Raw genomic sequence first — 72,089 nt, 5'->3', positions numbered from 1 at the left:
TTCGGCCTTAGATTCTAAACCCTATGCAGTGCTATAAATGCCAGCGTTTCGGCCTTAGTCACGAATTGTGGACGTGAAGTGATCTGCAGGAACTGTGGAAAAGACGCTCATGACGCTGGTACTGACTGCCCGTCTGCAGCAATCTGCACCAACTGCTGTAGGAACCACCCAGTCTGGAGCCAAGACTGCCCTGCTTTCGCTGAAGAATACAAAATATAGGAGATAAGTGAGTAAGCGGATCCCCTATGCCGAAACAAAAAGAATAGACGACGAAACCCTCTGTGTATGCCTCCTCATATTCTTCCATGGTGCAGAAATCTATTTCTAAGTCGGACACATCGACACAGACGACAACTGATGTGCCTGTATCCACCACACGCACCTGTACTTGTACGTGTACATGTCAAGGGGAAAAACAGTAAGGAAAAACAATCCAGGCAGTTGCACCAGGAAGACCACGGCGAGCACCCAGAAGGAACAAGAAGAGCAGAGTGCCTCTCGAGGCCCCTATCCCCTCATCCTCAGAGGGACACGGTGCAGGGAAAGGCTCATTACGTTTGGCTCGAAAGCTGGCCTGAGCCCTGACGGACGTCATTTTTTACCATCTGACTGATGAGGATATCATAGTTCTATGCCTTGTATCCAGGCAGCCCCTCCACTCCCCCTCGCTCTTAAAGTGCTTAACCTCCCCAGAACAAAGATAGGGATGAATTAAAACCACACCAATGACATGGCTTCCACACTACAGTGGAACATGAATGGGTTCGGGACTCGTGGAGGAACTGAAACTCATAGCACAAGCACGTCCCTAGTGCTTTTGTTTACGAGACACATTTTAAAGATACTGGTGTCCCTGTGCTACAGGAATACACGCTATACTGCAAGGATGACATATAAGGGCAAAGGGCCAAGGCAGGTGTCGCAGTGTTCGTCACTAATGCGCACCACAACTCTGCTATCCCCTTCGCTGCTGACCTGCAAGCAGTTGCAGTTCAAATTAGTGTGTGTTGAACGATTACTGTCTGCTCACTCACCTCCGCAAGATGTACTAGACTATGAGCCTCTCACGGATCTTATCTCACAACTTCAGCAACTATTCCTCCTCCTGGGAGACTTCAACGCCCATCATGTCCTGTGTGGGGTTCGACCAATACTTGCTCTTGGGGTCGGGGTGATGCTATAGGCAGGGGTTTCGTACATAAACATCACTGCATTGGCACATTCTTAGATATCAGTAAGGTGAACGATACTGCTTGGAGACACCGTATTCTTGCACAACTGTATCAATGGGCTTTCGTGGCCACCTAACCGTCTGAAGGTTTTATGAGCAGACTTGTTCACTCACTGTCAGTTTCGAGCAGAGAATACACTCAGAGCAGTGTTCAAAGTGTTACCGTCTTTGCCATAGCCATAAACCGTAAGTCTATGGTACTGTACTGTACAGTGATACTTATTTGTGGGCGATTTTGCTGTTTTCTGTTCCTCCTCTGCTCTTGTAACAGTGAGCCGTCAGTTGCAACTTAGTGCAGAGATTACAGGAGTGGGCTTCAAAGAGTCTTTTAGTTTTCTGCATAAAAGTGTGTGCGTGTGCGTGAGTTTGTCTCGCCGTATTTTCAATTTACCTGGATTACATATGAGGGACACCATCCAGAATTTGAGACTCGGTGAGGTTCCTGAGCCTCTTTGATTCCAGATTGTCGTGTTTGCCTCACCTGAGGACTTGGAAGCCAGAACCCTGAAGACACTGAACATGAAGTGCCTTAGCCACAGGTCATGTGGGGGCAGAGAGGCCATGTCTCCCAATTTTATAGTGCCTTCGTGTGCCTGTAGCTGGACTAGAGGTGCACGGTATATGGATTAGTGAGGCCGCCTCATTTGAGGATCATTGTCATTGTCCACTATAAAGAGCTTTGGCTGGCCATGGGTACTTACAGGAACCGTCCCATACTGAGCCTGCAGAATCGCCACTTACCATCCAGCAGCAGCTCCTCATGGTGCGTCAGCCATGCAAGTTCCTCAGACTTCGCCCACGGCCGTCTGGAATTCATCCTTGAGGAGCACGCGTAGGGACTCAGTTGTTCTCTGACGTCTCCGAGTTGGACATAGGCGATTGACCCACAGCTAACTCCTTCGCCTTGAGAACCCACCCAAGTGTCGCTGTGATGCAGGGCTGACGATGGTCCATCTTCTGATGGACTGCCCCCTTTTAGCCCCCTTGCGGCAGTCCTTTAATTTACCAGCTGCACTTCCTATAATTCTAGGTGATGATGCCTCTATAGCTGACTCAGTTTAACGTTTTATCCCTGCAGCTGGGTTTCATCACTCACTCTAGTGTGGGCGCTCTTGCATGATTTCTCAGGCTACACCCACTCCAGCGACTTTTAATTGTGACGTGGATACCAAAATAGTGTCTTTTATGGTAAAAAGTTGTGTTGGTGCCTCTATCAACGCTTTCCAGCTGGAGGTTCTTCATTTGCAGTTGAGAGGTTGACCTTTTGCCTGATCCATCAACTGCTGTAGTCTGTTTTACTCTAGTCAACTATCTACTCTGCTCCTTTTAAGTGTCCTCTATTTTGTGTTACTGCAGTGTTCACTTTAGTTCTGTCCCTCTTGGTGTTACCTCCCTCTGGGTCCAGAGTTTACGCTTTTACTGTATAGGCATTTACAAGTATGTCTGTTTGGAGCAGGGGACTGATGACCTCGATGTTTTGCCCCTATCAAACCCCAGAACCAGCGACCCTACCATCAAACCCTCCCCCCGCCCCCCTTCTCTGTGTGCGTCTGGCTGTGTGCGTCTGGCTGTGTGCGTCTGGCTGTGTGCGTCTGGTGCATCATCTATGAGAACTGACACACTAATTGTATCTGGTGATGTGGCACATACGTAGGGGTCACATGCCCCCCTCCCCCCAATTGTGAAGCCACGCATATTGCCACCCCCGCCAGTCAGTCCGCATGCTATTCATTCATTCATTTCTTCATTCAGTTAGCTCAACTGAATTGAGTTATCAAGTAGTTGTACTTACCTATGTAGCACGCGTGTCCACATTATTGTATTTTATACATTTCTATCTGACACACCGATAGCTAACACACATGTGTTAGAAAAGTCACGGTAATTCTAGTGATCTGAATACAGTAGAAAGAAGGTTAACATTGCGGTATACAAAAACATGGATGAGGTCGATAATGGAGGAGGATCAACTTCATGGCTTAGCTCTGTTGAACACTCATCATGACATTGGTTGTCCTATTGCCAGGAAGAGTAGACGCCTAGAATTTATTATTTTAGGAAGAGAACCACATTGGAACTTTTTGTATCATAAGATGGCATTGTCTTGTATATGTGTACGCACGACAAAAAAGCTTTGTCACCCAGGTTCACGGAACTCCTGAAGATAAACATGGACTGTGGATGTTGTATCACAGACAGCCCCTTCGACTGTTCAGAGATGTCACAAAACCTTCACAAAGATGTAAACAACCATGCACAAGCAGCACCTATTAGACGGAGTCTGTCCAATAGCCGATCAGTTCGTCATTCCAACAGGAAGGAGGTACATTGCTCGTGTTGTCTGCATTGTTACTTTGTGCCAGGAAGTGTTCTCAACAAGGGAAGTGTCCAGGTGTCTTTGAGTGAACCAAAACAATGTTGTTCAGACATGGAGGAGGTAAAGAGACAGGAACTGTTGACCTACCTCACACAGGCCTCCCAAGGGCTACTACTGCAACAGATGACTGCTACCTATGAATTATGGCTCTGCGGAACCCTGACAGCAATGCCACCATGTTCAATAATGCTTTTCATGCAGTCACAGGACGTCTTGCTATGACTCAAACTGTGCGCAATAGGCTGCATGGTGTGCAACTTCACCCCCGACCACCATGGTGAGGTCCATCTTTGCAACCAAGATAGCATGCAGCGTGGTACAGGTGGGGCCCAACATGCCGAATAGACCGTTTGGGCATGGCATCATTTTCTATTCACCGATGAATGTTGTATATGCCTTCAACCAGACAACTTATGAAGACAACTTATGTTTGGAGGCAACCCGGTTAGCCTGAACTCGTTAGATGCAATTGTAGCAAGGTGGAGGTTCCTTGCGGTTCTGGGGTGCCATTATATGGGGCTAGTGTACGCCATTGGTGGTCACAGAAGGCACCGTAAGTGCTGTTTGATATGTGAATGCCATCCTCTGACAGTGCAACCATATCAGCAGCATATTGGTGAGGCTTCAGTCTTCAGTGATGACAATTCGTGCCCGCATCATGCAGATCTTGTGAATGATTTCCTTCAGGATAATGACATCGCTCTTCTAGAGTGGCCAGCGTGTTCTCCAGACATGAACCCTATCGAACATGCTGTTTATGGATGACGTGACCCACCGACCATTCTGAGGGGTCTATGCCAAATCGCCATTGATGAGTGGGATAATATGGACAAACAGTGCCTTGATAGTACACGATGACGAATACAGGCATGCATCAATGCAAGAGGACAATCTGGACCACCATGTCTGAAGGTCTCACTGGGTGGTGGTACAACATGCAATGTATGGTTTTCATTAGCAATGAAAAGGGCAGAAATGATGTTCATACTTATATCTAAACATGACAAACCCACAAGCAGAAAAAAATAGTACACTAAAGACAACAATGCAGATAAGGGAGATGTATATTCACATCTTAATGTCTATACAATTAAAGTGGTGCACCACAAAAACTTGATGACTCGGGGTAGCGTTCTCGCTTCCCGAGCACGGGGTCCCGGGTTCGATTCCCGGTGGGGTCAGGGATTTTCCTGCCTCGAGATGACTGGGTGTTGTTGTTTGGTCATCATCATCATCATCATCATCATCATCATCATCATCATCATCATCATCATCATCATCATCATCATCATCATCATCATCGCTCTCTCTACCAGTTTTCTGTGCAGGTTCCGGAACTCTCAGAAACGAGGCGATGCAAAACGTTTTTTGGTGTGTGTATAATCAGTTGAAGTAAAAATTTGCATGTGACTTGATTATTTGTGTTATGGTAAAAGTAAAAGTAGTGAAAGATATCTTTAGCATCCCCTCCTTGAGGTTTTTCTGTATCTGCCACTGATCTGATGGACTGTTTCTGCCCACCCTGTACACATGAGAAAAATACATCAGAAATATACTGTTAAAATGTAAGTACTGAGTATATAATGATCAGAAAGAAAATTTACATGGTATTGTATAAAGAAACAAAATGGAAAATGTAGTATTAAAGTAGTTTCCCTAGCTTTCATGTACTGGAGAGTAATAAGGCATCCAGAAAAGTACTTGGTCAATAAATGTAGTGTGCATACATATGTGTAAATAAAACAAGAAAACTTGAGTATTATTTTTAAGAAAAATTAGCTTTGTAAGGAAACCACTGCATGTGACAGTTTTGTAGAGAAATATTATTAATAAACAATAACAAAAGATAGTAAATAAAAATGCATTGTCTACATCAAATGCATAACATTGTAAATAAAAATGAGAAATGTTAATAAACAACAAAGATAAGCATGTATTGTGAAAACAGTTGTTCATAATCTGTTACTGAATTTGTTATATAATAATCAGTTCCAATCCCTTCCACTAGATAATTATTGGTTATAGCAGGCCTGAAGATCTCCCCATAAATACTCAGACCTCAAAGGGAGAAGCTTAACACAGTTGAGGATTATAGTAATGGAGGAGGGTGAGCTCTGATCTTATTTGTTAGATAAGATTCCTGCCATTTTATTGTGCTTCAGTTGACTGAGGCATGTGGAGGGGTTACTTCGCAACTTTAGGGTGTATCATGTAACCTTTGAGTTATGTCAGGAGATTGAATATAGCTTCCACAATTGCCTAGGGTGTGTGGGAGTTCCCGTGGATGACTTCTTTCTGTATATGTCTGTGGATCATTTCCTATCATGTTAGACACCATGTTTACATAAAGCTTACATATACGTAGCAAAAATACTGTGATATATATCAGTGTATAATCACATTCATAATCTGACTTCATATAAGCTACTTACAAAATGTGATTATGTGATCTTCACTCAGAACTCTCAAGAAAAATAGAGAAAAAGTACAGTTGAATTAGCATTTTGTCATGAAATATTATTAGGTACATCATTCATAATTGAAGTGATTTTATATGTAGTTTCAAATCTGTTACAGTTTCTCTTTGCAGTGGATACTGACAAACTGTTTAATTTTTTATTTCAAGATATTCTTTAACACTGTAAAGGCAAATATTGACCAGATGGCTTTTTAATTTTCTTTTAAAAAGAGGCATATTTTGTACCATCTTGATACACTATGGTAAACTGATGTACAATGTGTGTCCAGAATTTACATGTTCTCTGTTAATTTTGGCCTACTTTGTTCTGCATGATAGTCATTTTTTCTTCTTGTATTATGTTCATGGTAACATCTGTTCAGCAATGCAGCACAGTTTTTAGGTAGATAATTGTTTCATATACATACATATATACAAACACTGATACTACTGTTAAAACTTTAGCTACCTGAATTTATTTCTGCAGGATTCTAGGGGATACTTTTGCAGTGTGTTGTACAGTTCTCTTTTGTAAACTTAATAAATAACATTTGCAGCATTCCCCCCCAAGGCAGAATGCCATATGAGAGATGCAAATGGGCTAGTTTGTAGTACATTGTTTGTAGTGTGTGTCTATTTTCTGATTTTGACATTTTTCTCCTCAGAAATGTCCTTGAACCTGTTTTGCTACAAATGTTACTTATGATTTTCCCATGTCATACACCTATCAATTCCTAAACCTAGAAATTTATAGCTGTCTGTCTCTCCTTTAGTTGTGTGTTTCCAAGCCTGACAGTAATATTGTCAACAGTGTGGTTTTTTGTCTGATGTATCTGCAGATGTATGTTGTTTTGTTTCCCATTATAAAAACTGTTTTCCTTGAAATAATTGTTTACAGTTTTTATATTTAGCAAAGCCTTCTCTTGCAGGTCATTTGTTGTAGAACTGGTAATAACAAATATAGAGTCAACATGACTACACTATCAGATACAGTTTTGGTCATATCATTGACATACAGAATGAATAGTGGACAAAGGACAGATCCTGGAGGAATCATGTGCTTCACAATTTCAAAATCTGAAAACACACTTACAGTATTATTTTCACTTTATTTCAGCACATCAGTTACTAGTTTCCAATAACAGTTGAATGTTGTATACTGCTTTCCCTCTTACGCCATAACAATGGAGATTTTCTAATAGATTATTATGGTGTACACTGTCAAATGCTTCAGATAGGTCCAGGAACATATTGCAGAAGTTCCGTTCACAAAGTGCTGTAGTTAAGTGTTATGAATTCAGCAAATGCTGTTTTGAAGGATTTGCCCTTTCTGAACCCATGTTGTTCATTGTTGAGAATATTGCATGTTTGTATAAAATTTAATATTGTCATTTATTATGGTTTCTATTATTTTAGAAAGGAGAGATGTAATAGTTACAGGTCTGTAATTTCCTGGGTCTTTTTTGCAACCTTCTTAATGTATAGGGATTAATTTACTCCTTTTGAGACATTTGAAATATACCTTTTTTTTAAAGATAGGTTTATCTGACTGGCTAATGACTTTACTACCCACTGTAAACAGCATTTAATTAGTTTAGTGGATATACCATCTAGTCCCACAGTGTTTTATGTTTTTAGACTATATATTCTTGCGATTCCTGATTTATTAGTTGGGGCCAGGAATTAGCATATGGAATGTTGGTTTTTATTTTGGAAGTATAATTTTGACTTACTAATGGGTCCCCAACTTCAGTAACTTTGTTTGAAGTTCTGATGACATTTTGTGCATCCCTGAATTCCTTCAGATTTAACTCCAGTGTTAAGTCATCATTTCCACACCTTCACCTTCCCTCTCATTTATGAGAGACCCTATGATTTTAGTGACCTTTGTTGAGGTTGCTGTCTTGTTTGAATAATATGTCAATAGTTTCTTTCATCAGTTGGCTGTATGATTTCTTCTTTTCGCTACATGCATCCCTATTCATTTGGGTTGGTCTTAGCCAACAATTTTTGTACACAATTTCCACACCCTTCCTTTTTACCTCTACTTTCATTATACTTCTCATTTATTTCCCTATGTATTAATGGTCATGAAAAATCTGTGTAATGGCCTAATGTATTTCAGAGGGATTCCCATCCTTCATCTAGGTTTTCTGTTAAGTATAGTTCACTAAAATCTTGGATTTCCAATAGCCTTTCTAGCCTACATATGTTTGTATGCTTAGTTTGTCTAAGGTCTTCAAACATTTTTTCTGGCCTTCCTATGCTGTTTGCTGATTTAACTAATACCCTATAATGGTCTACAACGTTTATGTATATGAACTGGACTGTCTGCCTGCTCTGTTGTGTATTAATGATTACATGATCTAGAAATGTTTCTGTATTTTCACAGCACCTCATGGGGCTGCCTACTGCTAAATTAAGTCCATAGGTTTTAATCAGATCTTAAGAACACCTTGTATAACAATTGTATTTCAGTGTGTTAATGTTTAGATCACTAATTACAATTACATAATTCAGTTCCCTGTTAGCCTTATCTAACAAGACTTTTAACTCACTTTGAAATCAGTTTATCTGACCTTGATGAATTCCCAGTGGCTATGTGGGAGAAGGGGACTGGGGGTGACCTTGAATATAAATTGGCCAAGTGGGTAATCTGACACTGGATATGCAATTTGACAACCCCTTATGGTATCCTAGACTTTGAGGTCAGATTATCTCAGCTGAAAACACACTACTGTACTGTTGCACATTTAAATTGTGTACTGATAACCCCTGTTCTCTGGAGATGCATATACCTTCAAATCTAAAACACACACTACTGTCCCATGTACAGTCAAAGTGCATTTCACTCGTGAGTATTTTTGGGGATGGAATTTTCAGAATCATTAGTGCATATAGTAAGTACGTAATATTTCTGTAACTATGGTGTTGACTCAAGCAACCAGTTTCCTGTGTAGCATCGGTAGATTGTGCAATAATTGTAGCAGGTGCCCCACCTTTCTTTGTCATGGAAGGTATCACACCTTATGGTCTTTTTGTTTTGAAATGAATTTTCCTCCTGTGTCGAGACATGCAGTGAAAGGAAGTGGATATTAACATTTTGAACATTGGGCACCTAGGGTTTAGTTCATAAAGTATACTCGACAATTTACTGGTCATCTATACACAATGAAAATCTGTTTCAGAGGGCAATTTGCCTATGAAACTCTGCAAACAGACAGACATCAATGACCATTTTTTATATCATCATGAAAATGTGGTGTTTTCGTAACAAATTGTTTTCACCTTCATTTGTAAATTTAGTTTATTAGAATTCATTAAATTTCTCTCAGTATGAAAAATTTTCAACTGCATTGGAAATTAAATCCTGTGTCACATCAGTACCAGGGATATTATCTTAATTTTATGTTTAATTATATTCGTGACAGTAGTAGTAAATTACATTATTCCAGTGCGCAATGTGTGTTCATTTGTTACAGTCCCATCATGGAACACAGAAAAGGCCTGGAGCTGAATGTTACAGCTTCATCAGATGATGTAAGTGTTGCTGTGAGATATTAAGTCAGTACTGTGAACAAAATACACTAATTAAAAACTTAAATATGTGGTATTGATGTTGCACTATAAAACTATTCAAAAAATTAATTTTTCTTTGAAAATGAGTTACACTTGCCCCAGTGTGAAAAATTTAAGAGAATTTGGGAAACTGAAGCTTTCATCACAATATGCAAAAATACTAATTGGCATCTTTCCTTGCTTTTGTGGAACATCTATACTTTGAATTCAAGTTCTTAATAAGTGTTTTATATGCCTCTTCAATTTGTCCAGAAATGTACTTTTGTGGTTTCTTCACAGTTGCAAGAAGATTGCATCATATTGTTCAGAAATGTAAATTGTAGCATATAATGTCACTCCTCCTCCATTGGTCTTGAATTACATTGAACCATGAGCAGAACACATGGGCATTCAATGAAGTCTCTCCCTTTCGCCACCTCTCCCTTTCGCCGCCTCTCCCTTTCGCCGCCTCTCCCTTTCGCCGCCTCTCCCTTTCGCCGCCTCTCCCTTTCGCCGCCTCTCCCTTTCGCCGCCTCTCCCTTTCGCCGCCTCTCCCTTTCGCCGCCTCTCCCTTTCGCCGCCTCTCCCTTTCGCCGCCTCTCCCTTTCGCCGCCTCTCCCTTTCGCCGCCTCTCCCTTTCGCCGCCTCTCCCTTTCGCCGCCTCTCCCTTTCGCCGCCTCTCCCTTTCGCCGCCTCTCCCTTTCGCCGCCTCTCCCTTTCGCCGCCTCTCCCTTTCGCCGCCTCTCCCTTTCGCCGCCTCTCCCTTTCGCCGCCTCTCCCTTTCGCCGCCTCTCCCTTTCGCCGCCTCTCCCTTTCGCCGCCTCTCCCTTTCGCCGCCTCTCCCTTTCGCCGCCTCTCCCTTTCGCCGCCTCTCCCTTTCGCCGCCTCTCCCTTTCGCCGCCTCTCCCTTTCGCCGCCTCTCCCTTTCGCCGCCTCTCCCTTTCGCCGCCTCTCCCTTTCGCCGCCTCTCCCTTTCGCCGCCTCTCCCTTTCGCCGCCTCTCCCTTTCGCCGCCTCTCCCTTTCGCCGCCTCTCCCTTTCGCCGCCTCTCCCTTTCGCCGCCTCTCCCTTTCGCCGCCTCTCCCTTTCGCCGCCTCTCCCTTTCGCCGCCTCTCCCTTTCGCCGCCTCTCCCTTTCGCCGCCTCTCCCTTTCGCCGCCTCTCCCTTTCGCCGCCTCTCCCTTTCGCCGCCTCTCCCTTTCGCCGCCTCTCCCTTTCGCCGCCTCTCCCTTTCGCCGCCTCTCCCTTTCGCCGCCTCTCCCTTTCGCCGCCTCTCCCTTTCGCCGCCTCTCCCTTTCGCCGCCTCTCCCTTTCGCCGCCTCTCCCTTTCGCCGCCTCTCCCTTTCGCCGCCTCTCCCTTTCGCCGCCTCTCCCTTTCGCCGCCTCTCCCTTTCGCCGCCTCTCCCTTTCGCCGCCTCTCCCTTTCGCCGCCTCTCCCTTTCGCCGCCTCTCCCTTTCGCCGCCTCTCCCTTTCGCCGCCTCTCCCTTTCGCCGCCTCTCCCTTTCGCCGCCTCTCCCTTTCGCCGCCTCTCCCTTTCGCCGCCTCTCCCTTTCGCCGCCTCTCCCTTTCGCCGCCTCTCCCTTTCGCCGCCTCTCCCTTTCGCCGCCTCTCCCTTTCGCCGCCTCTCCCTTTCGCCGCCTCTCCCTTTCGCCGCCTCTCCCTTTCGCCGCCTCTCCCTTTCGCCGCCTCTCCCTTTCGCCGCCTCTCCCTTTCGCCGCCTCTCCCTTTCGCCGCCTCTCCCTTTCGCCGCCTCTCCCTTTCGCCGCCTCTCCCTTTCGCCGCCTCTCCCTTTCGCCGCCTCTCCCTTTCGCCGCCTCTCCCTTTCGCCGCCTCTCCCTTTCGCCGCCTCTCCCTTTCGCCGCCTCTCCCTTTCGCCGCCTCTCCCTTTCGCCGCCTCTCCCTTTCGCCGCCTCTCCCTTTCGCCGCCTCTCCCTTTCGCCGCCTCTCCCTTTCGCCGCCTCTCCCTTTCGCCGCCTCTCCCTTTCGCCGCCTCTCCCTTCACTCCACCACCAGCACATGTGGCCAATCAGTGTGATGGGGTTGATATGTACCCATCTGGCTAAGCCCCTTGGCAACACAGTGACCTGACTGCTGATGCTGAGCTGTTGCATGCTCATATACACACATTCACCACCGCCACCACCACCACCACCACCACACCACCATTATTGTTTGCGTAAAATATCACATAAATTTGGCAATGTGGGTTCTCTTGGTAAGATGTGGTTGGCTTCACTGTTCATAAAAACTATTTCTGCCACTCAGTGCCTTTTGTGCTTCTGCATATCTTGGCAACATCAGAACATCCCTCTGTCCGTTACTCCCCACCAGTCTTTGAATATGGTTCAGGTCTTAATGCGAATTGCAGTGGTACTGATTCAGTTATGCTGGCATTTGAGGGAGATATGCTCCTGGAGAAGGGCAAGGCTTTTGTGTTATTGGTGAGTCATGAAGCCATAGTTTTGCCACACATGTGGTGTTTATGCAGCTTGTGTTTCAGGCACATCTTCCTGCTCTATTAAATGAACATGAGTGGAGCCCTTACATTCTGCCAGCCATGTGTGTTTATTGTTCCAACCAACACACTCGATGTTCACCAGATTGCCTGTTTTACAAGAAGGAAAAAAGAGAAAAGTCCTTTGATAGTTTATCTTACACTGAGGTTCGTCAAAAAATATGACAGACTTCACCTGTGTAGATGGCTTCTGCCTTTCTCTCTGGTACATCCTTTCCCCTTTCTCCGTACCCTAGTCCTCCCCCCCCCCTTTCCTCTTCCCTTCCCTGCAGTTCCCACGCCCTCCCCTCCACGAGCCACTCTCCCTTACTGGGCAGAGAAGTGTTAAGTTTTTGGCAAATCACTTGTGATTGGGTTCCCTTCTGGGACCTCTCCCTGGGGTCCTCCTGGTCGGAGGCCTGGTATCACAACTTGGCCATGGGACACGGTCTGTGTTCCCCAAGGTCACATGCTTTTGGCTGATGAAGATGAAGAAAAAGAGACATCTGTCTCAGGACTATGTCCGCATGGTACTTCCAGATGTGCCATCTTCTCTCACAACCTGAGTCTGTCCAATTGTTGATGGATGCCACCTGTCCTCATCAGTGATGGGTGGTGATCTGGTAATGTGATTGGCTCGTCTGTTCACCATCCATTTAGATACCCACTCTGTGCTTATTCAGTGGAACTGTAATGGAAACTATCGTCACCTCCCAGAGTTGCGATCCCTTATTGCCTTTTGACAGCTTGTGCTGTTCTCCAGGAATCTCATTTTACTCATGCTCACTCACCAACCATTCATAGATGCTATGCTTTTTTGGAATGAGATTGGCCCTTCAATGGCTTGCGGTGGTGTTTGCATGTTGGTCTATATGGGCATTGTTAGTACACAGATCTCACTTCATACTACCCTGGAAGAATTTGCTATCTGGGTCCACTTGGACTCTGTGGTCAGTTTTCAATTCGCCACACTTTAATGGTTTTTGTTTGGTTACCATGTGACCCCAGCCTTTGCAGGATCTTTTCCCTTCCATCCTGGATGTTTTCCCCTTGCTATTCTTTTTCCCCTCCCTTGGGGACATGTCAGGTGTGTTACTGGGAATGTTCAGCACTGTCTGTTGCTGACATAAGAACAGTGTCACCACGGTTTTTTGTTCCCAGGTTTTCATTCCCTTTTCCTTTCTTTGTTTCCTTTCTCTTGTCCTTCCTCCACTTCGGCACTTGGGGTTCCTCTTTTCCTTCTTCCTCGCTGTGTACTCCTGAAGGCCTACTATGCATCTGACACATAACAGGTGATTGGGTAACATGTAAATCCCAGCCATGGGTCGACAGGTAGGGATCGCACATAACCCCTGATACAGACGAGGCCCAGGGAATGGTGATATGCCTAAGCTGCTACCTTCCCAAATTGGCAATTGGACCCCCCCCCCCTGTCAGGTGTTTGCGAGGTGTGACTTGAGGTGTGAACAATCACCCTGGTGCACCCCCTGGTGAGGGAGCACCCAGATGGAAGGAGCAGACCATTGGAGATGGTGGCAATCATGGGTGAGTTTCTTCCAATGAAACAATTGTTTTCACAATCAATGTCTACAAAAAGGAAACAGAATGAAGCAACCAATTCAAAGAACCTTTAAACTCCACCATCATTCCTAGTGGTATCATGTACTAAAGATGGTCAGTCCTTCGCAATGGTAAATCCAATTATTCAGAAAGGTGTCGATGCAATTGCCATCCCTGTGAAATCCTGCTATTTTTTACAGAGTCGCACTTCGCTTTTGAGACTACTTTTGATTCTCAAGCAACAACTGCTTGCAGCTTTTCACTCCTGCATGGCTATCCTGTTAATGTTGAGGCCCATTGAACACTGAATTCTTCCTGCTGTGTTATTTATACTAGGCTGCTAGATGATCTGACAAAGGCAGACACACATACATATCTCTCTGATCAGGCTCTCATTACAGTACATGAGGTGACGAAAAAGTAGACGCCTCGTAAGTGTCCACACTCACTCTCACTCTCTTTTGGTGGAGTGATCCTTCCATTAAAGATCAAAGCAGGTTATGAAGTTATCACAGTCAGACCATATATTTCAAATCCAATGCAATCGTATGAGTGTAATTGTAACAATCACATTATAGTCCTGCCAACACCCATCCAAACGTGTAATATGTGGTACGGATTCTCATGAGGGTGATTTCCCACCTCGTTCTGCCCATTGCATCAACTGCAATGGCAAGCATGCTCCTCCTTCCATGACTGTTCAAAGTATCTCAATGAGCGGGCTCTCCTGGAGATGGGGGTGAAGGAAAAGTGCCTCACCCAGTCGCTCACAAGTTGTTGGCTAGTGGGAAACCCTGTGTTCTATCATCTCCCTGTGTTCTATCATCTGGCACTTACAGTACCTCTGTTGCTACATCTCGTTCCATGGAGGATGTGGCCTTACAGGCATGTGACCTTAAATTTAGCACCATGGTTGTGAAATTGCCCTGCACCTTGGTAGCATCCCCCATCTGCTCCTCCAGCTGTGCAACATGCCACCAAATTTCCACTTCATGTGGTGAAGTCAGCAGCTACACAACCAGTAGCCCCCTCCCCTCTTTTGTGGATACGTGCGTAGTGAGAACGGGACCCCGAGCTAATGTGGCCCTCCTTCCTTTCCGGGCTGCATACCTTCCTTTTCTGCATTCTTCCCCATCCCCCATCTTTGCCCCCCCCCCCCCACCACCTCTTTCCTTCCCTTTGTCCCCCTCTGGGAGTATGTTTTGTGCCTACGTCTGGAGTTGGACGCTCGAAAATGTAACACATTCTTTGCTCTCTCTGCTTGCAAGTCTTCGTCCTTACTTCCTTGCTTCGTCCTTACTTCCTTGCTTCGTATTTCCTTACTTCCTTGCTTCGTATTTCCTTACTTCCTTGCTTCGTATTTCCTTACTTCCTTGCTTCGTATTTCCTTACTTCCTTGCTTCGTATTTCCTTACTTCCTTGCTTCGTATTTCCTTACTTCCTTGCTTCGTATTTCCTTACTTCCTTGCTTCGTATTTCCTTACTTCCTTGCTTCGTATTTCCTTACTTCCTTGCTTCGTATTTCCTTACTTCCTTGCTTCGTATTTCCTTACTTCCTTGCTTCGTATTTCCTTACTTCCTTGCTTCGTATTTCCTTACTTCCTTGCTTCGTATTTCCTTACTTCCTTGCTTCGTATTTCCTTACTTCCTTGCTTCGTATTTCCTTACTTCCTTGCTTCGTATTTCCTTACTTCCTTGCTTCGTATTTCCTTACTTCCTTGCTTCGTATTTCCTTACTTCCTTGCTTCGTATTTCCTTACTTCCTTGCTTCGTATTTCCTTACTTCCTTGCTTCGTATTTCCTTACTTCCTTGCTTCGTATTTCCTTACTTCCTTGCTTGCTTCCGTCCGTCCTTCCTTCTTTTTTCCTTACTTCCGTCCTTCTCTTTTCCTTACCCCTTCTCTTTTCCTTACCCCTTCTCTTTTCCTTTCCCCTTCTCTTTTCCTTTCCCCTTCTCTTTTCCTTTCCCCTTCTCTTTTCCTTTCCCCTTCTCTTTTCCTTTCCCCTTCTCTTTTCCTTTCCCCTTCTCTTTTCCTTTCCCCTTCTCTTTTCCTTTCCCCTTCTCTTTTCCTTTCCCCTTCTCTTTTCCTTTCCCCTTCTCTTTTCATTTCCCCTTCTCTTTTCCTTTCCCCTTCTCTTTTCCTTTCCCCTTCTCTTTTCATTTCCCCTTCTCTTTTCATTTCCCCTTCTCTTTTCCTTTCCCCTTCTCTTTTCCTTTCCCCTTCTCTTTTCCTTTCCCCTTCTCTTTTCCTTTCCCCTTCTCTTTTCCTTTCCCCTTCTCTTTTCCTTTCCCCTTCTCTTTTCCTCTCACCTTCTCTTTTCCTCTCACCTTCTCTTTTCCTCTCACCTTCTCTTTTCCTCTCACCTTCTCTTTTCCTCTCACCTTCTCTTTTCCTCTCACCTTCTCTTTTCCTCTCACCTTCTCTTTTCCTCTCACCTTCTCTTTTCCTCTCACCTTCTCTTTTCCTCTCACCTTCTCTTTTCCTCTCACCTTCTCTTTTCCTCTCACCTTCTCTTTTCCTCTCACCTTCTCTTTTCCTCTCACCTTCTCTTTTCCTCTCACCTTCTCTTTTCCTCTCACCTTCTCTTTTCCTCTCACCTTCTCTTTTCCTCTCACCTTCTCTTTTCCTCTCACCTTCTCTTTTCCTCTCACCTTCTCTTTTCCTCTCACCTTCTCTTTTCCTCTCACCTTCTCTTTTCCTCTCACCTTCTCTTTTCCTCTCACCTTCTCTTTTCCTCTCACCTTCTCTTTTCCTCTCACCTTCTCTTTTCCTCTCACCTTCTCTTTTCCTCTCACCTTCTCTTTTCCTCTCACCTTCTCTTTTCCTCTCACCTTCTCTTTTCCTCTCACCTTCTCTTTTCCTCTCACCTTCTCTTTTCCTCTCACCTTCTCTCTGTTGTGGCGTTTTAGACCTCTCCTCTTTCCTTTCCCTTTCTTTGTTTTTTCCCTTTCTCTTTTTTCCTCCATTTGTGTGTCTGAAGGTCGACACACGATCTCCATGCATAGCTTGTGACTGGGTAAAGCGTAATTCCCCACCCCGGGTAGACAGGTAGGACACGTACGTACCCCCTGGTAACAGCCAGGCACAGGGAGGGGTGATTACCCGAGCTGATACCTTCCGAAAGTGCTGATTGTTCCCTGTCAGTTTCTCGGGAGGTGTGACCTGAGGTGTGAACAATCACCTAAGGCGGGAGTGCCCTCAGACAGGGACCCCCACAAGGGAGGAGCGCGCCATCTGAAATGCCGGTAATCATGGGGGGTTCTTCCGCAATGGTTTCCTCAGCTTCTACTATGTCTGCTCACAAGCGTAAGTTCAATGAGTCTCAGCCACAGACAGTTCTTCCATCGTTGCCACAGTTCCTTGTTGTTTCTCGGTCTGACGAAGGTAACGACTTCTCCATAGTCAACCCTTTCATTATTCAGAAAGGCGTCGATGCAATTGCAGGTCCTGTGAAGTCTTGTTCCAGATTACGAAATGGCACCTTGTTGTTAGAAACAGTCGGTGCCCCCCAGGCACAAAAATTGCTGTGTACTTCACTGGTACACACCTTCCCTGTCTGGGTGGAACCGCACCGTACCTTAAATTCCTCGCGTGGAGTCGTTTATACACGCTCCCTCGATGGATTGTCTGACGAAGAAATTGAGCACTACCTGTCTGACCAGGGCGTAACGGCTGTTCATAGAGTTATGAAAAGGGTTGACACAAACATCATTCCAACCCGCACTTTCATCTTGACATTTGACAAAGTTCAACTCCCATCGAAAATCAAAGCAGGCTATGAGATGATTTCCGTTCGCCCTTACGTCCCAAACCCTTCGCGTTGCTATTGGTGTCAGTGGTTCCATCATACCAGCCAGTTCTGTTCCAATCCGGCCAAATGTGTTAAGAGTGGTAAGGATGCCCATGACGGTGCTTGTCCACCTCCATCCCCTCGTGGCATCAACTGTATGGGTGACCACACTGCTTCCTCTAGAGATTGCCCCATTTTTAAAGACGAAAAGCTCATTCAGGAAATCAGAGTGAAGGAATAGGTGTCGACCTTTGCTGCTCGAAAATTATTCGCAAGTTGAAAGCCCACTGTGCCTCAGACAGGTAAATACAGTACTGTCCTTGCCTCTCCTCGGCCAACAAAGGAGGCGGCCACGCAGACTTGCGACCTTACCTTTAGTGCCATAGTCGTCAGATCGGCCAGCGCAAAGATCGCCCGTTCAACCTCCCCACTTTCGCCTGCCCACTCTACGGCTCACCCTTCGTCGGGTTCTGCTAAATCTCGAGCCCACAAGTCAGACACCAATACTTTGAAAAAAGAGCCTACTCGTGAAGATTTTTTACGTACCCCAATTTCACAACCATCGATTCCTCCTTCATCTAAACATCCTGTTTCCAAGAAGGCTAATAAGAAAGAGTTCCTCTCCTTCTCCGCCACGGCGTGTCTCATCTACAGCACCACCTGGCGGTAACCACCCTCGGCCGTCTTCTGTGTCGCCGAGGCGCCCTACTGGCGGCCGATCAACCGGCCGATCGCTGGTGGCAGGAGCTGCTCCTGAACAACCTATGGATCAGGATCTTCTGCCTTCGGCTGAATGCCGTTCCACGCTGTCGGTCGCAAGCTCCGAGCAGTCGTTGAGTTGAGGGCAACCTCGGTCACATTCTTCCATTTTCTGTCCACCCTATGTCCATTATCCATTGGAATATCTGCGGCATTCGAGCCAATCGGGATGAATTGTCGATCCTCTTAAGATCCTACTCGGCGGTCATCTTCTGTCTTCAGGAAACAAAGCTGGCACTCCAGCACATGGAAGACTCGTGCTTCTTCTCCATGATACTCTCCATCATCAACCAATCCCGTTAAACACTACCTTCCAAGCTGTCGCCGTCGTTCCCTTTCTGGAACACCTTCTCTCTCTGTACTGTATACATTCCATTGTCCACACCAATGGCACGAGCTGATCTCCTTCATCTTCTTCAATGCCCACAACCCGCTTTGGGGATCTCCACATCCTTGTCCGCGTGGCTCACTACTGATAGACGTCTTCCACCAAGCGGATCTTGTCTGCCTCCACACTGGGGACCCTACATTTTCGTCTGCCTCCACGACAAATTTCTCTCATTTGCACCTTTCGGTCGGTACTGTTCCGCTAGCTCGGCGCTTTGAATGGTTCGCCCTTGCTGATACACACTCCAGTGACCACTTTCCATGTGTCCTTCGATTGCAGCCACAACTGCCATATATGCGCCCGCGACACTGGAAGTTTGCCCAAGCCGATTGGACACTTTTTTCGTCTCTAGCGACATTCGACGACCGTCACTTTCCCAGCGTCGACGATGAGGTCACACATATTACCGACGTTATTCTTACAGCTGCGGAACATTCAATACCACGCACCTCCGAATTGCCCCGGCGCCCCCCAGTTCCTTGGTGGAACGAGGCATGCCGTGACGCAATACGTGAGCGGCGACGTGCTCTTCACGTTTTCACACCATCCTAGTTTGGCCAACTGTATCCGCTATAAGCAGTTCCGTGCGAGATGCTGTCGCGTCATCCGCGACAGCAAAAAGGCAAGCTGGGACTACTTTACTAGCCCATTTAACACCTTCAATCCCTCCTCGGAAGTCTGGTGTCGGATTCGACGGTTATCTGGCCTCACTGTCGCGCATGAGACATTAGTGGACCCCGTCGCAATTTCTAACTCATTGGGTCAACACTTTGCTGAGATTTCGAGCTCTTCGAATTACCCGCCAGCGTTTCTCCCGAACAAACGTGCAGCGGATGTGCGACCCCTTCCTTTCTCCTCTCAAAATCGCGAAAGCTACAATACTGTTTTCTCCATGCGGGAACTCCAACATGCACTCTTTTCTTCTCGCTACTCCGCCCCAGGACCGGATGGTATCCACGTCCAAATGTTGCTGCAATTATCAACCCATAGTCTGCGTTACCTCCATCACCTCTATAATCGAATTTGGACCAACAGTACTTCTCCCAGACGATGGCGGGAAGCTATCGTCGTTCCTGTTCCGAAACTTGGAAAGGACAAACATCTCCCCTCCAACTATCGCCCCATTTCTCTCACGAGTAGTGTCTGTAAGGTTTTGGAGCGTATGGTGAATTACCGTTTAGCGTGGTGGCTGGAATCCCGCAGTCTTCTAACACCTGCCCAATGTGGATTCCGAAAGCATCGTTCTGCAGTTGACCATCTTGTTGCTCTCTCCACTTATATCATGAACAATTTTCTCCGGAAACGCCAAATGGTAGCAATATTTTTTGATCTGGAGAGAGCATACGATACCTGTTGGAGGACAGGCATCCTCCGCACTCTGTTCTCTTGGGGCTTTCGAGATCGGCTACCCCTTTTTCTTCGCGAATTTATGGCAGAGCGCACATTTAGGGTGCGGGTGAACACTACTCTCTCCCGTACTTTCTCCCAAGAAAACGGGGTACCCCAGGGCTCCGTGCTGAGTGTTGTACTGTTTGCCATTGCCATAAATCCAATTATGGATTGTCTCCTTCCTGATGTCTCGGGCTCCCTCTTTGTGGACGATTTTGCGATCTACTACAGCTCTCAACGGACCAGCCTTCTTGAACGACGTCTTCAAGGCTCTCTCGATCGCCTCCACTCATGGAGCATCGAAACCGGCTTCCGTTTCTCTCCCAGTAAGACCGTTTGTGTTAATTTTTGGCGACGTAAGGAGTTTCTTCCGCCCTCCTTACATCTAGGTCCTGTCAAACTTCCGTTTTCAAACGTCGCTAAATTCTTGGGTCTCATGTTTGACAGAAAACTGTGCTGGTCCTCCCACGTTTCCTATCTTTCGGCTCGCTGTCTGCGATCCCTTAACACCCTCCGTGTCCAGAATGGTACCTCCTGGGGAGCGGACCGAGTGGTCCTTCTCCGCCTCTATCGCGCCTTAGTGCGCTCGAAATTGGACTATGGAAGCATAGTCTACTCCTCTGCTCGGTCGTCTATTCATCGGCGTCTCGACTCTCTCCACCACCGTGGATTACGTTTAGTGTCTGGAGCTTTTTACACCAGCCCTGTGGAAAGCCTTTATGCTGAGACTGCTGAGCCTCTGCTGTCCAATCGGCGAGCAGTCCTTCTGAGTCGTTATGCTAGCCATCTGTCTTCCATGCCTGCTAATCCAGCCCATGACCTTTTTTTCGACGCCTCCTTTGATGTCGGGTATGCAGGCCGCCCTTCCTCCCTACTACCCCCGGGAGTCCGCTTCCGTCAACTGCTCCATTCTCTTTCCTTCCGCTTGCCTAAAACCTTCGTGACAACTTGGGGTACAGCACCGCCTTGGCTCTGTCCCCGGATTTGCCTGCTCCGTGACCTTTGTCGATTTCCCAAGGATGGTACCCCTTCACTTGTTTATCGTCGGGCATTTGCTGCTCTATGTGCACAAATGACGGACGCCACATTTATTTACACCGACGGCTCGAAAACATCGTTAGGTGTAGGGAGTGCCTAAATTGTTGGCGACACCACAAATCACTTTCGGCTTCCCGACCAGTGTTCGGTGTATACTGCGGAGCTTTACGCTGTTCTCCAGGCTGTCCACTACATTCGCCGCCATCAGCGGATACAGTACGTTATCTGCTCAGATTCTCTCAGCTCTCTCCTCAGTCTCCAAGCTCTTTACCCTGTGCACCCTCTAGTCCACCGGATTCAGGACTGTCTGCGCTTGCTCCATCTGGGGGGCATCTCGGTGGCGTTCCTCTGGCTCCCGGGACACGCTGGTATCTGTGGAAATGAGGCGGCCGATATAGTGGCCAAGGCTGCAGTATCTCTTCTTCGACCAGCTATTCAATAGATTCCCTTCACCGATCTACGGAGCGTTTTATGTCGTCGTGTTGTTCATTTATGGCACGCGCATTGGTCGACACTTCCCCATAATAAATTGCGGGACGTGAAAGCTCTTCCTTGTGCTTGGACCTCTTCCTCCCGAACGCGTCGTCGGGAGGAGGTAATTTTAACTAGACTCCGGATAGGGCACCATCTTTTAAGTGGGGTTCCTCTTCCATTCTGTCCCCACTGCTCTCAGCTGTGGACGGTAAGACATCTTTTAATTGAGTGCCCCTATTTTAATCCATTACGCTCCCGTCTACTATCGCCTGATATATCGTTGATTTTAGCAGATGACACGCGCTCAGCCGACCGCGTTCTCAAGTTTATTAGTGCCAGTGAAATGACGTCAGTCATTTGAAGCTTTTTTTTGGGGACAACCAATCCCTTTCTGTAGTGGATTTTTAGCCTTCCTTCTGCTTTTAGTTTCTCCAATTTTATGATTCGTTCCCATTGCTGCTGGTTTTCAATTTCGGTTTTTTACTGTTTCCTAAGTCACGGACCGGGCGCTAATGACCATAGCAGTTTTGCGCCCTAAAACCAAAACAAAACAAACAAAACAAAAAACGTGTACAGTAAATAGTCTAATTTTGTTTTCGGAGTTCCTAAGGCAGATAAAAGGATGAGGCTGAAGAATATTTCTAGGTTATTCACTAATACTGATTCTTGTACTTTCAGAAGTTGACTTTTGTGGAATAATTTGTATCTATCTTTTGAAGAGTATGGCTCTCATCAGTCAAGGAAATCTGTGACGATATGTGCCATCCTTCTGTGTATATATTGAGAATCAGCTGAACAAATGGCCTGGTCCCTCATACTTCAACAGTTGCCTAAGATTGGCCATACACACGAATTGGAGTCATCCACCTGTGATGGAGCTAATACAATTTGTATCCCTACAAATTAATGCCTCAGTTTATTGATTATAATATTGAATCATTGATAATGTAGTAATAGGGTAGGGTACTTTCTTATTTTTTGAGATGCTTAGTTTTACATTTCTGTACATCAAATATTGGTACCAGTCTGCTACACTTGGATTTTTTTCCACATCCGGTTGCTTATTCCTGCAACTTCTTTCCTGACGATAATTAATCACTGATAAGTGTCATCTGTGAAAAGTCTGAGGTTGCTATTTGTACTGTTGGTCAGCTTGCTAACATAAAACAAGAATGATGAGGGTTCCAACACTCTCCTTTTGTGCAAGCCAGGGGCTACTTTTACTTGGTTTGATAAGTCTCCTTCCAAAATTTCATTGTTCATTTACCTATTGCATCAATTTATCATATGATTGAATGCTCATATAGATTTTTCATTAAAGTCACCTTCTTAAGCTCTGCAACAATTATCACAAAAGTGTCTACTATCCAATGGGCAAGTAATAAATTTGTCTTTTAGTACTACACTCAGATTTGCTTGAACCAAGTGTGCTAACCTATGGAATGTGGAGACAGATAGTTCCTTTTTACACTCATGTCAAACGGCCTCTTCCAGCTAGTGTCAGTGGTGTTGGGGAATGGAAATGAAGTGGGAAGGTAGAGGCAGACGAAAGAACACACTGCGTATACTGTCCAAATGCTGTCTTGGCTTGCTGTCTATTGTTTGACACCACATCTGTATGGTAACAGTTAATCTTCTCTCATATCCCTAATAAATAGTATGATATGTAACCTCTTCTGTTAAAATCAAGTGGTTTGCAGAGTATAAATGTAGATGTATTGCAGTATTTCTGATAGTGATTTGCACTCAAATTTTGTTCATTTACATTTATTAAAGTCCCGAACTTTTGTTCTTTCAGGAAAGGAGGTCTTCCGATTCATCAGATTTTCGAAGAAAGAGGAGGAGATCTGATGATGCAGGTAAGCTGTTTACATCCCACTGCAATCTGTTTGTTGTGAGAATTGTGTAAAATTTGGTCTTCCAGATTGTGATTCTCCATTACATACATGCCTCCTGCCACCCACCTGATAATTCAACTACTGTCTCAGAAAGAAACAAGCATAAACGTTGTAAAAAGTCCATATTGGCCATTTCATTTAGTGACTGTTTGCCTTAAAGGAATCTGAGGTCACTATAAGTGGAAAAAAGATAGCAGAATTTTCTAGAGCACAGGAATTCACTTTCATGTTTGGCATTTAATAATTCGTTCATCTAAAGTCACCCTTGGTAGTCTATATATTTGCTGGTGGTTACTTGACACCATTCCTTGTTGATTTGCCCGTCTAATAACACTATCTATACACTACATCTAAATCTATACTCTGCGAGCAACTGTGAAATTCATGGCAGACGGTGCATCCCATTGTACCAGTTATTAGGGTTTTTACTTGTTCCATTCACATACAGAGCTCAAGAAGAATAATTGTTTTCATGTCTCCATGCATGCTTTAATCAATTTAACCTTCTCCTTGCAATCCCTGTGGGAGCAATACATCAAGGGGTTGTAGTACATTCTGAGTGTCATCATTTGAATCCAGTTCCTTATACTTCACAAGTAAGCTTTCTTAGGATAATTTGTCCATCTTCAAGAGTCTGCTACTTCAGTTTTGTCAGCATCTCTGTGACACTCCCACAGATTAAACAAACCTGTGATTATTTGTGCCACTAGTCTCTGTACATGGTGAGTATCACCTGTTGGCCCTAATTGATGTGGGTCCCATACACATCAGTAATATTCTTGCATGGGTTACGAGAGTGATTTGCCAGCAATCTCCTTTGTAGACTGATTGCATTTCCCTAGTATACTACCAATAAACTGAAATCTGCTAGCAGCATTACTCACAACAGAAATTCTGACTATTGATGTGATAGTCATAGGACGTTAAGTTTTTCATTTTGTGAAGTGCTCAGTATTTCATTTCTCAACATTTAAAACAAGATGCCATTTTCTTGCACCAGCTCTAAATCTGGACATGATGAAACTGAAGATTGTCACTAATGTCGCACTGTACTTCATTACAATGAGGTGACAATTCATAGGATAGTGATACGCACGTATATAGATGGCGGTAGTATTGCTTATGCAGGGTATAAAAGGCCAGTGCATTGGCTGAGCTGAGCTGTCGTTTTTGCTCAAGTGGTTCATGTGAAATGGCATAAGGCATGATTGTGAGCATGACAGTAAGAGACTTCAAACACCGATTGCAGTTGGAGCTAGACATGAGTCATTCCATTTTGGAAATCATTTAGGGAATCAATATTAAAAGATAGTGTCAAGAGCACGCTGAAATACCAGGTTTCAGGCTTTATCTTGCACCGTGGACAACATGGCAAACAGCCTTCACTTAATAAGAGAGCAGCACAGAGTTGTCATTGCTGACACAGGCAACACTGTGTGAAATAACTGCAGAAATCAATGTGGGATGTGTGACAAATGCACCCATTAGGACATTAATTAGCTATGCCAGCAGATTACTGATTAGGACATGTTTGCTAACAGCATGGTGTGGCCTGCAGCACCCCTCCTGGGCTAGTGACACTAGATAATTGGAAAACTGTGGCCTGGTCAGATGAGTCCAGAATTCAGTTGGTAATAGCATATGGTAGTATTATTATGTGATGCAGACTCCACAAATCCATGGATCCAAGTTGTCAACTAGGAACTGTGAAAGCTGATGGTGGCTCCGTGATAGTGGAATGGGTTCTCTGGTCCAACTGAACCAATTATTGATTGGAGATGGATTTGTTTGGCTACTTGGAGACCATCTGCAGTCATTTATGGACTTCATATTCCAATACAATAATAGAATTTTTATGGATGACAGTGTGCCATGTTAAACATTTTGGTCAATTTTAATGAAGGATTTTTCCACCAATATTGTCAGACATGAACCCCATTGAACATTTATGGGGCATAGAGAGGTCATTTCATGCCTAAAATCTTGCACTGGCAACCCTTAGATTTATGGATGGCTATAGAAGAAACATGGCTCAGTATTTCTGCAGGGGTTTCTAATGACTTGTCGAATGATGCTATGTCGAGTTGCTGCACTATACCAGACAAAGTAAGTCTGACGCAACAGTAGGAGTAATCCCATGACATTTGTCATGTTACAGCTAAATGTATCACCTGCAAAAAAATGAGAGATCACTGCTAGTAACGTCTACAAGGTCATTAATATAAAAACATAGAGCCCCAACTAACTTCCCTGTGCCACACCCAAAGTTACCTCAACATCTGTTCGTGACACAAGCCATGTCCTCCCTTCAAAAGAAGTTAATCCAGTCAAATCTTTTGCGTGATATCCCCTTATGATTGTACTTTGGTAACAATCAGATGCAAGTTAAGGTTCAGGTGAGTGTTACCAGAATGTGTGTGATTGGCATGGAGATCATTCTGCTAGGGGTACCTCATTATATTTGAGCTGAGAATATGTTTTAACATTCTACAACAAATCAATGTCATGAATATTGGACATAAGTTTTGTGGACCAATTCTACTACCCTTCTTCTAGACAGGTGTGACATAGACTTCTGGGCACTGTTTTTTCTTCCTGGGGTATATGATTGATGATAGTAAAGAGGGGACTAATTCAGCTCCAAATTCAGTATAGTATCATCAATGGATTCCACTAGGCCTGGAGCTTCATTCAATTTTAATAATGTAAGCTCTTATTCAACACCACTGACACCAGTACTTATTTCCCTCATCTTTTTATTGGTAAGTGGACAAAGATTCTTTCCAGATCAAATTTTCCTTTTCGTTATATTCTTGACACTCGAATTAAATTTAACTTTTCCAAAAATAACTCACTGCACCAGTGACCCAAATCACTGCCTTGAGTTACATATAACCCAGAGGCTCAGTTCAGAAGAAAAAGCTTTGATTCATGTGGAAGACATGAGGACCCAATTATTTGTCAAAGAAAATTTTTTGAAATGGGAATTTTGCAGCCAAGTGTGATATATCATGGAAGAAGATCCGTAATATCTACTGTCATCTCAACACACAGCTTTTCATAGCCAACTTTTGCAGTTCAGTGGGCAGTCGTTTTGCTGGTTTGTGTCCACAGAATGGGACTGGCTGCTCATGTCACACACCAACTTACCTAATAACCAGTGTTCAGCTTCCTGTGTCAGAATGACAACTGTAAACTTTCATGAAGGATGAATGCCTGTGAGTTCCTGGTGCTCAGAGTGGGCTGTTTGAATGTGTGTCAAAATTACAGTTGCGAAAACTCTCTGTACTGCATGAGCTGAGGTGCCCTGACCACCCAAATCTCCTTGTTGTGCACTAGGCCCTCCTCTCTGTATTGTAATTATTGCCTCTGCTTTTCTGTGATAACTGGCAGTTCTTTCCTCTATAATCATATAATGCTCTTCTGTGCTGAATTCTTACAGAGCATGTTTTGCAAGTTCATACCACCAAAAGTTTGTACACCATTAAGATTTGTAGTGTGGCATATTAGACTGCTCAAGGGTAATTTTTAATTCCAGAATGGTGTTGCGTGTTGCTGAACTACAGATTACTTGTACTGACAGTATGTTCAGTTAGATAGCTGCCATCACCTCTTACTCAGCATGGTCACACTGACATTGTACATGAAGTGACTCGCAATTCCTCTTTATATCCTGAAGACCTTGGTAAGGACATGATAGATGAGCACTCTACTCCCAAACATATCTCGTGTACCACTCGTGACTCTAATCCTTCAGTCACTTGTTAAGGAATGTTCCCAGTATTACCACAGACAGGACAACTTAACTGCATTCCTAGTCTTGGCTCTGGCATCTTCTCTCTTTCCGAAAGTGGAAATTTGCCACCTGACATATTAAGTAACCTGGTCCATTGTTATGTCATACTTCCTCCCAGTCCCTTTCCACATCAATCATCTGCCTGTGGAAGAACCAAATGCAAGGCTAGCCATATGCAGCAACACAACTGATAATATTACAGCTCCTTCAGAGGAATTTACCATGCTCCAGAGTCATCTCACCCTATCAGAGGCAGGGCCATCCATAAAATCAAAATGTATTCCAGCTCTACTGTAACTTCTGTATGATATTTTACCTGAACTGGCACATGATGACCATCTCAAATCGCAGTGAAGAGCACAATTGACTACCCATGGGCAGAATGTGCTGCCAAGAAAGAGATGCTCAGCTACTACCTGGCTTCATGACCCACAGCATATGGGTTCCCAGCATTCCCACTTCACCACTGCCATTGTCTCCAATATCAGATTATCTGATTGAAGTTCATGGGAGTTGCCTTATATCATACCTTTGTCCCACAAGCCTCAATCATCACTTGCTCCTGTCCCATGGACACAGACATATCCACCCCTGCCCTGTTTCTTGTATTTCATTCTCTTCACTTAAACTTTCTCTCCAACTTCGTCCTTCCATTTTCTGCCCCCCCACCACACTTTGTCCCATCACACTCATCCACACTAAGCTGTGTACCACATGCGACTTCCCCGCTCTGCCAATGGCTGGGGCACATATGGGCTGTTCCATTTCGATTTGGAAAACAGGAAACATTATTTTTTGTGTGAGTTCATTTTAGTGTAACCTAACATGGACATTGAGTTAATCTTCTACAAACTCACAGCTGTCATAAGTAGACACTTTGTTTCTTTGAATCACAGTTACTATAATAAAAAAAACACATTATTCTAAGACTTCTCTGAACATGTTTGAAGTGAAATTCTCAAACACAATTCAAAATGAAAGTAATATTGTATAGTTTTGGTATTTTTGTGCTAGTTAAAGAACTTACGTAAATTTAATTTTCAATACAGTTAATCTTTTTCTGAAAACGAGATTTAACTTGGAATCAAAAGTACTTTGTGCCATTCAGCATTGATATAAAAAAAAAAGTATTAATGAACATTTTGTGGTACCTTCAATGGAGAGTTACAGGAAAAAAATTGAAATAGATGCAAAACCTGATGGTTGCGCTATGCCATATTACAAAACACCCATGAATCATGATGCCATTGTTGATAGACTGCTAATCGTTTCACAGTGTGAAGATGCTGACAACTGGGATGCTATGACCATGAATAAAAGACTGTTTTTGTTCCCATGAACCAAGGCTGGGCAGGATGAGCAGGAAAGAAAGGAAAGTCAGGGAGTACAAGACCATGGACAAACTGACCTACACTGAGGCTAAGAGAAAATTTGAACACCTACTTCCTGTACATATGGCATTGTCTTACGCCACCAGTACAACAGTTCTGGCATGATCAGCTCCGACAACCCAGGTCACCTCTCAGAGCCGGAAGACTACACCTACACCTGCCCCTGCGATGGTGGGAGAATTTTCTTCCATGTTGATCCTGCACCACCTACTTTAGGAGCAACCCCCCCCCCCCCCCCACAACCATCAGGGACATCTGTCCCCAATTCTAAGCCAGAGAAGTGTAAGTCTTCTTCAGTTTCTTTCGCTAGGATGGGGTCCTGTGGGTCACTCCCTTCCCAGCTCTCTTCTAGTGGGAAAGATGACACCCACCAGTGGCTGAAAAGCCCAAAAGCAGCAGGTCATATGGCTTCAGTCCCAGAGACTGAGCAAGTGAAGTCCTCCCGGCCAGAGGAACCCAAGGAGCAGCTAGAGAATTCCAACAAGAAGCCTCCTAATGCCAAGGAAATTGCAGTGGCACCCACACCATCGCTACCTACAAGCTGTGTGACTGAGGATGGGATGGAAAATTTCGGCGTATGCTGAGGACCTAGATCTCGCCATACCCTCACGCTACAGATGTAGACTGTGCAGGCCATAAATCGGTGGCAGCAGGTGACTATGAGGCGTAAACTGCCTCATTAAATGTTGCTTCCCAGTCTCATGTCATCCTCCAGTGGAATTGCAGCAGTTTTTTCAACCGGATGGCTGAGCTATGGTGACCGTTAAGCTTTACACCTGCTATCTGCATTGCCCTCCAGGAAAACCTGGTTCCCAGCAATGTGGACGCCTGTACTAAGTGGCTACAAGGGATATTAAAAGAACTGTAGCGACTGTAATACTGTCTGGTGGAGTTTGCGTCTATGTCCTAAACTCATTCTGTAGTGACACTGTGCCCTTTCACACCCCTCTTGAAGCTATGGCTGTCAGAATAAGGACGATCCAGGAAATAACTATCTGTAATATATATCTTCCTCCAGAGGGTGCAGTACCCTTGAATGCATTAGCTGCACTGATTGCTCAACTCCTTAAACCTTTCCTACTTTTGGGATATTTTAATGCCAATAACCACTTGTCAGGTGGTACCAAGATTACTGGCCGAGGCAGAGATGTCGAAACTTTACTGTCGCAATTCGACCTCTGCCTCTTAAATACTGGGACCACCACACATTTCAGTGTGCCTCATGTTAGTTACTCGGCCATTGATTTATCAATTTGGAGCCCAGGACTTCTCCCATCTATCCACTGGAGAGCGTATGACGACCTATGTGGTAGTGACCACTTCCCCATCTTCCTGTCACTGCCCCAGTGTCAGGCACATGGACGCCTGCCCGAATTGGCTTAGATCGAGGTGAAGTGGGGAGCTTTCGCCTCTGTCACTGCTGAATCTCCCCCACATGGTAACATTGATGTGATGGTTGAGTAGATGGCTAGCATAATTGTTTCTGCGGCAGAAAAAACAAACACTCGCTCTTTAGGGTGCCCAAAGTGTAAGGAAGATCGTTGGTGGTCGCTGGAAATCGCTGAAGCAATTAAAGAGAGTTGGCGAGCTCTACAGCGGCATAAGCGGCACCCTTCCCTGGAGCACCACACAGCCTTTAAATGTCGCACTTTGCCGGGCACTTTGCCGGGCACTTTGCCGGGCACTTTGCCGGGCACTTTGCCGGGCACTTTGCCGGGCACTTTGCCGGGCACTTTGCCGGGCACTTTGCCGGGCACTTTGCCGGGCACTTTGCCGGGCACTTTGCCGGGCACTTTGCCGGGCACTTTGCCGGGCACTTTGCCGGGCACTTTGCCGGGCACTTTGCCGGGCACTTTGCCGGGCACTTTGCCGGGCACTTTGCCGGGCACTTTGCCGGGCACTTTGCCGGGCACTTTGCCGGGCACTTTGCCGGGCACTTTGCCGGGCACTTTGCCGGGCACTTTGCCGGGCACTTTGCCGGGCACTTTGCCGGGCACTTTGCCGGGCACTTTGCCGGGCACTTTGCCGGGCACTTTGCCGGGCACTTTGCCGGGCACTTTGCCGGGCACTTTGCCGGGCACTTTGCCGGGCACTTTGCCGGGCACTTTGCCGGGCACTTTGCCGGGCACTTTGCCGGGCACTTTGCCGGGCACTTTGCCGGGCACTTTGCCGGGCACTTTGCCGGGCACTTTGCCGGGCACTTTGCCGGGCACTTTGCCGGGCACTTTGCCGGGCACTTTGCCGGGCACTTTGCCGGGCACTTTGCCGGGCACTTTGCCGGGCACTTTGCCGGGCACTGCCTCAGAGAATTACCCCCCAGCCTTTTGCACACTCAAACGGCAGCTGGAAGGGAACGCCCCCTTTCACTACACGCAGGAGTGTATCCTACAACACCCAATTTACGGAGTGGGAGCTCCCCGGTGCCCTTGCACATTGCCCCAACACAGCTCCTGGGTCTGATCGGATCCACAGCCAGATGATAAAACCTCTCATCTGACTACAAGCGACATCTTCCAGTCATCTTCAACCAGATTTGGTGCGATGGTGTCTTTCTGTCGCAATGTCGGAACAGCACTATCATTCTGGTGCTCAATCCTGGTAAAAACCTGCTTGATGTGGATAGCTATTGCTCCATCAGCCTCACCAACGTTCTTTGTAAGATGCTGGAACATATGGTATGTCGGCAGTTGGGTTGGGTTCTGGAGTCACGTGGCCATTAACGGTCTAGCAGCAGCTGTCGGGCCCTCAGACTCACCTTCTCTATATGCAGACGACTTTCGCATTTCGTACTGCTGCTCCAGTACTATTGTTGCTGAACGGCCTCTCCAGGGGACCATCCATAAGGCGCAGTCACGGGCTCCAGCCCACAGCTTCCAGTTTTCACCCGCAAAGTCGTGGGTCATGCACTCCTGTCGGAGTTGTATCATTGACCTGGAACCTGCACTTTACCTTACTGACGATCCACTCACTGTAGTGGTGACATATCAGTTTCTAGGATTGGTTTTCAATGCTCGATTCACTTGGCTCCCTCACTTTTGTCAGCTTAAGCAGAAGTGCTGGCAGCACCTCCATTCCCCCTGTTGCCTGAGCAACACTATTTGGGATGCAGATCGCTGTACACTGCTGCAGCTCTACTGAGCCCTTGCCCAATCCCGAATTGACTAACGGCGTGTGGTTCATGGTTCTGAAACGACTTTAGCATTGCAATTACTCGACCCTGTGCGCCACTGTGGGGTTTGATTAGAGGCAGGAGCTTTTAGAATGAGTCCGGTGACAACTATACTGGTGGAGGCTGGTGTCCCTCCACTGCAGATCAGACGTGCGCAACTGCTCACCAGTTACATAGCACACATTCATTGTTGCCCTGACCATCGGAATTACCGTCTCCTTTTCCCACCCGTGGTGGTCCATCTCCCACATCAGTGGCCCAGATCGAGTCCAACGTTGGTGGTTTGCGTGCGGTCCCTTCTCTCTGAACTGGAGTCCTTCCCTTTACCACCTCTACTTGCGGTCCATTCACGTATACCTCCCCCCCCCCCCCCCGGGGGTCCACAACTCTTTTGTGGATACGTGCGTGGCGAGCACAGGGCCCCGAGCCATTGCAGCCTTCTTCCTCTCCCGGGCTGCATTTCCTTTCCCTTCCCCTCCTTTCCCTCCATGCTCCTTTCCCCTCGCCCTCTCCTCTCCCTCTATTGGTGTCCTTGCTTATGTTGGCCCCCGCTATCCTCCTGGTTCTGTTGGTTTTACACTCCGGCTTTGTTGCGTAATCATCTCCTCCTTTTGGCATTCCTTGGTCCCCCTCTGGGGTTTGACCTCCATTACAAAATTTCTCCTCCGTAGTGTGAGCCATTTGGGAAAGAGCACCTTACCTAGTGTCTCCGATGTGCGCCCTCCTAGTACATTCCACCTTTTCTTTCACGTCGTCTGATGCTACGGTGCATAGCCAGCACAGTAGCCAGCCTGTGTGGTGGGGTCGCTATGTACCCTTTTCGTTGAGCCCCCTGAACACACAGGGATCACACTTCTGATATCTGAGCTGTGACCTCCTCATGCATGCCTTGGAGTGGTTGCTCGTCATTCTGGAGCATCGGAACTCCCGGCAATGACCGCCGTGCCAGACAGCCCTTGCTGTGGCTGGGTGGCGCCTGTGAGGAGAGCCCCTGATCGGAGTGGGTGGTATCAGGGCGGACGCTATGCAGATGAAACGCATATGGGTCCAAAACTCTGGCCGTTCTTCTGCGGCCGTCTCTCTGCGTGGTACTGATTCCTCAAGTGCTGCTTCTCTTGCCCCTTCGGCCTTCCCTTCCATGGCTACCCCCTGGGAAGAGGGTCAGGCCCGTCGTCTAGGGGCAAAACATTTCCCCTGTTATCTAGTTTGCACCAGGACTGATGGAGATACTTTCACCAGTGTCAAACCTCTATTCTTTGTGGAACACATTGAAGACAAGTTTGGTGAAGTGGACTCCCTGAGCAAGATGCGGTCGGGTTCGTTGCTGATACAAACTGCTTCAGCTGCTCAATCTGTGGCCCTTCGTGCCTGTACCCATCTTGGCACAATTCCTGTGTCCATTACCCTCACCAGTCTCTAAATATGGTACAAGGTGTGATTTTTCACGGGGACCTCATCTTTCAGACTGATGAGGAACTTCGGGACAATCTCGGACGGCGGGGTGTTCACTTTGTTCGGCGTGTTCAGAAGGGTCCTAATGATAATCGTATTGATACTGGTGCCTTTATCCTGGCCTTTGAAGGGGATACCCTTCCTGAGAAAGTTAAGATTATGGTCTATCGCTGTGATGTGAAGCCGTACATCCGCCCTCCTATGAGGTGTTTTAAGTGCTTGCGTTTTGGCCACATGTCTTCTTGCTGTTCCCAGGACCCTCTCTGTGGTGACTGTGGACGTCCACTCCATGAGGGGAGTCCCTGTGTTCCCCCTCCTGTATGTGTAAATTGTCACGGTAGTCATTCTCCACGTTCATCAGATTGCCCAGTATATAAGAAAGAAAAAACGATACAGGAGTATAAGTCCCTCGATCGTTTAAGCTACACAGAGGCCCGTAAGAAATATGCACGACTGCACCCTGTGTCCATGACATCCCCGGACCCCTCTCCTCCCCCCCTCCCCTGCGGCTCCCACACCTTCTCCTATGGGCTCTGCTCCCCCTCCCCAGCCGGAGAAGTGTCCCACTCCTTCGGCGTGTGCTGGTCAAGTGCGCCTCTCCCGGGATGCCCCTTCCCGGCACCTTCCAGGTCAAAGGTCTGCTGCCACGCGGCGACGGCGAGAGCCGCGGTCTGTCGGCCCCCAGATCTTGCTGCAGCTGGCTCCTTTATGCCACATAGCCCTCCTCGATCTCAATCCGAAAAGAAGAAGAAACATAAGTCCCGGGACAAAGAGCCTCTGGTGTCACCGGAGGTCCCTTCCCCGACTTCACAACCGGATTCTGACCTGTCGTTCATGGATGTCGCCCCCTCCTTGTCGGTGACGGGTGGGGACCCGGCGGTATGACTGGATTTAGCGTGTTCAGCCCTCATTTAAACCATCGTTCTGTGGTTCTCCAATGGAACTGTAATGGATACTATCGTCACCTTCCGGAATTGCAATCCCTTCTTTCGTCCTACTCTGCAGCTTGTGTGGTTCTCCAGGAATCTCATTTTACTGATGCTCACTCACCGACCCTCAGTGGGTTCCGTGTTTTCTGTCGAAATCGGGTCGGACCCTTGCTGGCTTCTGGTGGCGTTTGTACGTTGGTCCGTACAGACATTGCTAGCACGTGGATTCCTCTCCAAACTACATTGGAAGCGGTTGCTGTTAGGGTCCACTTACTCTGCAGTCACAGTTTGCAATCTTTATCTCCCTCCTGACAGGACTCCTACACCTGCTGCCTTAACCACCCTTCTTCAGCAACTTCCTCCTCCTTGGGGATTTTAATGCTCATCATCCTTTGTGGGGCAGTGCCTTTCCATCTAGACGAGGTCTTGTTATAGACCAATTTATTGCAGACCACGACCTGTGCCTTCTTAATGATGGCTCCCCTGCTCATTTCAGTGCCGGTGATGGTACCTTTTCTGCCATTCATATTTCTCTTTCTTCTCCCTCTCTCCTCCCTTCATTACACTGGTCGCCAAACGACGACCTTTGTGATAGTGACCATTTCCCGTTGATTATCACGCTCCCTTCCCGCTGCCCGATGGACAGGTTACCTCGTTGGTCTTTCCACCGTGCCGATTGGCCTCTATACACTGCACAGGTCGAGTTTTTCCCCTATTTGTCAGGTTGTATTGATGATGTCCTACGTGACGTGTTTGACGCGATTGTTCGCGCTGCTAACCTTGCTGTCCAGCGCTCATCTGGGCCACTTTGTCGCCGGCAAGTCCCGTGGTGGAGTACGGCCATTGCCATTGCCATCCGTGATCGCCGTCGAGCTTTGCAACACTTGAAGAGGCACCCATCCGTCGCCAGCCTTACTACCTTTAAAGGCCTCTGTGCTAAAGCCCGTTATTTAATCAAACAGGGTAACCGGATATGTTGGGAACGGTTCCTTTCTTCCCTTGGTTCTACTGTCCCTCTGTCACGGGTATGGGCTACACTTCGTTGTCTCCAAGGTTGCCATCGGCAGTCCACCCTCCCAGCCCTTCACCTCCCAGATGGCATTTGTACGGACCCATTAGTTCTTGCAGAACATCTTGCAACCCATTTTGCAGTGGCGTCAGCGTCAGCCTCCTATCCAGCTGCTTTCTTTCATCAAAAACAGCTGGCTGAAGCTTCCACCATATGTTTCACCGCTTGTGAGTCAGAATCTTACAACGAACCTTTTACTGAATGGGAATTTCTTTCTGCTCTATCTTCTTCTCATGATACGGCCCCTGGCCCGGATTCCATTCATAACCAACTGCTTCAACATCTCAGTGCTCCACAACGGCAACATCTTCTTCGGGTGTTTAACCGTATCTGGCTCCAGGGTGACTTACCTTCTCAGTGGAGGGATAGCATTGTGGTTCCTGTCCTTAAGCCTGGTAAGAACCCCCTATCTGTTGACAGCTATCGGCCAATTAGTTTGACCAATGTTGTTTGTAAGTTACTTGAACGGATGGTAGCCCGTCGGCTCAATTGGGTCCTCGAATCTCGGGATCTATTGTCGCCTTACCAGTGTGGCCTCCGAGAAGGATGGTCTCCGATCGATCATTTACTTCGCTTGGAATCCGCAGTTCGGCAGGCTTTTTCCCAGTGCCGCCATTTGGTTGCAGTGTTTTTTGACCTTCGCAAGGCCTATGACACGGCCTGGCGCCGTCACATCTTACTTACCCTTCATCAGTGGGGTCTTCGGGGCTCACTCCCGATTTTTATCCGCCAGTTCCTGATCCATCGGTCATTCAGAGTTCGAGTTGGTACTGCTTTTAGTTCTCCACGGACCCAGGAGACGGGCATCCCACAGGGTTCTGTCCTCAGTGTCCTTCTTTTCCTCATTGCTATCGATGGACTTGTGGCCTCTGTCGGTCCCTTGGTCGCCCCTGCCCTGTATGTGGATGATCTCTGCATTTGGGTTAGTTCCTCCTCGATGGCATCTGCAGAGCAGCAGCTCCAGGTAGCTATACGGCGTGCCTCTGCATGGACCCTCTCACATGGGTTTCAATTCTCTCCTTTAAAATCGCGAGTGGTCCACTTCTGTCGCCGGTTACGATCCACCCTGATCCAGAGCTCTATCTCGCTGCCCAACGATTGCCTGCGGTCCCACAGTTTTGTTTCCTGCGTCTTCTTTTCGACAACAAGCTCACTTGGCTGCCCCATATCAGACTCCTGAAGGTAGGATGTTTCCGTAAACTCAATGTCCTTCGCTTCCTTGCCGACTCCTCTTGGGGTGCGGACCGTTCCCTCCTCCTCCGTCTTTATCGTGCTCTAGTTCTGTCTCGTTTGGACTATGGTTGTCAAGTTTATGGTTCAGCTGCTCCTTCCACACTGCACGTGCTGGATCCAGTCCACCATCGTGGTATCCGTATGGCCACCGGTGCCTTCCCTACTAGCCCTGTTGATAGTCTCCTGGTTGAAGCTGGGATCCCTCCCCTTTCTGTTCGGCGGTACCAGCTTCTGGTGTCTTATGCACTCACTATCCGTTCCTCTCCCACTCATCCTTCCTATTCTATCCTGTTCCCAGACCATGGACGTCACCCACCCGACTCCCGCCCTCGGGCGGGTTTACTGGTTGGGCTGCGCCTTGCGTCTCTTTGCCGTGATTTTCAGCTTCCTTCTTTGTCCTGTCTTCCTCGCTCCCTCCCCTCCACCCCTCCTTGATTAGTTCCTCGCCCTCGACTTCGGATGGATCTCCGCCGCGGTCCGAAAGATTCCATCCCCCCGGTGGTGTTCCATTCCTTTTTCCGCCAAATTTTGTGGGAGTTTCGGGATGCTGTTGTTTTTTACACTGATGTCTCTAAATCTGCTGATCGTGTTGGGTATACCTTCACGTCCTCTGTTGGAACGAAGTCATCTGCTGCCACCTACATGTGGGGTGTTTACTGCGGAATTGATGGCAATTTCGCAGGCCCTTACCTTTATTAAACAGTCCCAACACAACCGCGTTTTGTTATGCACGGACTTGATGAGTGGCCTTCTTGCTATTGACTGGTGTTTTTCGCGCCATCCCTTGGTCTGTGCCATCCATGACCATCTCGCTGATATTCACCGTGCTGCTTGTTTCATTGACTTCCTTTGGATCCCTGGACATGTGGGTATCCCGGGAAATGAGCTCGCTGATCGTTTGGCTGGGGGAGCAGTTACTTACCCTCCGTTTTCTGTAACCCCTCCAGCAGCGGATTTACGGCTTCACATCAAATCCCACTTCGCACAGTCATAGGCCAATTCTTGGGAGGCTACTCCCCTGTCTAATAAACTTCGTGCAGTTAAGGTGGCACCAGGCCCGTGGCGTTCTTCCTTTCGCCTCTCCCGAAAGGACTCTACCACACTGTGTCGTCTCCGCATTGGCCATACGAGGCTGACCCATGGTTTTCTTTTGCGTGATGAGCCACCCCCACTATGTGGTTGTGGAGCCTTCCAGTCAGTAGCCCACATTTTGGTTGAATGCCCCCTTCTTTTGGCTCTGCGTGCTAAGTACAGACTCCCCCGCACTTTACCTTTGATGTTGGCTGACTATTCCCGGATGGTCTCTCTGGTTCTCGGTTTCCTCCGGGAGAGTGGTTTTTATTCTCAGTTTTAAGGTTTTTAACCTCTCTGGTGTTGGGGCAGGGCGGTGACTGTTTGGGTGTCTCCCACTGTAAGCAGTGTTTGGAGATTCCCGATTCCCCTCTCTGACAGACATCCTCTTTTCTTCTCCTTTTACTCTATTTTTACCCTTTTTTTCCGGCTTGGTTAGTCTTTTTATTCCCATACGTACTTTCTACATTCTAGCAGTTGTACCTTTTCGTCACAGGTGGTCTTTCCTATGCTGCTTCAGCATAGTGTTCGTTCTCTTGCTGACTTCCCCCTTTTTGTTTTTTTACCAATGACAACATGACTGCCCTTTTACGTTTTTTACCTTTTTCCGTTTTATTTTTCTGACTATACTGAGATGTCCCATTAGCGGAATGGAGCCTATCTGAAACAAGGGACTGATGACCTTGCTGTTTGGTCCTTAAACCTCAAGCAACCAACCAACCAACCAACCAACCAACCAACCAACCAACGTATACCTCCATGGTGTATGCCTTGACCACAGCTTCATCTGGACATTTTGCATGGCCCTAAGGACTCAATTAACCCCGCCGCTCTCCGCTGCCACTTCCTCTCGATTCTTGACGAGTTAGGGGGCTCTGAAGTGGTTTACACCAACAGCTCAATGGCTGATGGTCACGTAGGCTTCACATATGTCCATGGAGGACATGTTGAGCAGCACTCCTTGCCAGTTCACTGCAGTGTTTTCACTGCAGTGCTGGCGACCATGTATCGTGCTCCTGAGTACATCCACTCGTGCCCTGCCGAGTCATTTCTCCTGCGTAGTGACTCACTGAGCAGCCAGCAAGCTATTGACCAGTGCTACCCTCTCCATCCTCTGGTAGTGTCCATTCAGGAGTCCATCTATTCCCTGGAACAGTCCCACCAATCCGTGGTGTTTGTGTGGACCCCAGGACACGTCGGAATCCCTGGCAACGAAATTGCCGACAAGCTGGCCAAACAGGTGACGCAGAAATCACTTCTGGAGATCAGCATCTCTGAAGCTGACCTGCGTTCTGTCTTACACTGCATGGGTTTTCCGGCTTTGTGTGATGGAATAGCATAACAGCACACACAACAAAACTGTGTGTCATTAAGGAGACAATGAATGTGTGGAAGTTATCCATGCAGGCCTCTCACAGGGATGCAGTTGTCTGCTGGCTCCTCATTGGCCAAACGTGGCTAACGCATGGTTACCTTCTCTGTTGTGAGGACCCACCTCAGTGTCGCTGTGGCTCCCAAATGACAGTCGTCCCTCTTGCTTGACTGCCCACTTTTAGCCACTCTGCGGTAGACTTCTAACTTTTCCAGCATGCTGTCTTCAGTGTTCTGTGACAATGCCTCCACATCAGCTTTAGTTTTAAGTTTTGTCCATGAGAGTGGGTTTTATACTTCTATGTAGGTTTTAGCACATGTCCTTCATACCTCAGTGTCCTCCAACCTAATGGTTTTAGGGTGGAGGTTTTAATGTATTGTGGTGTGTCTGACTCTCCCTTTTTATTCTTGTGGTTAGCAAGCCACTGTAATCTGCTTTACTCCCTTCTGTTTCTAGCTTCTCTCTTTTCTTGTTCTCTTTTGTTCCTTTTAGTATTCGTTGCCTTTCCTTTGTTCTTGTGGCTTTTCCTTTATTTCCGTTTTGTGTTATATGTTTCGTCCATTTTATTCTCACCCTTGTGGCATTGTTTTATTAGGAACAAATAAGTGACCTTGTAGTTTGGTCCCTTATCCCACCTGTAAATCAACTATCATCTGTCTCATACATATTCACACCAGATGGAATAGTTCTGTTTCATTACGGCTGCTCTCCCAAGGCTGTTAGTAGTTACGACAAGATGTTGTCCACTCCATGAACCTTGTTTTGACTCAGATCCTTCCGGTTCTTGATGTATCATATCTCCCATCTCATCTTTGTCCACATCCTCTTCCATTTCTATAACATTGCCCTCAGGTTGATGTCCTATGTACAGACCATCTATATACTCTCAGCTTTTTCTTCATTATTTAAAAATTGCTGTCTATCTCGGTTCTTCATATTCATACTTCTGCTTCTGTTACCTCTAAAGGCCTCTTCAGTATCCCCTAGTGACATCTGCTTCTGAATCCTTAAATTTGGACTGTAGCCTTTCTTGCTTAGCAATTTGTTACTGCCTGTCACTCATTGACTTTTTATTCACTTTTGCATGCTTCATTTGCTGCATTTTTATATTTTTCAACAACTGAATTCTGATCTCCTGTGTTGTCAAATGACTTCTACTGAGCCTTTTCTTTTCACATAATTGGTCCTCTTCTGCCTTCATAATTCCAGCTCTCAAAGCTACCTATTGCTCTGTTACTGCGGTAATGGGCAATATCATTGGCTTTGGGGCCATTCTTGTGTAGGCAGAGGTTAGCAGAGGGTCACAGTTCTTAAATGATAGCATGCAATAGTTTAATTTGCATTTCAAGAAAGTTATAAATTGTTACAAAAAATTCTGACTGTATTGGGAGGACTCACAAAAACCACTGGTGGGCTGCTATTAGCCCACACTTGTCTTATTGTGTTCCTTTTCTCCTGGTATTGTCAGTCATTGCATAATGCTCCCTCCATTACTTGCAGCAACCTCTGGCTCTTTCAGCTTATTCAGGTAATATGTCCTCCTACCTTTTTGACATTGCTTAAATTTTAATCTACAATATATAACCATACATCATGATCATTCTGCATTGCACCTTGATATATCTTTGAATTTGGACACAGATTTCTAATTCTCTTCTCCCAAAATCGTATAATCAAAATGAAACCTTGTGGTGGCTGCAAATCTTCTGTGTGTGTAACCTTCTTTCATGATTCTTAAACCAAGTGTTACTGATGATTAAATTGTTCTGTGCAAAATTGTACCAGGCAGCTTCCTCTTTCATTCCTTTTCCCAGTCCACATTCCTCTACTATATGTCCTCTTTCTTTTCCTACTATTGAATTTCCAACCGCTGTCACAATTAAATTTCTGTGTTCCTTAACTATCCAAATATTGTATTTTGTCTCACCACATTCAATTTCTCCATATGCAGAGCCAGCTGTATTGTAAACTTGTACCACAGCTGTGGGTTTTGGCTTCACATATCTTGGCTGCAATAATGTTACAGTGTTGTTCTTAGTAGCTTACTTGCATTGTTATTTTCTTATTCATTATTACCCCTATTCCTGCATTACTACTATTTAGTTCCTTTCTACAGCCCTATATTGACTTAACCAGAAATTTTGTTCCTCCTACCATCAAACTACTCTAATTCCCATGACATCTTACTTCAACCTGTACATTTCCCTTTATACATTTTCTAGGGTCCCTGAAAGATTAAATGATACAATTTACCAGCTCAGACTTGTATGATTCCAGTTTTGTTTCTCCTGATATGGCAACAAACTCCTGAGTGGTCCTTACATGGAAATTCAAATGGGGGGATCATTTTTAGCTCTGGAGTCTCTTCCTAAAGAGGATACCATCATTTAACCAAACAGTAGAGCTGCATGTCCTTGATAGATAATGGCTGTAGTTTCCTCTTGCTTTGAGATGTTTGCTGTACCAGCACAGAAAGACCATTTAAGTTGTCACAAGGCCACATCAGTTACTTATAGTGGCTTATTTATGTGCTACTGAAAAGGATGCTGTGCCCTTTTAAGGAACTAGACTTTTGACTAGTCCCACAAGAAATACTCCTTCTTTATGGCGGCATCTATGGCTCAGTATCACTAATGCATGGAAAATCCCAAAGAAAATGCACCTGGTGACTCTTGAAATGGATGTAAGTCCCCCCACATGCACACGCATACATGTTCGTAAGTTCATGCAACCTGACACAATAGTCTTTTGCTCATGCCTGTCTGCAGCTCAACATGTCATCTTTATGGTGAGTATAAATCTATTACTTTCATAATATTGTTAATATTCCAACCTGGGTTTTCTATTGTTTAATTTGCGCCATTTTCATTCCATGATTAAAAACCCTTTGTCCCTCTTTCACGTGTATTATAGTTGTCTTATATTTGTGCCTAAATTTTGACAGTAACTTTAAATTGATCTTTCTTCCTGACAATCAGGACCCCCAATACCAGTTATGGAGGAGACTGGTGTTCACAGGGGACGACAAGAAGAAAGAGAAGCACTAATGGTGAGTTTCATTAGCAGTTTACGAGTACCCACTCCCCCCTGCGGGTCCGGGGTAAGAATAGGCCCGAGGTATTCCTGCCTGTCGTAAGAGGCGACTAAAAGGAGTTTCAACCATTTCGGCCTTCCATGTGATGGTCCCCCATGGGGTTTGACCTTCATTTTTCAAAATTCTACAGAAGTAAGAGCCTTTTGGGGAAGGACGCCTTACGTGGTGTACCTTGGTCCTCCGTGCACTAAGACCTTGGCACTCAGCATTGTACCAGCATTGTAACCATACCCACTATTCCTCAAATTGGGCCTAAATGCCTGATGGGTTGTACAAGTTACGCCCATAATGCGTCCCCATCTGCACCTACGATCATGATGGACTTTCCATGGCACCAGAAATCCAGCACGGTAGCCAGCCCGTTGTGGTGGGGTCGTCATGTACCCTCTAGGTTGTAGCCCCCTGACAACACAGGGATTGTACTGCCGATACCTGAGCTGCACCCTCTCCACGTCAGCCAAGGAGTAGATGCCCGTCTCCTTGGGGCATCAGGACTCCCGGCAACGGTCATCCTGCCAGGTGGCCCTTGCTGAGGCTGCGTGGCGCCCATGAGGAGAGCCCCTGGTCGGAGTGGGTGGTATCGGGGCGGACGTTTCACAGATCAAACGTCAACATGTATCAGGTCGCTCTGCGGCTGAGTCTTTCAAAAGGAAAGGTACTGTTTCTAATTTTGGTTCTCCTGCACTTTCTCCCTTGGCCACTCCCTGGGATGAAGCATAGGCACTCCGGCTTGGGGCGAAGTACTTCCCCCGCTATTCGGTCTGTTCTCGGACCGATGGGGGACGTTCGCCACCTCCAAGCCCATGTTCTTTGTTCAGCACATCGAGGACATCTTTGGGAAATCGAGCTCTCAGAAAAATGCGTTCGGGTCCGTTCTTATAAAGACCACCTCCGCCACACAGTCCAGGCGTGCGACCGACTAGGGGACATCCCAGTGTCCATTGTCCCGCATCTGGCACTGAATAGGACGCAGGTGTTATTTTTCATCGGGACCTCCTGCTGAAATCTGATGAGGAGCTCAGGGCCAACCTGGAGTGCCGAGGCGTGCATTTCGTCGGGCGGGTCCAGTGCGGCCCCAAAGACTGACGCATCGACACCGGGGCTTTTATCCTGGCCTTCGAGAGGGACGTTCTCCCAGAGAAGGTAAAGGTGATGTGCTACCGGTGCGACGTGCGACCTTACGTCCCGCCTCCTATGCGCTGCTTTCGGTGTTTGCGCTTTGGGCACATGTCATCACGGTGTGAGGCTGAGCCCCTTTGTGGCGATTGTGGACGTCCTCTTCGTGAGGAACATACATGCACCCCACCACCTCGGTGCATTAATTGTCCTGGCATCCACTCGCCTAGATCTTTAGACTGCCCCGCGTATCAAAAGGAGAAGAAGGTTCAAGAACTCAAAACTTTGGATCGTCTCTCTTATTCTGAGGCCGGGAAGAAATATGACTGTCTCCATCCCGTGACGTTGACAACTTCGTTTGCCTCAGTCGTGTCCACTCCTTCCACAGTATCCTCACCCCCTATCCTGTCCCCCCTCCACCTCCTCCCCCCATCTGGGGTCTACGCCTCTGCCTCCCAAATCCCTCCCTTCCAAATCCTCCTCCCCCGTGGCCCCCGCCCCCTCTGCCCCAGGGGGCCACCCTTCCTCCTCCCCCTCCCCCCCCCCCCCCCGCCGCCTGAGAAGCGATCGTCTTCTCAGGCATCCATTGTGGAAACGTTCCGGACCCCGGCTTCTGAGGTCCGCTGTTCCAAAATGGACCCCGCGCGTGAGGACCTTCTTTGGGTCCAGCCCACCATCCCTGTGCCTCCTTGGACTTCCAAGAAGGCCTCCAAGAAGAAGTCTCTATCCCCCTCTCCACCCCAGCGCGTTTCGTCTGACGCTCCATCTGTGAGTCGCTGCTCCCGGCCGTCCTGTTTCACCGGGATGCTCTGCTGCCAGGCGCTCAGCTGGCCTCTCATCGGCAAATGATGCTGCCCCTCCTACGCAACCCGGACAGCAGCCGCAGCTGGCGACGACTCGATGGAACAGGATCCGTTGTTCCCTCGAAACCTGGCCCTCCGCGGCCGTCGAGGTGACCAGCTCTTCCGTCGTCTCGTTCCCTCCTTTTTTCTGACTAGCGATGGCCTTGTTACATTGGAACATAAGAGGTATTCAATCTAATTGGGAGGAATTACAACTGCTCCTCTGCCTGCACTGTCCACTCGTCTTTGGTCTCCAGGAAACCAAGTTGCGCCCAACTGACTGTATTGTGTTTACCCACTACACCTCGGAGCGGTATGACCTCACCCCTGTGGACGGTATCCCAGCTCATGGTGGGATCATGTTGCTCGTTCGGGACGATGTCTATTACCATCCCATCCCATTGACCACCCTACTCCAAGCAATAGCTGTCCATATTACTCTTTCTGCCTTTACTTTTTCTTTTTGTACTGTCTACACTCCATCGTCATCCACAGTTAGTCGGGCTGACATGATGCACCTGATTGTTCAGCTTCCTCCGCCGTTTTTATTGTTAGCGACTTCAATGCCCATCACCCCCTTTGGGGCTCTCCTGCATCCTGCCAAAGAGGCTCACTCTTGGCGGATAACTTCAACCATCTCAATCATGTCTGCCTCAATACTGGCGCCCCGACTTTCCTCTCGGACTCTACTCATACCTACTCCCACTTGGACCTTTCGATCTGTTCTACCACTCTTGCCCGTTGGTTCGAGTGGTACGTCCTTTCTGACACCTATTCGAGCGACCACTTCCCCTGTGTCGTTCGTCTCCTGCACCACACCCAATCCCCACGTCCTTCGAGCTGGAACATACCGAAAGCTGACTGGGGACTTTACTCCTCCCTGGCGACCTTTCCGGACCACGATTTTCTCAGTTGTGACAGTCAGGTCGAATACCTCACGGCCGTTATCATCAATGCTGCCGAACGTTCCATTCCTCGTACTACCTCTTCTTCACGTCGCGTTTCCGTCCCCTGGTGGAATGAGGCTTGTAGAGACGCTATCTGTGCTCGACGACGTGCTTTACGCACCTTTCGCCGCCATCCTACGTTGGCGAATTGTATTGGATACAAACGACTCCGAGCGCAATGCCGTAGAGTCATCAAAGACGGGAAAAAAGCTTGTTGGGCCTCTTTCACCAGCTCCTTTAACAGTTTTACTCCCTCTTCTGTCGTTTGGGGTGGCCTGCGCCGGCTGTCTGGCTTTAAGGCCCACTCCTCGGTACCTGGCCTGACCTCAGGTAATGAGGTCCTTGTTGATCCTGTGGCTGTCTTCAACGCCGTCGGCCGGTTTTTCGCGGAGGTTTCAAGCTCCGCCCATGACCACCCTGCCTTCCTTCCTAGGAAAGAGGCAAAAGAGGCTCGGCGACCTTCCTTCCACTCGCTGAATCTGGAAACTTATAATGCCCCCTTTACTATGCGGGAACTCGAACGTGCGCTTGCACTGTCCCGGTCCTCTGCTCCGGGTCTAGATGCCATTCACGTTCAGATGCTAGCACAACTTTCTCCGGCGGGCAAAACCCTTCTTCGTATCTACAATCGCGTCTGGACCGAAGGTCAGGTCCCCATGCTTTGGCGTGACGCCGTCGTTGTTCCTATACCCAAACCCGGGAAGGATAGACACCTTCCTTCTAGTTACCGCCCCATTTCTCTTACAAGCTGTGTCTGTAAGGTGATGGAGCGCATGGTTAACGCTCAGTTAATCTGGATTCTTGAATCTCGACGGCTACTTGCCAATGTTCAATGCGGCTTTCATCGCCGCCGCTCCGCTGTTGACCACGTTGTGACCTTGTTGACATTCATCATGAACAACTTTTTGCGAAAGCGCCAAGCGGTAGCCGTGTTCTTCGATTTGGAGAAGGCTTATGATACCTGTTGAAGAGGAGGTATCCTCCGCACTATGCACAGGTGGGGTCTACGCGGTCGCCTGCCCCTTTTTATTGATTCCTTTTTAACAGATCGAAAGTTTAGGGTACGTGTGGGTTCCGTATTGTCAGACGTCTTCCTCCAGGAGAACGGAGTGCCTCAGGGCTCCGTCTTGAGCGTAGCCCTTTTTGCCATCACGATCAATCCAGCTATGGATTGCATTCCACCTAATGTCTCAGGCTCTCTTTGTCGATGACTTCACGATCTACTGCAGTGCCCAGAGAACATGCCTCCTGGAGCGCTCCCTTCAGCGTTGTCTAGACAGCCTCTACTCATGGAGCGTGGCAAACGGCTTCCAGTTCTCTGAAGAGAAGACGGTTTGTATCAACTTTTGGCGATATAAAGCATTCCTTCTGCCATCCTTACATCTCGGTCCCGTTGTTCTCCCATTCATGGAAACAACTAAGTTTCTAGGGCTCACATTGGACAGGAAACTTTGTTGGTCTCCGCACGTCTCTTATTTGGCGGCCCGTTGTACACGTTCCCTTAATGTCCTCAGAGTTCTTAGTGGTTCATCTTGGGGAGCGGATCGCACTGTCCTGCTTCGCTTGTATGGGTCCATAGTCCAATCAAAGCTGGATTATGGGAGCTTCGTCTACCCGTCTGCTCGGCCATCCCACTTACCCCGTCTCAACTCCATCCACCATCGGGGGTTACGTCTTGCGACCGGAGCCTTCTACACTAGTCCCGTCGAGAGTCTTTATGCTGAAGCTGCCGAATTACCATTGACCTAGCGGTGCGACGTACTGCTGTGTCAGTATGCCTGCCGGCTGTTGTCAATGCCCGACCACCCCTCTTATCAGTCCTTCTTCGCCAATTCTCTCGACTGTCAGTACGGGTTGTATGTGTCTGCCCTGCTGCCCCCTGGAGTCCGCTTCCGTCGCCTGCTTCGAAAATTGGATTTTGCCCTCCCTACCACCTTCATAGAGGGTGAGAGCCTGAGACCACCTTGGCTCCAGGCTCCAGTTCATATTTATCTCGACCTCAGCTCGCTCCCTAAGGAGGGTACTCAGGCTGCAGTGTATTGCTCACGGTTTGTCGAACTTCATGCGCGACTTGCCAGTCACACCTTTATTTACACCGATGGCTCCAAAACTGACGATGGTGTTGGCTGTGCCTTTGTCGTCGGGGCCGTCACCTTTAAATACCGGCTCCTCAACCAATGTTCCAGCTTTACGGCCGAGCTTTTTGCTCTCCATCAGGCCGTTCAGTATGCCCGCCGCCACCGCCATTCATCGTATGTACTCTGCTCTGATTCACTCAGTGCTCTTCAGAGCCTTGGAGCTCCCTATCTGGTCCATCCCTTGGTGCAACAGATCCAGCAGTCCCTCCAATCTTTCGCTGATGATGGCTCTCCTGTCAGCTTTCTGTGGGTTCCCGGACATGTAGGAGTGCCTGGGAATGAGGCTGCTGATGTTGCAGCCAAGGCTGCAGTCCTCCTGCCTCGGCCAGCCGCCCATTGTGTCCCGTCATCTGACTTTAGTGGGGTTGTTTGTAAGAGGCTTGTGTCTTTGTGGTGGGATACTTGGTCATCCCTTCAAGGAAACAAGCTCCGGGCAGTAAAACTGTTCCCAACTGCTTGGACAACCTCCTCCCGACCATCTCGGCGAGAAGAGGTCCTCCTGACCAGGTTGCAGATTGGGCATTACCGGTTTAGCCACCGCTACCTGCTCTCCGATGACCCAGCCCCGCAGTGCCCTTGTGGTCAAGCATTAACAGTGCACCATATTTTATTGTCGTGTCCCCACTTTAGTCAATCTCGTGTTGTCCTGTCCCTGCCATCTACTTTACAGGATATTTTAGCTGATGACCCTCGAGCAGCTGCTCGTGTTCTTCATTTTCTAACTTTGACTGGCTTGTCCAAAGACATCTAACTCTTTTATTTATTTTATCTGCATCTTTGTAAGGACTTTGTGGTTTCCCCCCCTCCCCTTGAGTTTTACTAGATTCTATGTGCTTTAACAATTGGGACTGGGTGCAAATGACCTCAGTAGTTTAGCGCCCTTAAACCCCCCCAAAAAAAAATAAGAAAAAGAAAAGTACCCCCACACTCGTTCCCATTTTCGTTCCAGGGCACCCACTCTTTTCGTGTGCATGGAGCTCCAAGCAATGAAAATACACCATTCTTTTGTGTGCTGCTATCCCTTTCCGTAACTTTTTTTTCATTTGAGACAAAATGTCCCCCAGTGCATTATTTCTGATAATATTCACAATTTATTTCATCAAATAATCTCCTTTCTACATAACCCACCCACCTACAGGACAAACAAGAGAGTTCAGTATGTGCTTTTGTGCACTGGTATCTACAAACTGCAGTCCCTTCCAAATGGAAGCAGAAAGTAGACTGTGAACAGTTACACTTTGGAACCAATGACAATGACAATGAGAAGCTCCTGTCCTGGTGTGACTCATTATGCTACTTTCAGGCTATTAGGCATCACTAACATGTGGAAAAAATTTTTTGAACTTTGCCAGTTTAGTGCTACCATGATGTTTGTATGATGACTGATGCACATCAGTATATCAGGAATGAGTTAACTTACTGAGGAAGCATGCAAGAGGGAATTACTAGATGTAAAAATACTTGGTACGGACTTACAAAGCAAGGAGAGCTTCTAATTCTGAAGGCTTAGGATAAGAATTGCTAAACTTCTACTACCCTTAATAACTTGAAAATGGACACAGAAACCACTGCCAACCTTTGTGGAAAGAGTCTTCTCTCTTTATGCAGACTGGTCTGTCCACACTAAGTTCACTCATGATTTTCTTTATCAGAGAACACACCCAAGTTCAGTGTATTCCTCTCCTCACATTGGCTCGTATACTGACAAACTATTCTACCCTGGCTGGCCTGAGGAGAGATGGATACATACTGATGTACAATGAAACAGCTGTTGGGCAGGTCCTGAGATTCATAGTGGATTTCTCCATGAAATTTGATGATTCTCTCAGCTTCATGACAGAGTTTGTCAAGAATCTGAAGGCAGAGGATATTACCACAATAACAGCGCTAGATGCTTCCAGCTGCATCACAACCTCATGCTGATCTACGATGCAGTTACTTATAGCCTATTAAGCATGCGGCCCCTTTAGCTGTGACAGGTCTTGTCTGTCTTCTTCTCCCACTGCCGATCTAAATGATGATACCATTTTCCCTGCATTCCTCTAACTTCATAGTTGTGGTGCAGTTGGTATTGTGGGATGGGACACACCTACCATAATAAGTCAACATGGGTTTGCTGGCTGGGTCTTCCCCTGCACAGCAAATACCAATCAACAGTACTCCAATTAAAAAAAAAATTCACTTTTAAGTAAACTTTAATAAAGACAGCAGTTTAAATATCAGGATGTTCACACCTACTTGATATTGGTTAATTAATGAATTAGTCATTTTATGATGAATGTACTCCCTGCAACTTGTCTGAGCATGTCCCATGTAGGGAGTTTCATGCTGCTTGATGTTTAATGGTAGATTTGACTGCTGTTTTCTTCTATGGTTTCCATTCTAGCTGTCCTCTGGAAGTCAGTCAACCTGTTGCCCATTCTCTATGGGCAATGATTTCTCAGATGGCGTGTCAGGCCTTTAGCCTTTGGTTTGGGCACCACTTGAAACAGAGTCCTCAACAATAGAGTACTTGAAACGCTCATTCCCTTCTGTGGTAAGAAAAAAAGTAACCTAGCAAAATTTTCCAGTGTTGTAGTAATTCTTCCTCTCTAGGCTTCATTGTTACAGAATTCCAAAGGAAAATGATGTACCACAGAAGATATTAAATCCAGCAGTGGAATACAATAAAAATGTTTTTAGTGCCAAGTTACTACTGTTTGTAATATTCCACAGATGCTGCCAATGTTAAGTTGTTTTGAATTGCTTTTTCAGTGTATTTACTTTTACTTCCAACAGTGGAATCTATACACACATGCTCAGCAGTACCTCCATGAATGGCATTAACTGCTAAAAGGAGTAATTTTTTCAACATTTTTCACATTAGAAAATTTTATTTCAGGTGGAAATTATCTTTACACTTAAAAATACTGGAAATCACTGTTAACAAATGAACCATATGATACCCCATATTATTATTATAGAATGTGCCCTGCTGGTTGAAGTGAGTTAAGCCATCAACCCATCTACCGCTCTACTCCAGATATTTGTATAGATTTCTTTGCTGCTCTCTCATCATCCACATTTCCCGAGAGAAAGTATATTTTACAATATGTTTTCTTTCCTAGACACGTGTTGTATTTTCTATTTCTCCACTTTTGCTTCCATTTCAACTTTACAGTATTTTCCTTGTTGTGGGTGCCAGTGCACTGCTAGTCCTTTGCCTGCCCAATGCCAGTCACGCCCCTGCTCACGATAGTGATTTGCCTGGATGAAATGCAAAGAAGCCTTCAAAAATGTCCAGAGCAGCTGCTCTAGCAGCTTCCATAGCTCATGCTTGAGTGTGCCAACAATAGAGCATCCATCCATTATGGTAACTCTGTCTAGCTGTAGTGTTACATTTTAACTTTAAGCCTTCAGTTTTGATGTTTAGTTTCCCTTGAAGTGATGTAGTGCCTGAATTTCGCATATCACAAAATATAAAATTACATTGCAATTTGATTTTGAGAAAATTGTTGATTGGTTTCTTACAAGAGTTTTAACTTCAGTCACAGTATTCTCTATAACTATTGTCCATTGTTCAGTCATAAGCACCACTTTCATTTGTGATATCTTTGGGAGTTCAGCTGCCTATTCACTTCAACACAGTTTCTTTAGTTACTGGATATGGCATTTTGGAACTGTCATAGCCATGTGCTATTCCTTCATGCTCACTCAAAATTCCTCCTTTTTGTATTAGTATAAATACCTTTTAAGCTGTCATAGTGCTTTTTCCATTATGATACCATACACTGCCTCATCCTCCATTTTACTTAAATCTCCACTATTGAATGTGTAAATTTGACTTGGGTTATTGTGCAGTAGCTTAAAAACATTAACAGGATTAACTGGCTTTCATCTACCCATTCACTACCAAATACAACAGCAGCCTCACTTATACTGTGTTCAGTTGCAATGCAGTGAGGGCAAACACTGATGCTAGGCACCACCTGCATGTTTTTAAGAGTGGATACCATCAATACTAAATTTTAAGTATGTTTACCATCAGTTGTAGCTGTTTGAACTTGGAGTAGTCTCCTTATCAGTAGTGAGCTGTCAGCTGTCATCACAATGCTCTTCTGACTGTTTGCACCCCCTTCATGCTCATATTACACTGTAAAAGGTCATGACATGTATCTTAGGTAAACTGCTCTGAGCAACCTACTTCTCTAGTGTTGTTACACTACCATAAAACTTGGCATTCTAGTTGATTTGGAAAGGATGCTGAATAGTTAATTGTCTGTGCAGCGGAATGTAATGTAATGCTGATGGCGAGCATTGTTTGATCGCAGACAGACAAAAATGATTGGGAGTTCAGTATACTCACCAGAATTTGCTTCATGCGATATAGGACAGAGATGAGAGAACAGTCAGAGAATGGAAAAAATTTCAATTTGTTTTCATGACAGTAATCCCTCATATTTTTCTTGGTCTGTAGTGTGGAATATAGGGTAAGGATGACCTGGAAACATCAAAAACCACCAATGAATGCACAGTCAACAAGAGACAGTTGATTGCGATCCACACTTGGTAGTCACTGGGGTTATACAATTTGATGTCCTGTCAGCTGTGTGCCCTCCCCCCTTCCACTCCTCCCTCTCCCCCTCCCTCCCCATCCCTCCCCATCCCCCTGAGCTCAGTTAGTGAGGAGCACTGGGGAAACATTACTGCCATGATCTGATGGTGATGTGGCTAGAGGACACCCGAGGTACTTCACAGTGGGGGCAGAGGTGTTGTAAGTGTTGGTTGAAACAGTGTCAGTGATAGGGGGGATCAGCTGTACATAGGGTTGACTCCCTCAGCACTACAGAGGTGGTAATCTTGAATGTGTCGTGAGGGGCCTATTGGAGGTGTCAGTCATCAGTGTGTAAACTCCCCCATGAGGCTGACCACTCTTTTGAGCATTCATGCTTGGCTAACACAGGGCACCATCCTTTGGACACCTTTTCCTTATGTGCTGCCTCTCTCTCCTCCTGCTATTCTTTCTTCCCCTCCCTTGGGGACCACAAACGTGATATTTTTGGGATTATGTTCTGAATTTTTAAGTAGCGTGACTTAAGAGCATGCCCTCAGCTGTTCTTTCCTTTCCTGTTTCCTGTAATTCCTCGCTCGCTTACTTGCGCCCCCCCCCCCCCTCTCTCTCTCTCTCTCTCTCTCTCTCTCTCTCTCTCTCTCTCTCTCTCTCTCTCCCTCTCTCTCTCTCCCAACAGGCCATAAAGGACATAAGGAATACTTCCACAGAAACTCAAAGGCAAATATTCTTCTCCATTACTGACTCGAAGATCCCCTTCGGTGGTGTCATGACGTGATAGCCTTATCCTGCCAACCTCCATTTTTGCCGGTGTGTGCGACCAACCATTTTCATGCCCTGGAGTCTGCAGACTGACTGAGGGAGAATGCTGACACCTCTGTAGGTCTAATGGAGCAGCATCCTCCAACCTTTGCACCTTGTAGAAATGGGTCTTCAAAGGCTGGCTCTTGGGAGCTTCTGAGGTGATACACCTTCATTTTCTACCTTCTTTTTTGCCCCATCATGACTTTCCTCCAATGGAATGCTCATAATGTTGGATCCAAAAAGGAGGAATTCTGACTGCTCTCAGAATCACTGTGTTCACTTGTTCTCTGCCTCCAGAAAACTAATTGTGTCCTTATGGCTTCTTTGACCTCTTGCATTTCTGTTTGGCATATTTTGACCTTCCGCAAGGATGGAACTTAATCTGATGGAGGAGTCACACTGCTCATCCAGGATGATCATTTTCAAACCATCTCACTGAACATATGGCTGCAAACTGTTCTGGTCAGCATTTTTCTTCCTCATTTCACCTTTTCTCTGTGTACCACCTAAATCACACCAGGGCAGACTTCCTTCACATTACTGGGCAGCTACCTCACCAGTTTCTGCTACTCTGTGACTTTAATGCTTTAATGCTTATGCCCTCTTGGCCGATCATCTTAATCAACTCAACCTCTTCTGCCTTAGAACTGGAGCATCCACATTCCTTTCAGACTTCTTGCACACCAAGTCCTATTTGGACCGAACCTTCCGCACTGCAAAACTTGCCCATTATCTTGAGTAGTCTATTCTCTCTGACACTCGAGCAACCATTTCCTGTGTGCTATCCATTTGCTGACTCCTACCCCACCCATGTGTAAAGCCAATTTGCAGCTTTCTGAGGCTCACTGGAGGCTTTAATCCTCCTTGGCGACCTCTGATGAACATCATCTGCCCAGTTGTGCTGACCAGGTAGAATACCTTACAAACTTTATCCTTACACCACAGAACATTCAATTCCTTGTGCTTCACCTTTGCCATGCCATGTCCCAATCCCTTGGTGGACTGAGGCATACTACAATGCAATTTGTGTGTGGAAATGTGCTCTCTCATTCTTTGAGATAGCAAAGCAGCTAGCTGCCTTTCAATTATTATATATTTTAACACTTTCACTCACTCCCTCTTCAGTCATGTGGGCCATCCTCGGATGGCTCTCTTGGAACAACGTCTTTTCCACTATTTCCAGTGTGACCGTAGCATATATCATCGTGGACCCTTTTACTATCGTCTGTACCTTGGGCTGCTATTTTGTAGAGCAGCGCCTTCCTCCATCAGAAACAAGTGGAGGAGCCTCAGGTATAACCTTCTCCTATAAGAATCATGAATACTACAATACTGCTGTTAATTTGCAGGAGCTAGATCATTCTTTCACTTCATCCTGACCTTTCATGCCAGGACCAGATCAAGTTAACATTCAGATGTTGCAGAACCTTTCTCTTGTGGACAAGCACTTTCTCATTCATACGAACAATCCCATCTGGCAGATGGCACGTTTCCCAGTCGCTGGCGTGAAGCCACTGTCGCACTCATACGTAAGCCCAATAAGGACAAACACCTTCCTTCAAGCTACCTCCACCTCTCTCCCACTAGTTGTGTTTGCAAGATGTTGGGAAGTTTGATTCCTGCCCAGCTGGTGTGGTGGCTAGTCTCACAATTTACTAACCACTGCACAAAGTGGATTTAGAGTGCACTGTTCTGCATTTCATCATCTCGTGACTTCAACCCATGTTGTAGACAATTTTTGTGGAAATGCAAGACTGTGGTAGTGGGTTTTGATTTGGAGAAAGCCTACAACACATGCTGGGTACTGGTATCATCTATACTCTCTATACGTGGAGCTTAGAGGGCGACCTACCCCAATTCCTTCAGGAATTTCTTAAATACAGATTTTTAGAGTATGTGTGGGTTCTTCCTTGTCAGACAGCTTAATTCAGGAAAGCAGTGTGCCTCAGAGTTCAGTCCTGAGTGTTGTTGTCCTTGCTATCGCCATGAACCCTACTATGGCTTGTCTCCTGCTTTGCATCTCTGGCACCACTTTTCATGATTTTTGCGACCTATTGCAGTTCTGTCATCTTGTCTCCTTGGTTGGCATTTTCAGAATTATCTCAATTCTTTTTACTTGTGGAGCATTGACAATGGCTTTTGCTTTTCCACTGATAAAACCATTCGTATCAATTTTTGGCAGTTCATTGGGTTTCTTCCAGTTTTCACATCTTTGACCTGCTGCTCTTCTGTTTGCTGAAAATGCAAAATTTTTGGGGCTCATGCTTGACAGAAAACTTTCTTAGTCCTCTAAAGTGTCTTACCTGGCTGCCTTCTGTACCCAGTCACTTAATGTCATATGTGTGATCAGTGATATACTTTATGGGGAGTGGCTCAGACCACCCTCATCTGTTATTACCAATCCCTTGTCTGTCTTAAACTAGAATGTGGGTGTTCCATTTATTCCTCTGCATGTCTTCCAATTTTACACCATCTAAATACACTCCACCATTGCAACATCCATTTGAACACTGGTGCATTATACACTAGCCTGTTTGGGAGTCTTTATACAGAAGCAGCCTAACTAATGCTGTCATACACTCCTGTTCCTCACTCTTGATTGAGCCACTGTGACACTGTGATGTTTGTCAATCCCTGGTTACACTGGTCTGGTCTGAAACAATGTTGCTGACACTACTGCCAAGGCTGCAATCCAACCCCCCCCCCCCCCCCCTAGTTCTTTCATTGTTTCCAATTATCTCTGTGTTGCCATCGGTCAGCATGTAGTGTCCCTTTGGCATTACCACTGTTCTTCCTTTAATGGGAACAAGCTCCAGGGAATAAAAACCTCTCTCAACTGCTTGGCCAACCTCCTCCTCGACCCTCTCACAGTGAAGGGATCATTTTAGGTAGGTTGTATATTAGCCACTGTCATTTTAACCGTATCATTTGTTAAGTGGTGATCCCTTACCATTTTATGTTAATTGTCATCAACCTTTGATGGTTCACCATTTCCTGACAAAATGGCTATTTTTTAACCACTTACAGTCCAATTTTTTTTTCCATGTGAGTTACTGGCCATTTTAGCAAATGATGTGCAGGTCATCAACTGTGTTTTACTTCTTATCCATCGTAGAAATATGGACATTTCATCTTCAGTTCAGGACATGCCTCCTCTCTACAGTTTATTTTATGGATCTTTTTCCAGGAGGAAGTTGTTATTTTTAGCTGTTTTTGCATCTGTCAGTTGGGATTAATGTGTACCCATTTTTAACACCTCCTTTGTCTTTGTTCTAAGGTCCTGGCATGGGTGCATTTGACCTTAGTAGATTTTGTGCCACATAACAAAACAATTAGTATTAAGAACATCCTTGATGGATCTGCTAAAAACAAATCCATTTCAAATCTGAAGAACCTTACAGATATGCAACTCTTCACAACTTTGACTGGGCTGCCTTTATGGGTGCTGACAAGAAATCTATTATTGGGTTCTGTAGAAGTCAAGTAGGGTTTTTCCATGTATAAGGAACTATTGAGCTCAAAATGTCTGCAACTTGGCGTGTAAAAACATTGAAATGACAGAAGCCTTTAAATGGGGCAAACAAATTTAATGTAGCTGATAAAAATCAAATGAAAGTGATTTCATCAGCAGTTTTTGGTATGTATGTTTAGAAACTTCTTGTCCCTTTGTGGCCATAATTTGTCACTAAAAATACTCTATTTATTATAACTTTTTGTAGGAAAGAATAAAGAGAAGATACATATGACACAATTTGCTGTATGACATACTTGATTATTTTAAAAAACAGTTGATCAATTCTTATAAAATACTTGATGTATTCCATCATAGAGTTAAAGTTCGGTAATTTGGAATACATTTTGCAATAAACATTTATTTATCATTCTTTCAACTTTTAACAACAGACAGTATTGCTGAACTGACTCTTGACACATGCACTGATGAAAAGTTTGTTGTTACATCAACATAGTACTGTAAGTGATTGTTGAATGGCATTAGATTGTTAGCTGTCTGCCTCCTGCCCACACCACTACTAATTCACAGCAAAACCATGCAGATTGATGCTTATCAATCCTATTCCCTCATCACTTGTACTTGCACCAATACAATTCATTTTAATGCGGAATATTGTGTTTATAATGAATCATTTAAGATTGTTTTACTGCCACAAACCATTAATTATTACTGCACAAGTACTTTTGGTGTGTGTATTTTCTTAAGCTTGGATACATGCATTTAATGATGTCATTTTTTGTCAACTGGGACTCAAAATTTCAAATTATATTTAAAAAGATATTGACGAGTGGGAGCCCGCTGTGACATGCGGAGATTTGGATAGGAGAGCTGGTGTGGAGAGCTGCATCAATCCAATTTTCTGACTGAAGACAACAAGAACATTATTTTTGTTTTGAGTTGCTGTGCACTGAAAGGCAGGAAGTGCTATCATATGAAATCAGTATCATTGACAGGGTCTAGGTCTTGTTTTCCTGTCAGATCACACATTGTCAGTTTCTTCCTTTACTCCTCCATTTGGTCACCTATCTATTTCCTGGGGTTTGGTTCTGCTCAGAAATCATAACTTTGTAGTGCCTTTCAGAATTCATCACTGGCATTGAGTGCATTTTTAATGATGCTGGTATTTAATTTTTATAAAGTGATTCAACCTAGCTGAAGAGTACAGTGTTGTGCTGTCACCTCCCTAACTGCCAAAGTGGGAGGGAGTGCTATTTTTTTAAAGGCTGTTGTCAGTGTGGCTAGTGTGTGATGATGAACACTATGAACTGCAACACACCTTCCAACAGCAGGTAAAACTTGATCTTTTATGCAAGTCATTGGTGCTTAAGCTAAAAGAAAGTGTGCTAAATTTCCATGTGAAATACATACCTAAAGGCCAAGCCTCATACAGATGAATTTTGTTGCACCGAAGGTTGAAATCACCACCTGCTGCTCCAGTGTAAGGTTTGAGGATGACACCATTGTGCTTTCTTAACTGTGGAGTTTCAATGGAGTGATTAAAACACAATAGGATAGAAGAGGTCATATCAAGGAACTGGATAAGGAGTTCATTGTGGCTTTCGATATTGGAATACAGTGTTGCAGATGCACTTAAAATTATGTAGCATGTCCACAAGTCGTACTAACCAAGTGAGAATAGTGTTATGTTCTACTGTGCTTTAATTACTTCACTGAAATGCCACACTTACATTTTAATGCTGAATAGTGGAATAACATAGGTGAAAAGAAACGTCTGTTTTGGGAAAAACCACGACACACACATTGCATGTGTGAACATGTATTAATCATACAGATGTTTTAGTTTCTTTCCAAATAGTACCACATCTATGATTTTGGAATCTTGTGGTAGTAATGATTTGCTGCATACTATTGTTTCTTCAGTGGCTTATTTCTGTAGTCCCTGTCATGTCTTTCAAACAAAAATTATACACAAATTTTGAGCTTTACGGCTAAATGATTTTGAAAGGTGGTAGCACAGAAGCAGACTAGTACTTAAAATCATGTTTATTCAGGTTTAGACTATTGAGTGGAGGTATTTTCCATGGTAGTATACTTTAACTGATAACGTTCCAGCTGCCACTTAACTTCCATTGTAGTCCATTTGGTAAAAGACATACTGATGCCACTTGACACAGTTGCTATTTGTTCCATGTGTGTGTCCTCTCACAGCACCAAACAGAATCCTCCTCTCAAACACAGTTACCTGCTGTAGCTGTGTATTGTAAGCAGATGGCATTGACTGGATTCCTCTGCTCTAGTAGCAATATAAGCATTTGTGACTGTTGCTTCCTGTTTTCCTGAGTTATTTCTGTTTGTGATCCCCTATAATTTCTGAGAGACTGTCAAGTTCTGCATGGTCCAATTGAATGATATTCAAAGATGAAATATTTGTTTTATAGCTTGATGCAATAGAAACTGAATAAAATCAATGCTTGGTTCAGCCTACTAAAGTGTGTGTTAAAATAAAGATTGAGGAGCTAGAGTGAGTGTTGAAAGTACTGGTTGTCAGCCACAAATAGTGTGGGAGAGGTCGTAGTATCACATTTTGTACTGCTTCTAACTGGTGGTAATAGTAATTGCTCCTTCTAGAATATACAGTATTGTAACCAAGTCTAACATAAGTGGAATATTAATGAGCACTTACCACAGATATTTATTTGCTCGTATTTGCAGTTACATCAGTCATCACCCTTTGATTCATTGTGCTTCGTGTGTGGGAAAGCTGCTATATCTAATGCATCACCACTGTCATCGCGGACAGAGACACGAAAAATTAAACTGTACAAGTGTCTCCAGCTTCTTGCAGAAGATATATTAGACATAGAGATAAATCACGATGGAGTAGTCTGCAATGACTGCTGCTGCATAATTAACATAATTGATGAGTGCGAAAGCAAAATAAAGAAGTTCAGGAAAAAAATTCTGCAGCAACTGCTCCATCGTGATGAAGTCTTTCGTCACCATGTGGATGATGCCACACACTCCGCAGGTGAGTAACATTATCATATTTTTAGTGTATATGATCATTTTGTTTGATGTTACTTGCTAACATGAAGTCTTGAAACAAATTTTCTGAGAGCTCAGGGCAACACGGGGAATGTGGGGAGGATATGGTGTGATCATTCTAGTGGAGAGCTGTTTATGGTTATTGTAATGAACTTTCCATGTTGTAGTTTGAGAGGGAAACTTCTAATGCTCTCTTTCCTGTTTTGTATTTTATTTTGCTATGGCAGGGGTTCCAAAACTACCACTCTGATAAAGCACTCTGAGAATTCCACTACATTGATGGAGCACCTAGCTTATTTTGAAAGCTAATAAATGTAAAAGAGTCAGAACCTTATTTTATTTAGTGATTTTTTTTTTGGTTTTAAATTAGAGCTTGTAACCCTCTCACAATTTTCCGGGAAGCCACTTGTAACACTCAAGTGTCATACGCAATATGTCATTAAAACGTATACTATGGTAAGTTGACGGGCTTCACCATATGAGAAAGGATTTTGGTATATATGTTGACCGCGTATACCTGAATGGAGGCAAAATCAGACTTTCACCCACTCAGTAACAACCATGATACGTCAAGCAAGTCTGAAGTGCAACTACTCATTAGGACTGACAAGAAACGACACCGCAGATGCTACCAAATTATTAATAATACGGTCACCAGCCTAATTAGGCATTAACTGAGTTTCATCCCACTACAAGTTGAAGTACGTTCATACCAAACAACACGTAACAACACTGCATAATATGGTAAATTTTTGAACCAGAAAATCTACTGAACTAATAATTCCACTTTCTGTACTAATATGAACAAGCCATAAATACACAACAATACACTATAATGTTTACTACAAACTTCGTACTGTGTACTGATCTGATTAAATTAGGGCATAGGTTACCCTAGAATTAGCACTTTCAAAACACACATACAATGTCAATTTTGAAAAAGGTAAAACACTAATAAATTTTGGTTTTATATTGACTTTAACTTTGCTGGTCAAATCAGTTCAGTACACTTCATAATTCAAATGAATAGAAAAGAAAATAAGGGGGGAGGACCCTGAAACTGTTATGATCACTGTATTGAAACTATTAACTATTGAAAGCATTAAGCACTCAAGATTTCCAATATATGAGTTACTACTCTTTTTGTCTTATTACCTGCTCATTTAACTACCATTATTTTTGTCTCAAATTAATTAAACTTCATTACTAAACCAATTTCAACATTATCTTCCAACTTTGTCATACCTATTTTATTTGCTTATATATTCTTTAACAACAAAGTTCTTTAAACATCGTTCTAACATAGATAGGTCTGCTGGTAATTATTATTAACATAAACTTTAAATCTTCATCTCGGGACACTCGGATTGCACAACATGTGGAAAGGACCCTGTCTAGGTTAGTGATGAGGATAATTAAATGATAGGACAGTTCTGGTAAAAGTTAAGTTGTTATTGAACAGTCAGGAACAAAAGTAACACTGGTCCACACGAATACAGTACTAAAAGATTCAACCTGTTCGTATCGATGCGGCGGTTGGCGGATGGCCAGATGGCGAGGCGCAGAGCACACATACAATCACAGCTATGGCTCTTAATGTATCGGCAGTTTACTTCTTCATAGCGTTGCAATGCTTTCCCTTTAGTGCCTATGGAATATTGCCATGCTGTATAGGCGTCTGAAACGGCACATCCGAGGCTCAATGAAATCACGTTTTCCAGGAGAGCCTCCTCGATCCAGAACATGCTGCTCAGATCAAAGCCCAACTCCGACTACTACTGCTGAGCCCGTTATGCCATGCCGCGCCCGTGTGCATTTTTCCCGCGCTCGCCTTCCATCCACCTTTTACCGCTTCCCTACAGACAGGGTATTCACCAGAGGTTTTGCATTCAACATATCCTAATACATTGCCTACGTAAGGACCAGGCACACAATTACAACTTTGACATCTTACAACAGTTTCAATATTTCTTACATTTCCATTTTGTTATAATATTGCTTGCAATTTGGCATAAACATTAATATTCACATCATAAATTGTTTACAGTTTCTTTAACATAATGGCAAGAAAAGAAAAAGAAATGAAATCAAAACATTGATTACACTAATTTACCGAAAATCAGAAGAAAAAATTATTATATGTACAGTTGTTGTTGTTACAAGCTAACAACACAGAAATCAGGACAAGGCAAAAAAACCTTTTGTGATGATCCAAAGGTTTTATTATTTTGGGACTGTGTGTGGAGACGGTGAGAAAATTATGAAATATGTCCAGTGAATCAGTGCGCCTTACCTCTGATATTCACAATATTTATTGCCATCTTCCTAACATCCAGAAATTTAGTTCTAAAGAAAACCCTAGTCATGAGAGATGACTTGAAGCATGACATCCAAAATACTGATTCCTCTATCATGTACAACTAGATCTATTAATCATTGGTGTAATTCTTTGAAATCTTCACCAGAAATGGCTTTACAACACATGGTAACACATTTCCCTGTCACACTATTGTTTATTACTGCTGGTATCACTGAAAGAGCTGTCAGTGTCAGTTTTACAGCAAATGTGTCAGTTTAAATCAGTTGTTCCTGTCTGGAAACACAATATTGGAAAGCAGCATGTGTACTTAGTAAACGTCATGTTCTCATACACAACCTATTGAAATTTATTCCATACTTCACTTTTTGGATCCACCATATTTACTTCTTCAATGTGTATGCATTGGTTTCAGTCTTACTTCTCACTGCATTGGCTTTCTCATGCTACAGGATTATTCATGCACAAAGCAGAAGACAGTACTGGAGATAATCATGGACTGTAGACACATTTAACACGTTTGGAGTGAAAACTATTTAGGGCTGACAAAAGAAATTTGACTTTTACTGGAATAATGGATAGAAACAACACAATCATGACACATGAACATTTGTGCCACACCAGGATGCAAACAGAAATTTTTCATTTTATGCCATTTGTTGCCTTGACTGCTTGGGTTATCAGTGTGTGTTCCCTATTAATTTCCATATTCTGGAAACTGCAGACTAGTGTATCCAGTATGTTACTCTTCCTTGCTTCTAGATCTACTGTATTTGTGAGGGACACAAGACATTACAGTCCATCTGCATGAGAGGCTGGTATGCTGTCAGGCACATATATTTATACAGGTGTGGCACCCATTCCTTCAGAATAGATAGGCTGAAACTATCAAATCTCACATTTTGTACTCGCTTACTCGGTTGGGCGGGACTCCAACCCCTGTGAGATTCATCTGTGAACTGCAGTTTCCTTCTCATGTTGTACATTCCTATGGCTGCAGTCAGGTGTCTTGTGGTGAAACTATTTAGTACAATGTTGTAATATCTTCCACGTCTTATCTTCCGTATTTCTTCCCAAAATGTATTAAAAGTACTTTAAAATTTGGATTGTGTGTCATTGCTACACCACATTTTTAATAACTTTCCATATTACTTTTGACTTAACAAATAATTTAATTCTTTCATCTTTACATTTATGAACTACACTGAAACACCACCTTCATTCATTCAGTATAAAAGAGAGACAATGATTTCCAATTTTCCCCTTCCGTATCTCACAATAACTGTCCTTTGGAAGCCCGTGCATCTGCAGCACAGTGTGGTGACCCACAGAATACCTATTTCTACAGCTGGGCAGGTACTTTCTCATGAAAGCTGCTGCAGTAGCTATCCTGTGCTGAAGGTTAATATTGGCCCCGGACATAAATCACCACACATAAAATAGAAATAAAACTAATGAACAACATCTGCACATTTATGTTTGACATGTTCTACTAGGTTGCTATTTACATGATGTATAAGTAATTCCTTTTTTGAAAATGTCATTCATTGTTAACAATGCATAGGTATGTGCATCACTCCTGGAGTGATATGTATATTCACAGTCCAGAAAAGTTGTATCCCAATGGACTCATTTTATTTGTCTTTTTTCTTTTTTTATTACACAAATGGCATGATACTGATTACTGTTTCTTACTAATGGCATCTGACATTAGTTACAGGGCCAGAATACCATTGTGTGTTTTAAAATATGTGTATACCTGTCATTGCAACCATTTAGGTATAGTAGGAGCAGCATGTCAGTAAAGCAATACATAAAGTTCTTAAAAGATGTTTCCCTTTGTACAACCGTAGGCACAGCTGAACCACAGCAGCTTCCCACACAAGAGGCTGGAAGCGATACTGAGGCTGGGGCCAGGACAGCTACAGATGTACTCGGTGAGTAACAGAAATAGCCCACAGTGGGAGGCTTGTGTTCCTACTGGAGACAGTTGTATTATCTTTATTTTGTCTTGGGTGTCCTGATAGCTTTTTGGAGTCTTCAGTTGCTACAGTCCTTCTTGGAGGTATCTGTTGTCATTCTTTGTTGGAGGGGGAGGGGGGGGTGTTACAAGGAAGCCTCTCAGCAGAAAATAAGGTTTCTGTGATCTATGTTAAGATAAGAGAGCTAATCACCTCTGAAATGAAGGTGCTGGGAGTAAATAGTGTAATGGAAACAGCTGTAGCATAGCACACAGGACAAATGGGTTGACATTGAAAAGAATGGCTGATAAGTAACCAGATGTTATGTACATACTGTATCAGTTCTTGTTCCCTTCTTTTATTTCAGGTGACACTCCATCTGAACATAAATGTTTCAGAATATGACTTCCACTACAGTTTGTTCCTAGACCAATCTGTTCATCTTTGTGCCTCACATCTCTACAGGGAGACCAGCAGAAAACTTGCTTATGCCATCTGCAACCGATTCTCCTGGCCACATGTCCCAAGCATTGTGGGTGATGAATGCACAAAAGAAATGTGCTCAAGGAGCAATGAGTGGCAGCCCTTCATTGCAACATGGAAGGTACATAATGTTGAGCAAGTGAAACAGTTTCCTAGTGAAGGCAACATAAAAATTGTCCTGATGTGCTTTGGGTGTCACAAACACAGTGAACCTGCTTGAAGGTGCAAATTGAGCACTGGCAGCTGCACTTGGGACGTCCTAGATTCCAATGATATGTGCTGCACTCAGAGGAATAGTTGTGACTGGACCAACAGCAAAATATAGAGAACTGTCATCTCAATGAATTAGATGGCAGTGCCATCCAGGAGGCACAGACCTTAAACAAAACTACAGGAATCAGGCAAGGACATGATTAAGGAAAACTGTTGCGTGGCTCAAGGCAGCTTGATCTGGTGAGGCTAGGCTTGTGGCAAAATTTCCAGTATCAGGGAAGAGGAGTGACAGTGAAAGACAACTGAGGATGCAGAATCGGTGCCCTGGAGAAGAGGCTGGCACTCAGGAGATGACAAAGATTGGAGATGACCAGGGTCAAATGGCAATGACCTGAGGTGGGTGATGGCATGCTGTGAAGGTGCCTGTTGGAGAAGAAACCCATTGTGTTACAGATGCTACAGTGAAACTCAGAATATTTGGGTGGGGAAGGAAGTAGTGATCCCAAGGATGGGTGCAGAGCAGCAGCAATGGGTGGGAAGCTTGAGGGAATGAAGGGCCACTTGTTTGGAGGAGACAAGAAGTGGACAGTATTGATAAATGTGGATGGATATTTGCCACCATTGTACTGACCCCTGCAGGTCTGGTGGTTAGAATAGCCCCAATGTATTCCTGCCTGTCATAAGAGGCAACTAAAAGGAGTCCCACATGTTTTGGCCTCATGTGGTGGTCCCTTTTAGGGTTTGAACATTTTTCAAAATTTTCCCAAAGAGTGAGCCAATTGGGGAAGGGCGCCTTAAAAGATGCACAGTGTCCATCGTGCACTGAGACATTTAGCCCACTTCGTCGTGGCATTGCAGTCCTACTCATTCTCCATCTCTTGGGCAAGGGCACCTTCCTGGGTGTGTTTCCCTCCATCCACTATGCAGTGTCCTTTTCAGCACTGATGACGACCATAGACTCACTTGCACCTCATATCCAGCATAGTAGCCAGTCTGTTGTTGTGGACCACCATGTAGCCTGTTGGTTGTAGCCCCCTGACCCCACAGAGTTCACTCTGCTGATGCCTTTGCCATTAACGCCCCACGTATGCCAAGGAATAGTTCCCTGTCACCTTGGGCCATCAGGACTCACGGCAGTGGCATCGTGACAGGTGGTCCTTGCTGCGGCTACGTGGCACACAAGGGGATGGGCATTGGAGTGGGTGGCATCAGGGCGGATGACGTGCCATGAAGTGTAGTAAGTCTTTAAGCAGTCGAGGTCTAATTTCAATGTGAAGAAGTATGACCCCAAATCGTTCCCCTCCCTGGACACACCATGGGAGGAATGCCAGGCTAAGGATGGCAGCAAAGCTTATTCACCCCAGTACCTTGTATGTACAATACTTTATGGGGAATTTTCCATGTCAATGAAGCCTCAGTTTTCTGTGGAGAGTTAGACAAGTTTGGGGAGGTGGAGGGTTTGTCCAAAATGTGCTCTGGGTCAGTCTTGAGAAAAACAGCATCCTCCGTCCAGTCATGGGCATTACTTACTTGCAACACCGTTGGGGGATGTTTAATACCATCACGCCACATAACAGCTTAAATGTGGTCAAGGGTATTATACTCCATAGGGACCTTCATTTGCAGTCTGACGATGAGATGCATGCCAATTTAGAGCAACAAGGTGTTCATTTCACCTGGCGCATTCACCGGTGTCAAAGGGATAATCAGGTTGCCACCGGTGGCTTCATCTTGGCCTTCGAGGGTCAAGGTGATGGTCTACCACTGTGATGTCAAGCCATATATCCCTCCCCTGATGTGGTGCTTTAAGTGCTGGAAGCTTGGCCATATGTCTTCCTGCTGTACTTCCAGCATCACATGTTGAGATTGTGGATGTGCATCACATCCCAGTACACCTTGTGTCCAGCCTCCCATCTGCATCAACTGTGGAGAGCAGCATTCACCTTGCTCCCCAGCCTGCAGGATTTTGCGGACAGAGAGGAAAATAATGGAATGCAAGATCCTTAACTGACCAACCTACACTGAGGCTGCGCATATGATATTGACTTAAGCTGCTGCTATGACAACAGTTTTAGCACCTTCTGTTCTGCTGTGTACAGCTACCTCTGAGCCGTCAGACTTCGCCTGCCTCCTTGATGGTGGTGGGCACTTTCCTCCCTGTTGCTCCTGCACCACCTACTTTGGGAGCAACACCACCACTGCCCCAACCTCCCCCCCCCCTCCCTCCCCAACCATTAAAGACCTGAGTCCCCCACTTCTCAGCTGGAGAAAGTCTTCTTTGGTTCCTCTTGCTAGGAAGGGGTCACTTGGGTCACTCTCTTCCCAGGTTCCTACCAGTGGCAAAGCAGACACCTGCCAGTGGATGAAGCAATGACAGCCCCCCTGCGGGTTCGGGGGTAAGAATAGGCCCGCGGTATTCCTGCCTGTCGTAAGAGGCGACTAAAAGGAGTCCCTCCCCCTCACGGGGGTAGTTAGCGCATGCGTCCGGAGACGGACGGTTCCACGATCTCTATTTGCGGTCATTTTGCTTTTTCACTTCTCGTTTCTTCCTTTCTTTGGTTGGTTCCTTTCTTTGCTCTTCTCCACCTCACTGTCTTCCTTACTCTTTCCCCTGCATAATCTCCTTGCCTTCTCATTGCCTTCTTCTCCTTGCCTTCTCATTGCCTTCTTCTCCTTGCCTTCTCATTGCCTTCTTCTCCTTGCCTTCTCATTGCCTTCTTCTCCTTGCCTTCTCCTTGCATTCTCCTTGCATTCTCCTTGCCTTCTCATTGCCTTCTTCTCCTTGCCTTCTCATTGCCTTCTTCTCCTTGCCTTCTCTGGTCTCCGCCTCGGCGTTTGAGACACTGTCCTCTCTCTCTCTCTCTCTCTCTCTCTCTCTCTCTCTCTCTCTCTCTCTCTCTCTCTCTCTCTCTCTCTCCTTTTTCCTCTTCTTCCTTCCTCCCTGTGCGTGCCTGAAGGCCGACCCACGCGTTCGCACGCGTAGCCGGTGACGGGGTAACGCGTAATTCCCCGCCCTGGGTAGACATGTAAGGCACGCGCGTACCCCCTGGTAAAGGCCAGGCCCGGGGAGGGGTGATTGCCTGAGCTGATACCTTCTGACCATGCTGATTGGTCCCTCCGTCTGTTTCTCGGGAGGTGTGACCTGAGGTGTAAACATTCACCTAAGGCGGGAGTGCCCTCTGAGAGGGTCCCCACAAGGAAGGAGCGCGCCATCGGAGACGCTGGCAATCATGGGGGATTTCTCCGCAATGGATTTCACTCCATCTCTCTCGACTTCTGCCCAAAAACGGAAACGTGACCAGCTACCAGTGACAAAAGTACTACCGCCTGCCCCACAGTTCCTCGTCGTTTCTCGATCTGAGGACAGAAAGGATTTTTCTTCTGTCAACCCTTTCGTTATCCAGAAGGGCGTCGATGCCATAGCCGGATCTGTCAAATCCTGTACCAGGTTGCGTAACGGTACCTTATTACTCGAAACTGAGAGCGCCTTTCAGGCACAAAAACTGCTTCGGGCCACACTCCTGTACACATTCCCTGTCCAGGTGGAGGCTCACCGAACTTTGAATTCGTCTCGTGGTGTGGTCTACACTAGATCCCTCGACGGTTTGACTGACGAGGAGATTCAATCTTTCCTCGCTGAGCAGGGCGTGACGGCTGTCCATAGGGTCATGAAAAAGGTCAACAATGACCTTGTACCGACCCGGACACTTTTCTTGACCTTCGATAGTGTTCAGCTGCCATCGCGCATCAAAGCGGGCTACGAGGTTATTTCTGTTCGCCCCTATGTCCCGACACCTACGCGCTGCTACCAGTGTCAGCGTTTCAATCACACTCGCCAATCTTGTTCCAATGCGGCTAAATGTGTCACTTGTGGCAGGGATGCCCATGAGGGTGACTGTCCACCTCCGTCTCCTCGTTGTGTGAACTGTCAGGGTGACCATGCTGCATCCTCCCGCGACTGTCCTGTCTATAAGGAAGAACGCTGTATCCAGGAAATTCGGGTCAAAGAGAAAGTGTCCACCTCGGCTGCTCGCAAGCTATTGGCTAGTAGGAAGCCCACGCTTCTCCCAGCGGGGAAATACAGTACTGTCCTCGCCTCTCCTCGGACTACCAGGGAGGTGGCAACCCAGACCTGCGATCTGACCTTCAGCACCACGGTCGTCCGTTCGGCCAGTGCTAAGATCGCGCGGTCGACGTCTCCTCTTCGTCCACAGACACCAGCCCCTTCATCAGCTTCTGCTAAGACGAAGACCCAGAAGTGAGATGCACGGGCCTTCAAGAAGGAACCGTCCCGTGCAGACTTCCTACGTACCTCGACCTCCCAGCCTTCGTCCGGTACTTCCACCAAACGACCATCCAAGAAGGCTAATAGGAAGCACAGTTCTCCTTCTCCGCTACGGCGCATTTCTTCTCCTGCGCCACCCAGCGGTTGCCGCCCCAGGCCGTCATCCCTTTCGCCTGGCCGCACCGCTGGTAGCCGAACATCTGGCCGTTCACCGGCGGAGGAAGCTCCCCCTCCCGGCCATCTTCCCAAGATGGCCGATGAACCTATAGGCCCAATGGACGATGACTGTCCGCCTACTGATAGCGGCGGCAGTGCTCGCTCGAAGCCAGGCCCTCAGCGGCCTTCGAGGTGACCCCTTCTTTCATCTTCCTTTTTTCTTACGATGGCACTTATTCACTGGAATATTCGCAGCATTCGCTCCAACCGAGAGGACTTGAAGTTGCTGCTTCGCTTGCACCGTCGGCTCGTCGTAGCCCTCCAGGAAACGAAGCTACGCCCATGCGATCAAATTGCCTTGGCACACTACACCTCTGTGCGTTTTGACCTACCCCCTGTGGTAGGTATCCCAGCTCATGGAGGGGTTATGTTGCTGGTCCGGGATGATATTTACTACGATCCCATCACTTTGCACACCGGCCTGCAGGCAGTTGCCATCCGCATTACTCTCCCCACTTTTACATTTTCCATTTGTACCGTTTACACTCCATCGTCGTCTGCCGTTACCAGGGCAGACATGATGCAACTTATTGCTCAGCTACCTGCACCATTTTTGTTAACTGGAGACTTCAATGCCCACCATCCCCTTTGGGGCTCTCCAGCATCCTGCCCGAGGGGCTCCCTGTTAGCAGACCTTTTCAACCAGCTCAATCTCGTCTGCCTCAATACTGGCGCCCCTACTTTTCTTTCGGATACATCTCACACCTATTCCCATTTAGATCTCTCTATATGTACTCCCCAACTTGCACGACGGTTCGAGTGGTATGCTCTTTCTGATTCATATTCGAGCGACCACTTCCCGTGTGTTATCCATCTCCTGCAGCATACCCCCTCTCCGTGCTCATCTAGTTGGAACATCTCCAAGGCAGACTGGGGGCTCTTCTCTTCAAGGGCGACCTTTCAGGATCAAACATTCCCAAGCTGCGATAGTCAGGTCGCACACCTCACGGAAGTCATTCTCTCTGCTGCTGACTATTCCATCCCTCACCCTACTTCTTCTCCACGTCGCGTACCGGTCCCCTGGTGGACCGCAGCATGTAGAGACGCTCTACGTGCTCGTCGACGTGCTTTACGCGCCTTTAACCGCCACCCTACAGTGGCGAATTGTGTCAATTATAAACGATTACGTGCACAGTGTCGTCGTATTCTTAAAGAAAGCAAGAAAGCCAGCTGGGCTGCTTTCACAAGCACCTTCAACAGTTTCTCCTTCTTCTGTTGTCTGGGGTAGCCTGCGCCGGCTATCTGGCACTAAGGTCCACTCACCAGTTTCTGGCTTGACGGTCGCGAATGACGTCCTTGTGGCCCCTGAGGCTGTCACCAATGCCTTCGGCCGCTTTTTCGCAGAGGTTTCGAGCTCCGCTCATTACCACCCTGCCTTCCTCCCCCGCAAACAGGCAGAGGAGGCTAGGCCACCTAACTTCCGCTCCTCGAATCGTGAAAGTTATAATGCCCCATTCACCATGCGGGAACTCGAAACCGCACTTGGCCGATCACGGTCCTCCGCTCCAGGGCCTGATTCTATTCATATTCAGATGCTGAAAAACCTTTCTCCTGCGGGTAAAGGTTTTCTTCTTCGTACTTACAATCGCATCTGGATTGAGGGACATGTTCCCGCATACTGGCGCGAGTCTATTGTTGTCCCGATTCCTAAGCCGGGGAAGGACAAGCACTTGCCCTCCAGTTATCGACCCATCTCGCTTACCAGCTGTGTCTGTAAAGTGATGGAGCGAATGGTTAACTCTCGATTGGTTTGGCTGCTCGAGTCTCGACGCCTACTTACCAATGTACAATGTGGATTTCGTAGGCGCCGGTCTGCTGTTGATCATCTGGTTACCTTGTCGACCTTCATTATGAATAACTTCTTGCGGAAGCGCCCGACCGCGGCTGTGTTCTTTGATTTGGAGAAGGCTTACGACACCTGTTGGAGGGCGGGCATTCTCCGCACCATGCATACATGGGGTCTTCGCGGTCGCCTCCCTCTTTTTATTCGTTCCTTTTTAATGGATCGACAGTTCAGGGTACGTGTGGGTTCTGTCCTGTCAGACACCTTTCGCCAGGAGAATGGGGTACCACAGGGCTCAGTTTTGAGCGTCGCTCTCTTCGCCATAGCGATCAATCCAATAATGGATTGCCTCCCAGCTGATGTATCGGGCTCCCTTTTCGTGGACGATTTTACCATCTATTGCAGCGCGCAGCGTACGTGTTTCCTGGAGCGCTGTCTTCAGCGTTCTCTTGACCGTCTTTACTCGTGGAGTGTCGCCAATGGCTTCCGTTTTTCTGCCGAGAAGACGGTCTGTATTAACTTCTGGCGCTACAAAGAGTTTCTCCCACCGTCTTTACGACTTGGTCCCGTTGCTCTCCCATTCGTGGAGACAACAAAATTTTTAGGTCTTACATTTGACAGGAAACTTAGTTGGTCTCCACATGTGTCTTATTTGGCTGCCCGTTGTACCCGTTCTCTCAATGTCCTCCGTGTTCTCAGTGGTATGTCTTGGGGAGCGGATCGAACCGTCCTCCTTCGCCTATATCGGTCGATCGTCCGCTCCAAGCTGGATTATGGGAGCTTCGTATACTCCTCTGCACGGCCATCCATCTTACGCCGCCTCAACTCCATACAACATCGGGGTTTACGACTTGCGATCGGAGCGTTTTATACTAGTCCCGTCGAGAGTCTTCATGCTGACGCTGGTGAGTTGCCACTCACCTACCGGCGCGATATACTGCTTTGTCGGTAGGCCTGTCGGCTACTGGCAATGCCTGACCACCCATCTTATCGTTCCTTTTTTGATGACTCTCTCGACAGTCAATACGGGTTGTATGTCTCCGCCCTGCTACCCCCTGGAGTTCGCTTTCGTCGCCTCCTTCAACACCTTCATTTTTCACTCCCTGCCACCTTTCGAGTGGGCGAGAGCCACACGCCACCTTGGCTCCAGGCTCAGGTTCGCGTCCACCTTGACCTCTGCTCACTCCCGAAGGAGGTTACCCCCGATTCAGTCTACCACTCCCGTTTTGTCGAACTTCGTTCGAAGTTCATTAATACGACCTTCATTTATACAGATGGCTCTAAGACCAATGACGGGGTCGGGTGTTCTTTTATTGTCGGGGCACAAAGTTTCCAATATCGGCTCCATGGCCATTGTTTGGTCTTCACAGCTGAGCTCTTTGCCCTCTACCAGGCTGTCCTTTACATCTGCCGCCACCGACATTCTGCATATGTCATCTGCTCCGATTCCCTGAGCGCTATCCAGAGCCTCGGTGATCCGTACCCAGTTCACCCTTTCGTGCACCGGATCCAACGCTCTCTTCAGCAGCTGGTGGACGTCGGTTCTCCGGTTAGCTTTATGTGGATTCCTGGCCATGTCGGTATCCCTGGGAACGAAGCTGCAGATGCCGCGGCCAAGGCTGCGGTCCTCCAGCCTCGGACAGCTTCTTGTGGTGTCCCTTCGTCAGATTGTAGCAGGGTAATTTGTCTGCGCATTGTCTCGCTGTGGCATGCCGATTGGGCTGCACTTTCAGACAACAAGCTTCGGGCCTTGAAAGCTCTACCCGTGGCTTGGACGTCCTCCTCACGCCCTTCTCGGCGGGAGGAGGTAGTTTTGGCCCGGTTGCGAATTGGCCACTGCCGGTTCAGCCATCGCCATCTGCTGACGGCTGCGCCGGCGCCGTTCTGCCCATGTGGGCAATTGCTGACGGTCCGCCACATTTTA

At 46.1% G+C, this 72,089-nt stretch overlaps 1 protein-coding gene across 1 annotated transcript; it reads right to left on the bottom strand.

Moving 5' to 3' along the window:
* Positions 1-15,853: 15,853 nt before the first annotated feature.
* On the bottom strand, positions 15,854-66,622 carry LOC126209994 (collagen alpha-1(X) chain-like). Its single transcript, XM_049939103.1, has 4 exons — positions 66,560-66,622; positions 57,270-57,375; positions 30,252-30,886; positions 15,854-16,528 (listed from the first exon to the last, which is right to left on the bottom strand). Exons 1-4 carry the CDS (start codon positions 66,620-66,622, stop codon positions 15,854-15,856), a joined length of 1,479 nt encoding a protein of 492 aa, XP_049795060.1.
* Between the last annotated feature and the right edge of the window lie 5,467 nt (positions 66,623-72,089).

This window comes from Schistocerca nitens, chromosome 10 (genome assembly GCF_023898315.1).
Source record: "Schistocerca nitens isolate TAMUIC-IGC-003100 chromosome 10, iqSchNite1.1, whole genome shotgun sequence".
In the NCBI taxonomy this organism is placed as follows: domain Eukaryota; kingdom Metazoa; phylum Arthropoda; class Insecta; order Orthoptera; family Acrididae; genus Schistocerca; species Schistocerca nitens.
This window is presented reverse-complemented; position numbering and strand designations above follow the sequence as displayed.

Bases quoted from the DNA above. Each gene is read 5' to 3' on its own strand.
- LOC126209994 (XM_049939103.1), bottom strand. From the start codon at position 66,622: ATGCAAGGAGAAGGCAAGGAGAAGAAGGCAATGAGAAGGCAAGGAGAA. The intron at 57,376-66,559 runs GCAAGGAGAAGA...GAAACTCCACAG, and splicing joins GAGAAGAAGGCAATGAGAAG to TTAAGAAAGCACAATGGTGT. The intron at 16,529-30,251 runs GTGCGACATTTA...GGAAAAGAGAAG, and splicing joins CCGGCAAAGTGCCCGGCAAA to GTGAGAGGAAAAGAGAAGGT.